General features: G+C 51.7%; 2 protein-coding genes and 1 long non-coding RNA gene across 8 annotated transcripts; 1 reads left to right on the top strand and 2 right to left on the bottom strand.

The window, feature by feature from the left end:
* The first annotated feature begins 7,001 nt into the window (after window positions 1-7,001).
* On the top strand, window positions 7,002-8,779 carry LOC311600285. The gene is made up of 2 exons (XR_014780198.1): window positions 7,002-7,255; window positions 8,327-8,779. It is a non-coding gene; the product is annotated as an uncharacterized lncRNA (long non-coding RNA).
* Window positions 8,780-10,034: 1,255 nt separating this feature from the next.
* On the bottom strand, window positions 10,035-41,990 carry CRYBG2 (crystallin beta-gamma domain containing 2). Of its 2 annotated transcripts, XM_084785243.1 has the most exons (20): window positions 35,179-35,396; window positions 25,851-28,347; window positions 25,456-25,506; window positions 25,256-25,368; window positions 25,021-25,150; window positions 20,869-21,008; window positions 19,125-19,251; window positions 18,850-18,885; window positions 18,409-18,545; window positions 18,141-18,267; window positions 17,763-17,902; window positions 17,549-17,675; window positions 17,134-17,166; window positions 16,896-17,008; window positions 15,668-15,797; window positions 13,903-14,042; window positions 13,469-13,592; window positions 11,371-11,529; window positions 10,356-10,515; window positions 10,035-10,255 (listed from the first exon to the last, which is right to left on the bottom strand). In XM_084785243.1, exons 2-20 carry the CDS (start codon window positions 28,293-28,295, stop codon window positions 10,167-10,169), a joined length of 4,521 nt encoding a protein of 1,506 aa, XP_084641369.1. In that variant the 5' UTR covers window positions 28,296-28,347; window positions 35,179-35,396; the 3' UTR covers window positions 10,035-10,166. The 2 variants fall into 2 exon arrangements, 1 of the variants encoding a protein (XP_084641369.1); XR_014779879.1 differs by lacking the exons at window positions 10,035-10,255; window positions 10,356-10,515; window positions 11,371-11,529; window positions 13,469-13,592; window positions 13,903-14,042 and adding exons at window positions 38,834-38,906; window positions 41,836-41,990 and having other exon boundaries at window positions 16,896-17,002; window positions 17,127-17,166; window positions 35,179-35,945.
* Window positions 41,991-43,292: 1,302 nt separating this feature from the next.
* ZNF683 (zinc finger protein 683) lies at window positions 43,293-50,595 on the bottom strand. 5 transcript variants are annotated; one of them, XM_084788129.1, is made up of 6 exons: window positions 50,402-50,595; window positions 49,062-49,287; window positions 48,121-48,310; window positions 46,571-47,220; window positions 44,584-44,712; window positions 43,293-43,972 (listed from the first exon to the last, which is right to left on the bottom strand). In XM_084788129.1, the coding sequence occupies exons 3-6, from the start codon at window positions 48,236-48,238 to the stop codon at window positions 43,526-43,528; spliced, it is 1,344 nt and encodes a 447-aa protein (XP_084644255.1). In that variant the 5' UTR covers window positions 48,239-48,310; window positions 49,062-49,287; window positions 50,402-50,595; the 3' UTR covers window positions 43,293-43,525. The 5 variants fall into 5 exon arrangements, with proteins under 5 accessions (XP_084644255.1, XP_084644253.1, XP_084644254.1 ...); XM_084788127.1 differs by having other exon boundaries at window positions 49,062-49,186; XM_084788128.1 differs by having other exon boundaries at window positions 43,293-43,888; window positions 49,062-49,186.
* Between the last annotated feature and the right edge of the window lie 18,762 nt (window positions 50,596-69,357).

Raw genomic sequence — 69,357 nt, 5'->3', positions numbered from 1 at the left:
TGCTCTTAAACCATTCTTCACGTGGTGAAAATAAACACCTTAGGGCAGGACCACACGGTCATATTGTAGCGTGTGCTGTTCCCCTCTCTTCCCTTCCCCTCCCCTGCTTTATCCTAGTTCATCAAGGAACGAGGACGTGCTGAGTACCCGTTCTGTGTGGGCCTGTGCTAGCCCCTGGGGACAGCTATCAAAGAACACAGTGCAGCTCTGCCCCATGGGCCTAATGTCACACGCCTGTAATCCCAGCATTCAGCGGGCAGAGGCAGGGGGCCATAAATTGTAGGGCAGCCTGGACGACATAGTAAGACCCTGTCTCAAATAAGGGTTGGAGGAAGAGGAGAGGGTCGGGGAGAAGAGAGAGACTACTGTGCAATCGGGATGAGGTAGCAGTCTAAGGTGTGTCTACACGGTCTCCTCCAAGTCTCTACATTAACACTTCATCGTGACCCTCCCCCCATTCCTGACCACTTACATAGATGCCTCTCTCTGTTTCTCACTTCTCACACTGCCAGTCTTTTTTTTTTTTTATCTCCGCCTCCCCACCCTCATTTATTTATTTATTTATTTATTTATTTATTTATTTATTGGTTTTTTGAGACAGGGTCTCTCTCTGTGTAGCCTTGGCTGTCCTGGACTTGCTTTGGAGACCAGGCTGGCCTCGAACTCACAGCGATCCTCCTGCCTCTGCCTCCTGAGTGCTGGGATTAAAGGCCTAGCACGTCTTCCCCCATTTGAAAGTCTGCTCCATGAGTAGAGACCAAACCTTTCTTTCAGTTCACTGCTGTAGCCCCAGAGCCTTAAAAAAAAAAAAAAAAAACCAAAAACAAAAGAAAAAAACCAGAACCAGCCACAGAACAGGTATTTGAGAAATGTAATATCTATTTCCCTATGATCTGACTTTCACTTCACTAATTATGTCTTCAGTTGAGTCCAATCTGAGGCTGACCCTGTCTGCTGGGTTCTTCTCTACCAATACTGTGTTTCCCAGTTCTGAAATTTGCATTTGGTCCTTTTCTCTAATTTCCAGCTATCTTGTCTATAGGCCTTTGAATACTCCAGGTGCAGTTGCTGGAAAGTCATGCTGATAATCCCATCGCGTAGATCCTTGTAGGAAACGCTTGTCTTTGTTGCCTCTGGCATTTTGGGTTTGGTTTGTTGGTATACTGCCCTCAATCCCAATGGGTGCTAAGCTGTTGTTTCCTGTTTCACTATGAACCTTCATCCGGCCACCCAAAGGCCAAGTGGGGGAGCTTGTCAGGGCCTCTTTTATTTTGTATGATTTTTTTTTTACTTTTTCCAAGACAGGGTTTCTTTGTGTAGCCTTGACTATCCTAGACTCACTTTGTAGACCAGGCTGGCCTCGAACTCACAGAGATCTGCCTGCCTCTGCCTCCCAGAGTCCTGGGATTACAGGTGTGCGTCACAGGAGCCTGGCCGGGGCCTCTTTCTTAAGGGGTCCTGAATTATACTTTTTTTCTTTTTGGCCCCTAAGTGTAAAGCCCTGCTCTGTTGTTGTTGTTGCTATTGTTGTTGTGTTTTTGAGACAGTTTCTTTGTGTAGCTCTGTCTGTCCTGGAACTAGGCTGGTCTCCAACTCAAAGATCTGCCTACCTCTGCCTCCTGAGTGCTGGGATTAAAAACATTGTGGGACACCACTGCCCAGCTCTTTTGGTTTTCTCAGGCATCTTTTCAGGAAGAGACAAATACTTTCAGGGTCAAAGGAGCCCATGTGCAACCCTCTCTATTTCAGTCCTTGCATTGTTTCCTGCCCTGGTAACTCCTCAGGATAGAGCCAGGGCTTTGCCTGTAGTAACCAGACCAATCACTGCCAAGGCTTGGCAGGGTTACATGGACACCTTAACCGTCACCTCGTTCTTTCACTGGGTCCCCAACACCTGCTGGCCCCATGTTCTACCCTCTGTTGCGTTGGAGAGCTGACAAGTTCTAGACCAGATCACAAAAAAAGATGCAATCTGTTGTTGTCTGTTGGTTTGTGACTTGTTTTGAGGCAAGGTCTCGTGTAGCTCAGTCTGATCTCAAGCTCGCCCTGTAGCCAAGGATGACCACGAACCTCTGCTGGGATTACAGGGGTGCACCACCACTCCTGGATTTTCTTTTTGGGGGGGTTAGTTTTTTTGAGACAGGGTTTCTCGGTGTAACAGCCCCGGCTGTCAAGGACTCACTTTGTAGACCAGGCTGGCCTCGAACTCACAGCGATCCGCCTGCCTCTGCCTCCCAAATGCTGGGATTAAAGACGTGCGCCACCACCGCCCGGCCACTCCTGGATTTATGAGCTGCTGGACACGAAAACCAAGCCTTGGGGGCCTTCTAGAGAAGTACTCTACTGAGCTACACCCCAGATCAGAAGACACAGTCATCTCCAGAGGGGCTGAAGAAGCTCTCGAAGGCAGCGGATCACCTCCATCTTGGAGGGAGTTTCACCGAGGAAGTGGAAAGTTTCTCTAGGAGGGGTTTTGGGTGTGAGGGTGTGAACACTGGGGAAGGGCAGAGGAAATGGCTGGTGTCAGAGAGCCTGGCAGCCAGAGCAAAGCCCAGCAAGTGTGGGTGATGGCCAGATAGGAAGTGATGTGTACTCGGTGGTAAAGGATATTACTGCCTGAGGTATGAAGCTGAGGGAGGGCTTGGCCAGTCACACTGAGGAATTTGGTCTCATCTCTGAGGAGCATGGGGCGTGTGGACAGATGCTCCTTCTTCGTCAAGGCTCAGGAATCAGACCCACAGGAAGAGTCCAATGGAGCACGGCCATTGGGAGGTCTAGCCTGTAGTCAGGTCTAGCACCCGCCTCTGCCTTGCCTTCAATTTTCCTGTCTGTCAAATGGGGCTCTCTTAGAACCCTCTCAGCTTGGCCCTGGTGGGGAAAAAATACCCAGCCGTGGGGAAAAATAAATAAAAAGAAGCTTAAGGGGTTAGTGAAATGACTGTATGAGTAACATTGTACTAAGGTTGACTACTCAAGTTCAATCCTCAAGACTCCACATTGTAGAAGGAACAAACTGGCTCCTGAAAGGTGTCCTCCCATCTCCACACAAACACAGGGGCATGTTTGTGCCCCACACTGATACTTAAAAAAAAAAAAAAAAGTTTACACCAGGCACTGGTGGCCCAGCAGAGGCAGAGGCAGAGGCAGAGGCAGGCGGATCTCTGTGAGCCCAAGGCCAGCCTGGTCCACAAAAGGAGTCCAGGACAGTTATGGATACACAGAGAAAATGTCTCAAAAACACACACACACACACACACACACCCCAAAAAAAACAAAAAACAGTTTACATCCAGGCTTTAGAGATGGTCCAGCCTACTCTTCCAGAGGACCTGAGTTCAGGTCCCAGAATCTAATTCAAGTAGTTGACAATTGTCTGTAGCTCCAGTTCCAGGGGACAGGATACCCTCTTCTGGACAGAATGCCCTTCCTTCCCCCCTTTAAGTGATAAAAGAGAAGTTTAAGCCATCTCATGCACTCCCAACAGGGAGTAACTATCACATAGGCAGGTCTAGGGCTCACCCCTTTTGGCTTCTTCTGAAGAGAGGGGAGGTCACTGTCCAGTTTTTCAGCAGGGCCATCTTGGGCCTCACAGCATGGCCCTCACAGCACGGGCCTGCTGCTGGCCACCTGCTGCTTCCCTGGCCCCTGACTGAGAGTGAAAGAGCAAAGGTGAGGGATGGGAGGAGGTGACTGTCACTTCCCTCCCCCACCTCCACTTCCTCCCTATCTCCCTCCCTAGGCTTGACTCTCACTTCTTTTTTCCCTCTCAGCTTTCTCTCAGGAGACCAAGGCCCACTGAGCCCACTCAGGTTTTACCTAGGCTTGAAGCAAAGACCCTGTACCATACAAGGGAGGCACAGGGGAGTCCTCTTTACCACCTGGCAAGGAAGTAAAACAGGGTAAGGCCAGGAGAGTGGGTGAGGCCAACCTCGGCTGCACAGGCACGGGAGAAGGCTAGGGAAGTCAAGATTTAATCGGGGACTGGAGACAACTTGTCTAGCTCCTGTGTGCGGGCTGAGTTCCATTCTCAGCATTAAAGAAAAAGCAAAACAACAAGAAAGACTTGACCAGTAGCCTTCGAGAGCAGCCCTGGACATGGCTGTGACATCAGAAAGACCGGACTTCAGTTCAAATGGCTCCATCAGTTATGAACTTAAACCAAGTCATTTTTCTTTCTTTTTCTTTTTTCTTTTTTAAAGATTTATTTATTTCCTACTTATACAATATCCTGCCTGCATGTATGTCAGCAGGCCAGATCTCATTATAGATGGTTGTGAGCCACTATGTGGTTGCTGGGAATTGAACTCAGGACCTTTGGATGAACAACCAGTGCCCTTAAATGCTGAGCCATCTCTCCAGCCCAACAAATGATTTTTTAAATCAGTCAAGTGGGGATAATTATTGCCCAGTATCACTGAGAAGAGTGATTTTTTTTGTTTTTTTGTTTTTTGTTTTTTTCAAGACAGAATTCCTCTGTGTAGCCTTGGCTGTCCTGGACTGGCTTTATAGACCAGGCTGGCCTGGAACTAAAAGCAATGCACCTGCCTCTGCCTTCCAGGTGCTGGGATTAAAGGCGTGCACCACCGCGCCTGGCCCTTGTTTTGTTGTTTTTAATACGTAAGTTGGGACACTATCCTAACGGCTTAGGGAACTCTCCCCTAGCTCTGCCCACAGCAGAGAGCCATAGCTGCCTCATTCTAAGTCCCGGGCACTGGGCTGTGTTCACCTGCTTGTCTTTCCAATAGTGCCCTCCCACCTCTCCCGGAGTGCCACGAATAATTCAGCTCCTAGCTTTTCACCCAAATCCAAACTGTGAGGTCTTCAGAGACTTCAGGAAGGGGCTGGATGGATAGCACACGCACTCGGGAGGCAGAGGCAGGTGGATCGCTGTGAGTTCGAGGCCAGCCTGGTCTACAAAGCGAGTCTAGAACAGCCAAGGCTACACAGGGAAACCCTGTCTCAAAAAAAAAAAAAAAAAAACCAAAACAAAAACCAGAAACAAATCAAAAACAAAAACAAAAACAGATGGCTCAGCAGTCAAGAGCAAAGGAGCCGGGTTTAATTCCCATTACTTACATGCAGTTATAACTCTGGTTCTAGAGCAATGATGGCCTCTTCTGGCCTTCACAGGCACCAGGCATGTACATGGTGCACCTATGTGCTTGCAGGTGAAGCAGTTGTGTGTGCACAGGCATACTTTTTGTTTTGTTTGTTTTGTTTTGTTTTTCGAGACAGGGTTTCTCTGTGTACCCTTGGCTGTCCTAGAGTCACTTTGTAGACCAGGCTGGCCTCGAACTCACAGCGATCCTCCTGCCTCTGCCTCCCGAGTGCTGGGATTAAAGGCGTGCGCCACCATGCCGGGCATGTTTTCTTAAGAGACTTTTTTTTTTCCAAATGTTTATTCAAAAACAAAAAACAAACAAACAAAAAGACTACTTGAGCCAGGCGCAGTGCAGTGGTGCACACCTGTAATCCCACCATTTGGGAGGCAGAGGTGGGTGGATTGCTGTGAGTTCCAAACCTGCCTGGTTTACAGAGTGAATCCAGGACAGCCAACAGACAAGGCTACACAGTGAAACCGTGTCTTGAACAACCATCATCATCATCATCATCATCATCATCATTAATAAATAAATAAACCTGAACTAAAGAGTCTAAGGTTCAGAAGAAAGAGGGCCTGGCCCAAAGCTGATCCACTCTCGACACTCTTCCCCGAATCTAAGTGGCCCTGAGCCTTCACACAACTCATGGCAACAGCCACCATTTTGTTACAAAATCTACATCCACTGCGCTCTTAGTTCCCTTCTCTTGTGTGTTCTTTTGCGTGCCTGTGTGTTTTCAGACTCCCAGGTAGCCCAGGCTGGCCTCCATCTTCTCCTTCTGTTTCTCCCTCCTGAGTTGTGGGATTACAGGAACTCATCTTTTACAACAAAACCCATCTGCCCTTTATGTAATACTCGCTAGAGTTGGTATTAGCAATATATAGGAGAATTTTGTTGTTGTTGAGACAGACTCTATTTATTTATTTATTTATTTATTTATTTGGTTTTTTGAGACAGAGTTTCTCTGTGTAGCCTTGGCTATCCTGGACTCACTTTGTAGACCAGGCTGGCCTCGAACTCACAGCGATCCACCAGCCTCTGCCTCCCGAGTGCTGGGATTAAAGGCGTGCGCCACCACGCCTGGCTGAGACAGACTCTTACCATGTGGTTCTGCCTTGGAACTTGGAACTCACTCTGTAGACCAGGCTAGCCTCAAACTCAGAGATCCACCTGCTGCTGCCTCCCAAGAGCTGGCACTAAAGGCATGCACCACTACACCTGGCTTGTTGGCTTCTCTTTTGAAGTGATTTTGCTTGTATGTTCATTGATGTTTTGCCTTCATCAGGTGGTTGTGAGTTCCCATGTGGGTACTGGGACTTGAGCTTGGAAGAGCAGTTAGGACTCTTAAAATAAGTTATTAGCCAGCAGGGTGATTCAGAATTTCAATTGCAGCATTCCAGAGGCTGAGACAGGAGGATCCTGAATTTAAACCCAGCCGGAGTGACATAGACCATATCTCAAAAAAACAAATAAAAGTAAGGACTATTGGCCAGATGTGATGGCGCCTGCCTTTAATCCCAGCACTTGGGGGGCAGAGGCAGGTAGATCGCTGTGAATTTAAGGCCAGCCTGGTCTCCAAAGTGAGTCCAGGACAGCCAGGCTACACAGAGAGACCCTGTCTCAAACAGCAACAACAACCACAACAAAAGTATTATCATTGCATTTGATTTTTCCTGCGGGGGGGGGGGGGCGATTGGGGCAGGGTGTGTGTGTGTGTGTGTGTGTGTGTGTGTGTGTGTGTGTGCATGTGAAGACTCAAGAGATTTAGCCTCAGGACTGACCCTGCCCAGGACACATAGTTCCGAGCCTTGGAAACATCCTGCAGTTGCCCTCTTGTTGCCCCCTCATCCCCTGCCGGTGCTTCTGAGAATTCAGAGTTCATCTACCAGGGCCTGGAACCTCGAGGCTAGTTTCATCTAGCCCGGGGTTTGAAAGAAGGAAACTCCCTTCCCCGCGGCTTAGGCCCTCTTTTCTCCGCCCCTACTCCACCCCTCCCATCTCCTCTGCCTCTTAGTTCAAAAAGCAGCCAAGTTCAAAGAGGCCAGCAGATTGCCCCAACTCATCTTTCAAAGCTGCTGCTATAGAGGCCAGGAAGATCCAGGATGAACAGCTTCCTTCTCCTCCTCACCATCAGTCTCCTGGTTGCCGTTCAGGTAAGGACAGCTCTTAGAGCCCCTGCAGCCACCCAGTGGGCATCCACTGATGGACAGGGTTGGGGACCCCAGAGAGGGAATACAGGTTCCTGGGGTGGGGAGGGGACCCAGCCTTCTAACACAGGGACAGAAATAGATGGTCGCCAACCGGAAGCCAGGGAGAGAGGAGAGCCTGTATGCCTGGGTTCCCACTCCTCTTAGCTGCTATCAGGAGAAGCCCGTGCTCCCATGTGGGGAAAGCTCACAGGCTGTCAGGTACATGGAGGTATTAAAGGGTTCTGTGCAATTGGGGATCGGGAAGCATGGAGGGGAAACCCTGCTGAGGGGAGCTGCAGAAACAACGGTCCTTTTGAGAGGAGTGAGGTGTCTAATAATACTGTCATAGGTGGCAGAGGGTCCCCCCCCCCCACACACACACCCACCCCGGTCCCTGCTAGAGTGAAGCCTGGGTGTGTGGGAACACAGAGACAAAAGTATTCACTCTCTAAATTAGCTGTCGCTCCGGGAGGTAGCCTTCGAGGCACCTATGTGCCCAGAGGGGCCTGAATAGCGCAGTGAACGGAGCCATCACGTTCTTGATCAAGAACATCTTGACCAAGCATCAAAGGCAGGGTGACGGCCACCAAAACTACTTGCGTTTCCATCAAGAGTAGCTTCAGTTACCACTCGATCAAGCATCAAGGACAACTTGTCACTCGCCGTCTCCACCCCACCCTCCCACCCATACTCTGCCAGGGACCTTTTCATTCAGTCCTGCCTCGCGTGACACTCCCAGGCCACCATGGACTCTTCTTCCTCATAGTTAGGAGACAAGGAAACCGAGTTTCTGGGAGGGAGGATGGGGTTTCTGTTTCCCCCTATGCTGGAGGATCTGGTGGCCTGAAAAAGTGACAGAGAAAAGTTTCTGTAGGGGTGGGAGAAACGACAAGGACAGAGACAGCTTTATCGCTGCCTGTGATGAGGCGAGAAGCCAGACGTCCCAATAGGACCAATAGCGGAAGCCTTTTGGAGGCCAAGAACCGGGGGAAGGTAAAAAGGAGGTTCAAATCCTTCTGAACTCATCTCTTGCAGATACAAACAGGAGTCTTGGGAAACAATGACACCGTCAAAGCTAACAATGCCACCGTTGCTGCTGGTGGTCCCCCCGCTGGTGGTCCCGCCGCTGGTGGTCCCGCCGCTGGTGGTCCTCCCACCCCTGCCGCCACCACCACCACCACAAAAAAACATATGAAGCCCTCAAAGGGTGGGGCCTCATCGATCATCGATATGGGTGCCCGCACTTTCTTCTTCGCCAACATCTTAATGTGCCTCTTCCACTTCAGCTGAGGTGAAGGTGTTGCTTCTACAGCCCTATGCTCCTCACACAGCTGCTCTCATCAGTGGCAAGAGACATCCCAACCCAGTCCTTGGGAATGGTTGACACCAGAGATCCCAGGGCATTCAAATTCACAGCCAGTGGCCAAAATGGGAGGTACTGATGGAAGTGACACCCAGCTGGGGCTCAATAAAGTTATACTATGCTTAGTTGGGGCCCCACGTGTGATCACTGGTCATCACTGGTCCCAGGAGTCATGTGTGTGTAGCAGCAGCATTAGGACCTTCTGTGGTCATGTGCAGGGAAGTTGACACCAAGGCACTCCTCGCCCCAGGTTACCTATCTCAAAGTTCATGTACAGAGCCAACCGTTAGAGTCATCTCGCAGAGACAAGGGCCAGAAACCGTTCTCCACCCCTACCCCCACCCTGGCCCCCACTGCCTCCCTCACTTGTGCCTGAGTATTTGGAACTCAGTTCTACTTTCACCTCTCAGGCCTTAATCACCCCGGGGTTCAGGCAGTCTCTCACCCCCACAACCTAGGTGTCTTCATAAGAACAGAGTCTGAGAAATCACAGATCATTTCTCTCCCCCGCCCCTCTGTCTTTCAACCCGGAGCTCACAGCAGACAGGACAGCTCACAGGTCACCTGTCCACATAGCTTCTGTCACAGGCTGGGAGGTAAGGAGGCAAGTGTTAGCACTCACACCCACGCCCACAGCCAGGGAAGGCAGGAGGGGCAAACTCCTCCTCTAACCCCACCCTCCCCTCCTGAGCTTGGGGGTGCTGCTTGGAGCTACAAAGAGAGAAGGGAACCCCGACTAATCCCCAAGGACCCCCCTGAACTTTGTGTCTTCCCAGGACCCTAAGCCAACAGAGGATTGGAAAGTGATTAAGGTCTCTGATGTCCTGCCCGACCTGTCACCTAGCTCGGGACCCAGCCTCCTATCCTGGCTTTTCGTAACCAAGGCCAGAGATCTAGAGATAGAAGAAACTGGAAGGAGCCATGAGGACAAAGGCTTCCTGGGGTGTGGATCCTCTTATCTTTCTTGCTCTGCCCAACTGTGCTCTCACACACTGAACCTTGAAGTTTTCACCCTTAGATATGCCTGTAATCCTTACAACGCTTTCCCTCCCGTGTATGTCAGCTGGGGTGCCTCTTCCAAGCGGGACAGGCCCCCACTTCTGTTCCCTTCTATACCCGTCACAATCCTGCAGTGGGTGCGAACCACAGAGGCTTGGTTAATGGTTGGTTGTATCCAGTCCCCAACCAGGGAGGCAGAACTGGGTGGCACACCAGATAGTCTGGTTCTGCAGCTCCCTCTGGTGGCCGTACAGGGAGAGAAACCAACCGGAAGAGGAGCAGCAAGGGTCATGTCGTCGTCGCCCCCCCCACCCCCACCCCCCCCCCCGCCCCGTCTCCACCCCAACATCAAGGTACAGAAATATGATTGAACACAAGGGCCGTAGTAGAAAATAGCCTATGTTACAGAAAAATCTGTAAAAACAAAACAACAACAAACAAACAAACAAACAAACAACAACAACAAATTCATCCCAGCAAAAGCCTCCTGAGGAAAGTGTGAGAAAAATTGGTTCAAAGTATGTGGACAGTCCAGATCTGGGAAGGTCTGTCCTTGGTTGGTTCCCATAGCACCACATGGTCTCGGTCATAACCTCGGCCACCTGAGGGGAGTGAGATTCAGAGACGATCAGAGAATGCTGGAGACAGTACTGTCCTCAGCTCCCTGGGGGTGCCCCCTCCCACAAACACAGCCTACGTTACCCTTCACGTCCAGGATCTGGCCCTCAAACATCTGGCTGCAGATATGACCCAGTTCATTGATGCTCCAAGTCTGGCGTGGTAGGCGGCTTTCGGCCCACAGCACAACTTTGGAGCCCGGGCTAGGCGGTCCAATCACCTGTAGGCTCATGGTGGGGGCCACCTGAAGCCCCAGAAAATCATAAGACTGCATTCCCCACAGGAAATGTCCCATACTCAAGCTATGCTTCCATCACTGGATGTTTGCTGTTGTTTGTTTCGTCGTCTTTGACACAGTGTCTTGCTATGTGTAGCCTTCGCTGGCCTGGAGCTTGCTTATATAGACCAGGCTGGCCTTGGACTCAGGGACATCCAATTGCTTCTGCCTCCCGAGTGCTAGGATTAAGGGCATGTGCCACCAGGCCCAGCTCACACACTGGCTTTGAATGCTGACCCTTACAACTGTGGCCCTAGGCAAGTTTTTTTTTTTTTTTTAGATTTATTTATTTTATGAGCATTTTATCTGTGCACCATGTACATGCCCGATGCCTACAGAGATCAAAAGAGGGCGTCAAGGGCTGGAGAGATGGCTCAGAGGTTAAGAGCACCTACTACTCTTCCAGAGGTCCTGAGTTCAATTCCCAGCAACCACATGGTGGCTCACAACCATCTACAGTGAGATCTGGCGCCCTCTTTGGGCCTGCAGGTGTACATGCAGGCAGAGCACTGTACACATAATAAATTAAAAAAATAAATAAATAAAAGAGGGCATCAAATCCTTTGGAACTGGAGTTAGGGATGGCTGGGAGGCATCGATTTTGTGCTGGGAGCTGAACCTAGGTCCTCTGCAAAAGCAACACGTGCTTTTAAGTGCTGTGTCATTTCTCTAGACCCAAACACTAGTTTTTTGAAAGTTTAACGTGAGGAAAAATAAAGGAACTACTTCTGGATTCTGTGCATCTTGCATCCTACGGGGCTGGGACTTCCCAGGGTAGGTTGGCAAACCTGGGGCTTAGCAGAACCAGCTCCAGAACCATACCTGGTTCTTCAACAGTCCGTCTTCATAGTACCAGACACAGCTGCCCCCGGCTCGGGGCTCCGAGACCACCACACGGCCCGCTTTCATGTCCTCCACGTGGTCAGGCACTGCCAGGAATCCCCCTAGTGCCGCATTCCACAGGCGGAAATAGGCTCGGCGCTGGCGACAGGGAGAGGCTACAGTCAGGCATGCCCCACCACCCTCAACTCTGGACCTTCTAGGGGACCCACACTCCCCAAACCCTCCTGGCCTCCACACTCTTCCCCAACCCTGCTTCAAAGTCACACCTTTTTTATACACCCATACGGAGGGCACATGCACAACACATGTGCACAATCCTGGACCACGGTACCTACACATGTACCTAGGGACCCTGGCAGATGTACTGCAGTCCACAAGGGGGGGGGCACGATTCACAGAAGGCACAAACAATTCCACAGGTCCACGCAGCCATCCCAGTCACACATCATAACTGACACACAGATCCTCCCAGCCTGTTCTGTGCCAGCTACCTATGCTTGCTACAGGTACAGCTGATCAGACTACAGATACACACACACACACACACACACATGAATACACATGTACAGAGGGGAAATGCATGTATATGTACATGGTAAAGCCAAAGAGAAGCACAGCGACACTAGATGGCCAAGGATCAGACCAGGCCGTGCAGGCATCAGCAGGGGCTTTGTTAGAGGTGACATAAATGGAACTGCAGAAACCCCTGGGATCGTCTGAGGAGTGTTCCTCCCTAGAGCACCGCCCAATGGCTCTGCTGTCATTATCTATCTTCAGAGTCCTCGACAAACTCAGGACACAAACGCTATCCCCATTTTATAGATAAGGAAGCAGCTGGGTGTGATGGTGCACACTTTTAATCCCAGCACTTACGAGGCAGAGGCCGGCAGATCTCTTTGAGTTTGAGGCTGGCCTGGTCTACGGAGAGAGGTCCAGGCCAGCTAGGATTATTTGGACATAGTGAGTCCCTGCCTTAATATATAGGTAGACAGACAGACAGACACATATGTGCATGTGCACGCACGCGTGCACACACACACACACACACACACACACACACACACACACACACACACTCACAGACACCAGGATCCCTGCAGAGACAGTGCTTGCTCCAAATTGCAGATAAACTCCTTGTCTACTTCCCTGGGCCTTTATTTCCCCCATGTAAGGGTTAGAGACATGTGCCAAGACCTCTTCCAGCAATGCTGTCATGAGAGTCTGTGAACATCTGTGTGCCCTCATACACAGATGTATATGCTCAGAAGGTTCTCTGGCACAGGCGTGAGCAGGCACTCCCACCCCCGATGTCCGTACTCACAAAAACATACAAACCACCTCCAGAGTACTCAGGCACATGACCACAAGTGACATAGGCACAGACCTACTCTTGGATGGGCACATGGGACACACACACATACATACAAGCACACATGTACACACACACACACATGCACATGGGTTTTTTTTCTGGGTTTGTTTTTGCTTTTTTTTTTTTTTTAATGTGCATTGGTGTTTTGCCTGCATGCATGTCTGTGGGTGTCAGATCTTGAAGTTACAGACAGTTGTGAGCTGCCATGTGGGTGCTGGGATCTGAACCCAGGTCCTCTGGAAGAGCAGTCAGTGCTCTTAACCACTGAGCCATCTCTCCAGCCCCACATATACACATTAAAGTTACTTATATACAATTTTTGTTTCTCATTGCCTACACACAACATGCACATGCACACACATGCACACAAATACAGAAGCCATGTTTGAAATGTCTTAGTGCAGAAATGAAGCCAACTTCTAAACTAGCAGATTAGAGACATGTCCCCTCACATGCAAGTCCTGTGCTTCCCAGAGCCATGTGTGCCGATTGCTGGTAAGTGGGTACAGGAGATGACTTTCAGCTTGGGGTGAACAAGCTGGTTGCATAGACTGTACTGTCCTTTAGGACAGGGCAAAGCTGTTTTGTTTTCAAGGTGATTTGGAGAAAACTACCGAGGGGACGATGCGAGAGAAGGACGCCAAGCTTGGGAAACACGCAGATGGACGTGAGGACAGGCGCTCACACTGACTGCTTGCTACCTACCTGCTTGATAGGATAGAGGGATCCCACCCTCTGGGTCCCGCTGTAGGTCAGCCAGTTGGTGATCTCGCAGCTACCCAATAGCCACTGTCGGCCCCGGAAGTCCCCGTGCTCACACACCACCCAGCTGCGCCAGCAGGTGCCAGAAACACAGACAGACAGACAGACAGACAGACGGTCAGACACAGGTGGAGGGCAAAGCACAGGCGTTAGAACAACCTCTGCCTCCTCTACCCTCACACTAGGATGAGGGCCCACAGCAGGAGGATGAGGCTATTGGGTAGATCTGGGGTTTTCAGGACCCAGCATCCAACCAAGCTCTGGGAGCCAGAGGCCTTCGGTCTGTACTGTTCCCTCCTTTCTGGCCGAGGGTGGGGCTCCCCCATCCCACCAATCACCCAACCCGGCTAGGAGCCCTGCCCCGACCGCATACTCACACACCGCCCTTGACGCGCACGGACAGCACGTGGTTGTTGAAGCCCTCTGCCTGCAGGCTTCGCACCTCCCCGGTCAGCTCGATCTCCTTCCCCTCGAAGCACTCCAGGCCGAAGAGGGACAGCGAAGGCTCTGAAAAGTGCTGGGGCCGGAGGAGGAGAGATGAGGCCATGGGACCCCCAAGCCCAGGCTCTGCCCTACAATCCCAATACTCACACCCCAGATCTGCAGGCCTCCTGGCTTCTGAGGACATTTACTACAAGCAATGACCCCATATTTTTAGTGCCAGGACGTGACGGAGTGGCAGCAACTCAGACTCAAACATCCCTCTTTGAAACACTTCATACATGCGTTATTTTATTGGCTTTTGATTTGTTGTTGTTGGTTTGTTTGTTTTTTTTCCAGACAGGGTTTCTCTGTGTAGCCTTGGCTGGCCTGGAACTCACTCTTGTAGACCAGGCTGGCCTCGAACTCAGAGATCTGCCTGCCTCCCTGAGTGCTGGGATCACAGACGTGCACCACCCACACCCAGGCTATTTTATTGTATTTTTGAACAGGGATCTCACTAAATGGTCCGGACTGGTCTGGAACTCGCTATGTAGCTTCCGGCGTCCTGAGATTACAGGTGTGCATCACTATGCCTGGCTGTCCTAAGAACCAATGAACGCCCAGGCTGGAAACCTGCGGCTTCATTCCCCATCATCTCCTGTTCAGCCTAAGTGAGGGTACCTAATCGTCACGGGGTAATAACCACCGTGGCTCACTGTAGGCCGGATCCTTGGCAGAGCACATTGTCCAATCCCATTCTTGCTCAACAGCCCTAAGAGGTGGATGCTACCATGGTCTCCCTTTAGCAGAGAGGACACTGAGGCTGCAGACAGGAAGACCAATGACCGGAAGCCCAAGATCTGAGCTCCAACCCCAGGTCTAACTGTGCCCAGAGCCCAGTTGCATGTGGTGGCTCAAGCTGTATAGCTAGGCAGCCCTGGGGGGTGGGGGTGGGGGAACGGGACTGCTCTGTCTGGTTCCAGCTGTGCACCCCTTTGTCCCACCCCCCCACCCCCAACAAACCAGAGTGCTTTAAAAAGGGCTACCCAGCAAATATCAGCTGTTCTGACTCAGCACCACCCAGTTACTCTCCTGGTCTCCACAGACCATCGTAGTCTGTCCGTCTCTTCCCAGGAACAGCACAGTGACCTCCCTTCTGGGTCACTGAGGCAGCCCCTCCCTGCCTTGTCCCTCTGGTCTCTCCTGCTGCACAGCCATCTTGCCTGTTGATCCTGACAGCCCTCTCTGAATGGGCCATCACCTCGGCCAAAGCTGGCCCCACTTCTCAGCTCTGGCGACACCACTCCACACGGTCACCTTTAGGTCTTATGTCTAAACTAAAACTTCCCAGTGCCTCTGGGAACTGTTTCAATGAATGCTCAAGGAACACCTGCTCAGTGGGAGCTGGCTTAGGAGCCTCAGAGTCCAGGGCACAGTGAGAGGGTCTGGAAGCTGTTGCTTCTCCAGCCCACTAGATTGGGAGATGAGACAGGGCCCTCCCCTCTCTACTTCTGCGGTTGCTTGGGGGACTGGATTAAGAACTCACCAGGGGCTGGGCGTGGTGGCGCACGCCTTTAATCCCAGCACTCGGGAGGCAGAGGCAGGCGGATCACTGTGAGTTCGAGGCCAGCCTGGTATACAAAGTGAGTCCAGGACAGCCAAGGCTACACAGAGAAACCCTGTCTCAAAAAAAAAAAAAAAAAAAAAAAAAGAACTCACGAGGGGAACCTTCCGGAGAGAGCCCAGGACTGTGGAGGCCAGGCAGCCCATGGCTGTGAGAGTGGGGAACTCGCCCTCTGACACAATGTGCTGGTCAGCCTCAAAGTTCTTCGCCTCAAACAGGACCCAGCTGGAAAGGAACACACGGGGAGAGGTGATCCCGGGGTCTAGCTCATCCTACACCTGCCTGGTAACCCTCAACGTCTGGGAGCTCACTCTGTAGCCCAGGCTGGCCTCGCACTCAAGAGATCCGCCTGCCTCTGCCTTCCTAGCGCTAGGATTAAAGGCGTGCGCCACCACCGCCTGGGTACTTTTAGATGTAAACAAACAGCTTATTCTATGTGTATGCGTGTTTAGCCTGCATGTATGCATAGCTGATATGGCGGTCTGAGTGAACATGACCCCTACGGACTCACAGGGAGTAGCTGCGTCTAGGAGTTACAGCTGGTTGTGAGCTGCCTCACAAGGGTGCTGGGAATCAAACTTGGGGCCTCTGCAAAAACAGCGAGTGCTCTTAATCACTGAGCCATCTTCCCAGGCCAGAAGGTTTCTGGAAATTTGGAAAGGGGGTCAGATTTTTTTCAAACTCTCTCTGTCTCTCTGTGCATGTATGTGGGTGCATGAGCGTGCGCACGTGTGTGTGTGTGTGTGTGTGTGTGTGTGTGTGTGTGTGTGTTTGGGAGCATGTATGTGTGTGCAGACGTGGGAATGTGTGAGTGTGTGTTTGGGCATGAGCATGCCACAGTGCTCATTTGAAGACGAGAGGACTGACAGAATTTGATTCCTTCCATTGTGAGATCCTGGGACTGAACTCAGGCTCTCACACTTGCACTGCAAATTGCTTTTCCTCACTTGAGCTATCTCACCAGCCTCAGATTTCTTTAAAGTACAGTTATAAACAGAACAAGATTTTTTTTGTTGTTTAAGACAGGGTCTCATGCAACCCAAGCCGGCTTTAAACCTGCTGTGTAACTGAGCTGAAGTTAGCTTTAAATTGATTTTCCCGCCTCTCCCAAATGCTGGGGTTATGGGTATGTGCCCTTCTTTTGGGGACTCTTACACTATATTATCTAATATCTCCAAATTTATATTTCCCATTAAAATGTTATTCTACGATGACTCAGGACAGAACAGTTAATCTTAAGGGAGGAAATCATCTGAAGGGTGTGTCTCTTGGCTCCGCCCCTCGCCTCTCCCTGCACTCTGTGCTCCACCCCTTCCTGCTCACCTGCCACCATAGACCCGGCATGACTGGGCGTGGAAAGAAGCTGGCAGAGAGGCCTGGTCATCTTCAAAAGAAATGTGGTCGCCCAGGAAGTTGGGGCCTGAAAAAAGCTGAATCTGGAGACAGAGAGGTGAAGAGGTGAGTGAAAAGTGAGCAGTGGGGCAAGGGGAAGAGCCAAGGAAAGAGTTTTGCCACAAACGTTGTGAAGATCCCACCAGATCCCCGTGCAGCCACCTCTTACCTTCGAGACAAAGTGAAGATCGTCCTCCCCGACCTGAAGGGAGAGATCAGCATTGTGACTGAAGAAGGCCAGCCTTGAAACCTCTGGGCTTCAAAGCAGTTGCGGCTGAGCAGCTGTCCAGCAGCTACAAGCTCCGCCCTTCCTAGGTGCAATGCCCCAAAGACCACCTGCCCTTCTCGCCCCGCCCCCTTTGCGTGGCATTGCTAGCCCCTCCCGCCGCCTCGGCCCCGCCCAGCATGTGATTTCACTGGCCAGGGGTCCCCCCGCCATCCCCCCAGGCACCACCTTCGATGCCCTGCCCCTCCAGGCTACGCTCGACCTGTCCAGCCCTTCCAGGCAGCCTGGGCTTGCCATCTGGCCCCGCCCGCCCACCTAGCCCCGCCTCCGAGGCCACGCCCATCGCCCAGACACACACCTGCACAACTGGCTGAAGGGAGCCAAGGGTGCAGTTACCGGAGCCCCAGTCGTCGCAGTTGCGGTACACGCCCTTCTCCAGGATGTACTGTTCGCCTGAGAAACCCACCTGTTCATAGGCCACCCACCTGCAGGGAGGGCGTGGCATGGGTCGGCGAGGGCGGGGTTGGCCCTGTTCCTGGGCCCGCCCTCCGCCTGGGGAGGGGATTACTTACACGCCGCTTAGCACGTGGATGGCTTGCGTGCCGGGTCCGTGCTGCGCTAGCTCCACGTCCGGGAGGGCGGAACTCACCTCCACGTTGTGCCCCTGGAAGTCCATGTCCTCAAACAGCACCACGGCCGGGTCTCCAAAGTCCTGGGCCCCCCGAGACAGTCAGATTTCTCCCATATACTGATGCAAACCCGTAAGGATGACCAGACCAGATCAGAGGGAAGCTGCCCACCCCGGGAGGTGTCCTGGGGAAGAGCCACAGGAGGGAGAGAGAGAGAGACCACTAGCTCTTGGGAGCACCCTACAAGGGTGGACAGATAAAAGGGTGCAGATTCCTTCCCTCAGACTGTGCTGAGGAAGTTCGGGTGTGGCCCTTGCTCACCGTCCGGATGACCCGCAGGGAGGTCAGCAACTCATCATAGCCTCCCCAGTGTGACCAGTCCGCGTATTCGCCCTCTTCCAGCAGGTACTGGTGACCTCGGAAGCCCTCCTTCTCGTAGCCTACCCAGCTAGGGGAAAGGGGACAGATAGGCCGAGACACCCATGAATAAGATGCTGCACTCTACCAGACAGCCTAGATCGCTTTCCATCCTTCCAGGGTAAAAGCCAGTAGGGACAGGGCAGATAGAAGAAATCCCTTAGGTCCTCACCAGCCCCCAAGAATTCGCAGGGACCCCACGGAGGTCAGATGGGGACTCTGTCTGTCCTCTGGTTGCTGAAGGTTATAGATGTCACCGCTGACTTCCCAGCTCTGGCCCTGAAAACCTGGGGCCTCGTATACCACAGCCTGGATGAAAGGGGTGCCAGATGAGAGATGTCACCCGACTCTACCCAACCCCAGCCAGCCTGGAGTGTCCTGTCCCTCGTCCACACCCCACCTCCCAGCCCCACCCTCACTCCCTTTGAGCACTGTTGCCTGTCTACTCTGCCCTCAGGCCTGATTCACACACCAAAGCAGTGCCTAGTGAGCCTTGAGGCCTGCCCTCCAAAGCCCGCCTTCTGCCCGACACGGCCCTTATCCCATGTCCGCGCCACAGTGACTACCACACAGACACACCAAATAAACCCTGATCCTAAATCTGTCCCCTTACCTTGGGCTCGCCTGGCTTTTCCACGCTTGGGCAGCCCTGCAAAGGAGACATGGCTTAAATGCTAGCCCAGACAAGCCGGGCCAGAGATCACCCCACCCCATACCTCAGGCTAATCCCGCCTCTCCCCTAGTCCAGTTCCCAGTCTGGGCTCTGGGGCAGCGAGTCTCCAGGGAACTGTCCTATGGTGTTCTCTCATCTCCCGCCCTCAGATGCAGGGCCACCCAACAGAGGACTAGGGACAGAGTGGCCTGCTGGTCATCACCCCTGCGCCTTACCAATCTCATGGGCTTTAGTGACCCCACACTGGGGCCTGAGGTACCCCAGGCCTCCAAGGTAGGGTACTCTCCAGGCTCCAGGATATGGGGGGTGTCTTCAAAGAATGGTTTGGGGTACAGCAGCCACCTGGGTGGAGACGGAGAAGCCACTGAACTCCTTTGGGACATAGACTGGGCAGTTTAGAGGTGAGGAAGGGCTTTTGATGGGGGGGGGGGGCTTGCACAAGAAGACACCCCAATCCTCTCTCTATTCTAGAACAGGCTGTCCAGGGTGTCCCTTCCAGTGCTGGTCCTCCCCAGCGACACACAGCAATAGTTTTTCTACAAGCACACCTGCTTCAGACCCTAGCGGTTCTCAGAGAGAAGCCAGGCTGCAGGCAAGCAAGGCCCTCCCTTCCCTGGTGCCGCCTTTCTTCCCCCTCACAGTTTATACTGGCCAGGATAGATTTTTTTTTTTTAAAGATTTCTTTCTTTATTATGTATACAATATCCTGCCTGAATGCCAGAAGAGGATACCAGATCTCATTATAGATGGTTATGAGCCACCATGTGGTTGCTGGGAATTGAACTCAGAACCTCTGGAAGAGCAGCCAGGGCTCTTCACCTCTGAGCCATCTCTCCAGTCCCCGATTTTTTTTTTTTTTAGTCTGATTCTAAGGATGGGACCCAGGACCTCACTAAACCTACCATGCACACGCCTACTAAATGTGTGCACTCCACCACTGAGTAACTCCTAGTCCCAGACCAAGCCTTGGTTGTTTTTTTTTTTTTTTGCTTTTATTTTTGTTTGTTTTTGAGACGCAGTCCAAGGTGGACCTTGAAGTCCTGGCAATCCTCCTGCCACCCCCTCCCGAGAGCTGGCATTACAAGAGTGCAGCACGTCACTTGGCTAGCTTTCTCACTACTCTTTTCACATGCTGTTCCCTCTTTCAGATAGGCCCCTCCCCAGTCATATAGTTAATGAGTACTTGAGGGCAAGCTTCTGTTTCTTTTTCTTTTTTTTTTTCCTTTTTTATTATGTATATAGTGTTCTGCCTGCATGTACACCTGTATGCCAGAAGAAGGCATCAGATCTGATTATAGAGGGTTGTGAGCCACCATGTATGTCCTGGGACTTGAACTCAGGACTTCGGGGGGAGCAGCCCGTGCTCTTAACCACTGAGCCATCTCTCCAGCCCCAGACTCCTGTTTCTAACACCAGGATTACAGAACTGAGTGAAACATACAGACTGAGACCACTCTGACTGAGCCAGATCACATCTAAATAGAACATACACATTCCTGTCCTTTTGTAGTTTGGCTAGTTCATCCCAACTGAGGCATCTCCTCCAGGAAGGCCTCTTTGACTACACCTAGCCCCTACCTCAACATCTTTTCTTTTTTTTCTTTTTGGTTTTTTGAGACAGGGTTTCTCTGTGTAGCCTTGGCTGTCCTGGACTTGCTTTGTAAACCAGGTTGGCCTCAAACTCACCAAGATCCTCCAGCCTCTGACTCCTGAGTGCTGGGATTACAGGTGTGAGCCACCACCCCCAGCCTGGGACAGTCTGACTCTGTAGCCTTGGCTGGCCTAAAACTCATAGAGACCCGCCTGTCTCTTCCTCCCGAGTGCTGAGACTCAAGGTGTGCACCACTGAACCAGGCCCTCAGACTGATTTTCAGGAGGGGAACTGTGTGTCTTGTCTGTTCTGTGTCCCCAGCATGTGGCCCAGTGAATGTCAAAGGATTCCAGGATAGCCAGACTCACAGTCCTGCAGTGACAGCGGCAGATGCCACCCGTAGGGGTCTCTCCAGACTTTGAGAATCTTTCAAGTCTCCTGTCAGCGTCACTTGCTTGCCCTTGAGGCCCTCCTCAGAGAACAGGCTGATCCTTGGGGTGCGGTAGTCCTGCGAAAGGAGAAGGGGGCGACATTTGAATGCACACTGCAGACTTCCCTGTCTCACCAGCCCAGCAGAGCTCCTGGGAAAAGCCAGCTTGTTATCTCCTCAGAAACCAGAGGAGTGTTCTCTACAAGGCCAGCCAGCCTGACCTCCCCCAGGCCAAAGTCCTCACTGGTGTCTGCTGGACTTCTAGAACCTGAGACCAAAGTTCCCAACCTGCAGATTATCAGGAGTATCATCCTGCAGAGTATCAGGAGTATCAACTGCAGAGTATCAGGAGTATCAACTGCAGATTATCAGGAGTATCAACCTGCAGAGTATCAGGAGTATCATCCTGCAGAGTATCAGGAGTATCATCCTGCAGATTATCAGGAGTATCATCCTGCAGAGTATCAGGAGTATCAACTGCAGAGTATCAGGAGTATCAACCTGCAGAGTATCAGGAGTATCATCCTGCAGAGTATCAGGAGTATCAACCTGCAGAGTATCAGGAGTATCATCCTGCAGAATATCAGGAGTATCAACTGCAGATTATCAGGAGTATCATCCTGCAGAGTATCAGGAGTATCATCCTGCAGAGTATCAGGAGTATCATCCTGCAGAGTATCAGGAGTATCAATCTGCAGAGTATCAGGAGTACCATCCTGCAGAGTATCAGGAGTATCAACTGCAGAGTATCAATTGCAGAGTATCAGGAGTATCATCCTGCAGATTATCAGGAGTATCATCCTGCAGAGTATCAGGAGTATCAACCTGCAGAGTATCAGGAGTATCAACCTGCAGAGTATCAGGAGTATCATCCTGCAGAGTATCAGGAGTATCAACTGCAGAGTATCAGGAGTATCATCCTGCAGAGTATCAGGAGTATCAACTGCAGAGTATCAAGAGTATCATCCTGCAGAGTATCAGGAGTATCATCCTGCAGAGTATCAGGAGTATCAACTGCAGAGTATCAGGAGTATCAAAGCCTTTCCTGCCCCGGTGGCTGACTCCCCACAGTGTGTGTGTCGGGGGGGGGCATCAGTGCAGGTGGGGGGTGAAGGGGGGATGGATAGCCATTTCCTGACTGTTCCTTCATGTATAGTTCCAACCTCCATCCAGACTGGCTTTTTGCTGCTGTTTGATGTGGGTGCTGTGTCTAGAATACACGCCCTTGCACCTGCCAGGCAGGCTCTCATACCACACCCCATGCTTCAGGGTGGCTTTTTTTTTTTAAGGCAAGATTTATGTAGTCCAGGCTAGCCTTGAATTCACAATGTAGTCAAGGTTGCCCTGAAACTTCTTCAGGCGCACAGGCACAGCACAGCAGTTTGTAGGCCAAAGGACAACTTGCTGGGCTATGTTCTCTCCTTTCACCATGAGGCATGGCCAGGAGGTCAAACTCAGGCCTGTGACAAGTCACCAAGTCATCTCATGAGCCCCAACCTTCAACTTATTCCCCTGCCTTGACTTCCTGAGTGCTGGGGTGACAGGCATGTGGCACTGTGCCTAGTTTTATGTGGTGCTAAGGGAATCTAAATCATGAGTCACACTTGCTTGGCAAGACCTCTCGCAACTGAGCTACATCCCCAGCCCCTCCTCCCAATACCCATACCAGCCTAGCCTTGGCTCGGGCCTGCGTCTCATCCCGAGCTGCAGCAAGGCTTCTTTTCTTTCTTCCTCGCTAGGACCATTTTAATTCACTCACTCATTCATCAGGTGAGAAATCATCTGCACTTGTGCTAAGGCCGTGCTCTACCTCGTCCCTTTCAGTCCCTCTAAGGGTGGTCTCCATCTTTAAACACACAGGAAGGTCAAGCCCAGCAAAGGGAAGCACACTGCCCAAGATCACACAGCATGTAAGCAGTGCAGCCGAGAACAGAGAAGGGTAGTTTTTGTTTCGTGTTGCAACCCAGCACATCCCACATGCCTGGCACAGGTGCCGTGTGGATCAGGCGATCCCAGTACTGGGGAACCTCAGAGCTTGTGCTTGTCGGCTCTGCCTCATGCCCTCCTACACAGGGTGAATTTACTGTGCCTTATAATGAATTGCTCACCAACGCGTGCACAACTGTAGAGCCTTTGAAAACTGCCATCCCAAACTGGAAGGTGGCGGCACATGCCTTTAATCCCAGCACTGGGGGAGGGAGAGGCAGGGGGATTGCTGTGAGTTCAAGGCCAGCCTGGTCTACAAAGTGAGTCCAGGACAGCCAAGGCTACACAGAGAAACCCTGTCTCGGAAAACAAAAACAAAAACAAAAAGACAAAAGAAAGAAAGAAAGAAAGAAAGAAAGAAAGAAAGAAAGAAACCAACTGCCATCTCTTTCTCTAAGCTCCTTGGCCCTAGTGCTCATCTCACTGAAAACACAGTTAGCTGGGTGCAGTGGCACATGCCTCTCGCTTGGGAGGTGAAGGCAAGAGGACCAGGATTTCAAGACCAGCCATGCCTACATGGTGAGTCTGAGGCTATCCCAGGCTGACATCAGGCCTTGTCTCAAAAAACAAACAAACAAACATGTCCCCAGGCACAGTGTCTCACATTTGTAAGTCTGTAAGCAGAGCTTTGGGGAAAGGCTGGGGCAGGAGGTTTGATGCAAGGCCGAGGCTACGGAGTAACCGCTGGCTAAGTCTGAGCTCAGGGGAAGATCCTGTCTCAAATAAAACAAAACAAAAACCCACAAACAAACCTCCAGGGGTCTGATGGGTCTTGTTTCTGACATTGTTCTGCATCTCTCTAGTGGTCAATGCCACTCTGTCAGACTCAGCATCAGTAGTATGTAAAGCTGTCCATTTCACTTTAAATACTCGAAGTTCGGTTGGCTTTTCAAAATGTATACCCATTTCTTAAAAATCACAAGTGTGGTGACACACATCTGTCATCCCAGCACTTGGGAGGTTAAAGCAGGAGGATTGCAGATTTTTGTTTGTTTGTTTGTTTGTTTGTTTTTTTGAGACAGAGTCTCTGTGTAGCCTTGGCTGTCCTGGACTCGCTTTGTAGACCAGGCTAGCCTCAAACTCACAGCGATCCGCCTGCCTCCGCCTCCCAAGTGGTGGGACCAAAGGCGTGCGCCACCATGCTGGCTGGATTGTGGATTTTTATCTAAGACCTGGTCTCAACAAAATATAGCCATCTCCAGGCTAGAAATCACTCCTTCCGGTCCTGTCATCGTTCTCCCTTTCTGGAAGCCGGCAGAGGTCTGTCTGCAAGTTCCCAGTCTGCTCTGCTGCCCTCAGAGTCTAGCTGACTATGACTCTTGGAGGGGAAACCCCACACAGAGCCCGGCACAGAGAGGATAAGAAAAATGTCTGTGGGGTTGACGAGTTGGCTCGGCACGGAAAGGTGCCTCCTGCTAACCTGATGACCAGAATTCAGTCTCTAGGACCCACAAGGAGGAAGGAGAGACCTGACCTTCACAAGTTGTCCTCTGATCTCTGCATTCATTCGTGCTGAGGCATGTGGTTGTACACACACACACACACACACACACACACACACGCACGCACGCACACACACACACAAATGCAATAATGCAATAAAACTTTTAATTACAAACATGAGAGAGGGAAGTGTCTATAAACAAGTAAAGGAATACACTCCATGGAACCTTGCCCAGAGTGGTGGGTGACTCTGGCCCGTTCCTGCCACTCTGACCTAATTTTTTTGTTTGTTTCTTCGAGACGGGGTTTCTCTTGTGTAGCCTTGGCTGTCTTGGCCTCACTTTGTAGACCAGGCTGGCCTCGAACTCACGGGGATCCACCTGCCTCTGCCTCCCCCCAAGTGCTGGGATTACAGGCGTGTGCCACGCCCCCCTCCCCCCATCACTCTGACCTAATTCGGAACTAGCACCATCTCACACCTCCCCAGCCTGCTTACCCAGGAGTGCATCCCCCACTTACTCATCAGTCTGCACAACCCAGCTGTCTTTCCCTCTCTCTGTGGCTCCAAGGCCAGGAGGTTAGTGGTACCCCGTACTGACTCCTTCTGACCTCTGCCCCATCGCCCCCTGAGAGGGTACCTCTCTAGGCACTGACCACTCACCCTCACAGCCCTCTTCAGGGAGCCGATGGCTCGGGTACTCCATGAGGATGCCAGGGCTCTGAGTTCCACATCCCCCTCAGGCAGCAGCAGCTTCTGGCCCCGGAACTCTGGCTGTTCGTACAGTATCCAGCTGTGGACCCAGAGGCCCCAGGGGATGAGTCTCAACACTTTCCTTACCCCAGGTTCACAGCCAGGGCCCCACCCCCACCCCGCTCCCTGGGCACACCCCACTTACCAGCCTCGTACCACTCTTATGGAGGCTACAGGGGCCCAGCCTGAGGCATCTGAGGTGTCTCCCCAGACTTCCCTGCCTCTGCCCTGGCAGCCAGGCTCTGAGAAGAGGATGACCTGAGAAAGCACAGCAGGTACCCTCAGACCTTGTCCCCAGGCACTGCCCCCTGCCAGCCTCCATTTGCCATCCCCCCATGCTCCTACCTTCCCAGGCCTGGTGTTCACTTTGCCCTGGGTCTTGCCTTCTGCTGGGCTCTGAGACAGAGACAGTGTTAGAAATCATATGGGGTCCCCACACTGCTCCCTCTTCTGGCCTCGACTCCAAGAATACAGTGATATGAGATTACCACTGTGTCCCAGGAGCTGTCCCCCAGCTGCCAGGCTGCGAGAACCAGCAAGTCTTTTGGAATCTATACACCCCAACTACACCGCCATAGGCACCGAGGCCCCACGCGATGTGCATTGCAGAGTTCAACCAAGTAAGCTCAGAACCAAGCCTCCTGCCTCCTGGGACCCTGCCTCCCAACCCCACTCTCTTCAACCATTCAGGGGGGGGGAGGCTAAGTATCTCCCTTGGCCCCCTAGAAGGTCTCACTCACCCACCCTTCCGGGGCCTGGAGAAGTGCCGGTTTCTCTAGTGGTGGCCTTCCGCTGCAGAGCAGGGGCAACTGTCCCAGCACCTTCTTGAGCCCTGGCACTCCGTGAGCTGGCAGAGCAGATAGTTTTGTGCCTAGCGGTTCTAGGGTAGGGGCGTCCTTGTTGGCTGGCACCATATTGCCGAAGAGAAGGCTGCCTCCCAGGCGGGAAGTAGGCCGGCTGCTGACCTGAGGTTCAGGGCCTTGACCTGCTACGTGTTTCTTCATCATCTCCATAGGAGAGCAAGAGACCTTAGCAGGCTTGGGTGGGGAGGGATCCAGGGAGGGGCCAGGCCTCGCTTGCTCGCCACTCGGCTGGAGTTTCCCATCATCACTCAGGTAGGGGTTTTCCAGCTCCTCCTCTTCCTCCTCCTCCTCTTCCTCCTCCTCCTCTTCCAACGCAGGTCCCCCCTGGGGAGTGGGTTCTGGCATGCGTGGCGCCACCTGATCCTCCTCAATGGCGGGCAGCGTGGCGTACATGGCCAGGTAGGAGGAGCGGGGAGCTCGGGGCAATCGGTGAGTTCGGAGGATCTCAGGGGGTTCCATGCTCCGCAAAGTATCCAGAAAAATCTCCAGGTCAGCGCTCAGGGCTGCTTCGTCCTCCTCCCTGGATGCCTCTGAGGGTGCCTTTCCCTCACTGGAGTCTGGGATGAGCTGAGGTTTCACGCTGACCTCTGCTCCCATTGGCTTTGGAGCAGGAGAACCTTCTAGACTGAGGGACACCTTGACCTCTGAAGAGGATGGGTCAAGGGGCGCAGCAGGGCTCTGGGAACTTTCCTTTGGGGTAGGCGATGAGATAGGGTTCCCTGGAGAATCCTGGATAACCTCATCCTGTTTGGGGGTCAGGGGAGGAGGGGCAGCAGGGCCTTCAACAGTCTCCTTGGGAGAAAGAGAACGGGGAGGGCTATTTGGAGGGTCCAGGCCACCCCTCTTGAAGGAAGGGCCCCCTTCTACATCCTGCACAACCTCTTTTGGGGTACAGGAGGGAGCAGGCAGGCGAGGGCCTGGAAAGACTTCTTTCTGAGTAAGAGCAGAAACGGGCACACTTTCAGGTTCCTGAACAAACTTATTCTTGGGTGAATTCGGGACAGGAAGACCTTGTGGGCTAGGGATGGCCTTTGCCCTTGGACAGGATGGGCTAGGAGGTGGTTCGGGCGTTGTAACCTCGCCCTTCCCCATGGGCAGGACGGGGGCCATCGGGCCTTCAAACTTCTCTTTCACAGAGGGCAGGACATGAGGTGCCGGCTGGGCTTTGAGGTGTACGGGCACCACAGGCCGCTCTGTAGGATGATGGGCCAGGGAGGAGGCACAGGTCTGCGGCTTGGGAGAAGACGGTGCTGACGTTCGGCTCTGGCTCTGAGAAGTCTGGTTGGGGAGCAGGGCAGGACTGGAGGCTCCCTGCGGCATTGAAGATTCCCCAGTTCTGGTGTGCGAGAGTCCTCCGCCTTGGTCTGGCACCGGGTAGGCTACAGGGGCGGCACGGTCCTGAGCAAGGGGATCAACCGCAGGGATGCCTACCCGGACCAGTTCTGAGCTGTTGTTTTTCAGCTCGGCTGTGCTGGTCTCAAGCTGCTGTCCCGAGGTTGTTCCCACTGTGCCACCCAGGGCTGAACCCCTTGACGTAAGCACCGTGAGCCTTGGGATTCGGCTGGCAGGGGGGCTGCTGCGCTCCGAGGGCACGAGGTTGCTCAGCAGTTCCAGGGCCTGGCTACGGCTGGGTGAGCCCTCAGCCCTGGGGCTCACCACCACTGCCCGGACAGTCCGGGTCACATTGCGGCCCCTTGGCAGGGCCTCGCCTGGCATTGATGGTCCCACGCTGACAGAGCTGCTCACTCGGCGGTCCACGTGCCCTCCCACCACTGTAGTGGTGGTGGTCCTCACAGTGCGTGTCACCCGCCACTCTTCATGGTTCCTGGAACCTCCGCCGGTGACACCCACACTGGGATGGGGACTTGGTTCACGTGGCCCAGGCAAAGGTACCAATAATTCAGCCCTAGCCATGGATCCCATGCCTGGTGGTTCAGTTCTGGGAACCTGGAGGCCTCCATCACTCCACTCCACAGGCCCCTGCAGCCTCACCATAGGCTTTTTCTCCTTGGGGGGTGGAATATATTTCTTAGAAAAGATGGGCCCATGGCTCTGGAAGTTCGTGGCTCCAGGCTCCTCCCCAGGACCTTGGCAACTGGCAGTGTCTTCTTCCTTCTTAACAAAGCCATTGACTTCTTCTCGCGGGAAGCCACGCTCAAACACTTCTTCCTGTGGGGTTTCCATCCGGGCACCTGACACCAGAGACACTTTGTGAAAACGGTGTCTGGTCTCTTCCTGGACAGGAGGCCGTTGGTGCCATGTCAGTGTGGCGCTTACCACTCGGGCCTCAGCTCGCGCTGAGGTGCCAGCTGCCTCTTCCATGCTCGGCCCTGACAAAACCCGAGATGTCCTTGTCACACTGTGGCCTGGCTCCCTGCAGATGATTTAAAAAAAAAGGGGGGGGGGAAAGATGAGCACCAAGGAGTAGAAGGACGGGTCCCCAAAAGCACAAAGCAGCTACCAGGCCCAGATCAGGCAGGATAGACTCAGGCAAGTCATGGGTCTTCGGTTCCTCTCCTGAAAGATGGATTTGAGAGTCTCCTCTAGGACTGGAGTCATCAGAGCCTCTTACCTGCTCATCTCACCACTTGCAAGTGATGTCAGGTGCCCCAAAAGATGAAGCTGAGGCTTGAATCCAGGAGGAGAAAGAAGAGATGATAAAACACTTGGCCCCTCTGGCTTATGGGAGCCATCAGGGAGCCAAAGGCTAAGAAACAGGAAATGACACCCTTGCCAATAGACAGATCTCTATTCTTTCCTTTCCTTTCCTTTCTTTCTTTCTTTTCTGTTGTTTGTTTTTCAAGACAGGGTCTCTCTATGTGGCCTTGGCTGTCCTGGCCTCGCCTTGTAGACCAGGCTGGCCTTGAACTCACAGTGATCCGCCTGCCTCTTCCTCCTTAGTGCTGGGATTAAAGGCGTGCGCCACGTCTAGTCTTTCAAGGTTTCTTTCTTTTTTCTTTTCTTTCCTTTCCTTCTTTCTTTCCTTATTCCTTCCTTTCCTTCTGGTTTTTTTATCCCCACCTCTGTTTTGTTGTTTTCAGACAGGGTCTCTCTGTGTAGCCCTGGCTGTCCTGGAACTCAACTCTGTACACCAGGCTGGCCTCAGATTCACAGAGATCCACCTGCTTCCGCCTCTCAAGGTTTCTTAAAAGAAAAGCAGAGCAGCCGGGTGTGGTGGCGCACGCCTTTAATCCCAGCACTGGGGAGGCAGGCAGAGGCAGGCAGATCACTGTGAGTTCAAGGCCAACCTGGTCTACAAAGCGAGTCCAAGACAGCCAAGGCTACACAGAGAAACCCTGTCTCAAAAAAAAAAAAAAAAGAAAAAGAAAAGAAAAGCAGAGCAGTCCTGGGTCTCCAACATCTGTCGGCCACTGGCCAGATGACCTTGGATAGGTCACGTCTTCAACTGCAGACCTGGAAGACTGAGCGCACACTTCATGGGGGTTGTCAGGATCCAGGAGACAAGAGAGAACACAAACTTTGGCTTTACTAACCAAAAGGCTGGCTCATGAACCTCCCGGTGTCCCCTTGGAGGTCTGTGAAACTACGCTGGCAGGTGAGCACCAGTCACATAGGTGGTCAGAGGACAGGGTACCTCTGAGTCCCAGTAGACCCTACACATACCTCGGACCTTACAATGCACTTTGCCTCTCTTTCCCCTGAAACCATTCTTTCTCCCTGGATAGATGGAGAAATAAAGGGGCAGAGGGAAGCTGGGATTAAAGGCATATGCCACTGCACCCTGTTGTTTAATTTACTTTTATACCTATGTGTGTGCGCTTGCGTGTATGCCTGTTGTCCGCCACATGCGTGCAGGAGCCCACAAAAGTCAGAAAAGGATTTCACACCTCCTGGAATTAAAGTTACAGATGGTTTTGAGGCACCACATGGGTACTAGGAACTGAACCCCAGCCTTCTTCAAGAGCAGCAAGTGTTCTTAACCGCTGAGCCAACTCTCAAGACCCCCGGATCGTATTTCTTTGTGGTGCTGAGGATCGAACCCAGGCCTTCATGCATGCTGGGCAAACGTTGTATGACTGAGTCATATTCTCAGCCCTCTCGTTTGTGTCCCCTTCCTCACCTTTTTTTACTAAATGGCGGGGTGTGGGGACACCTGCCATAGCTGACATCTGGGTTTGGGAATTTTGGCTTTGGTGGCTACAGCAGCAGCCACGGGCTAAGGGCATCCTCTGGGGCACCTGGCTAGATGCTTTCCATCGGGTGTCCTACTGAGCCTAAATCCGGGGAGTCTGGACTTCCTGAAGAATTAAAGCATGGGCTGGGGAAATGGTTCAGCAGTTACGAACACACACACACACACACACACACACACACACACACACACACACACTGTGTTTGCAGGAGACTCAAATTCACTTTACAATTTCCTGTCACTCCAGCTCTGGGAAATCCGGTGCCTCTGATCTTCAGGGCACGTACACTCACACGCACATACCCACATACAGATACACACATACATGTACATATTTAGAATAATAAATATTTAAAAGGAATAAATTATAAACACACACTTCTATTTTGTGAATGAGAGTTTAGAACAGTTCAGATGGATGAAAAAAAAAACTTGTTCAGAGTTGTACCCCAATTCTGAGGGCCTAACCACATTCCCAACTCCCCATATATATATACTACCCAACCTAGGACAGTTCATCTTCCAGTCTGTACCTCATCTCCATGAGCCAGCCCCCCCTATAGAGATGAACATATATATTTAATAACTAAGTCTCTGATTTGGTGGTTACGCTTTAAATTCTTTTAATATTTATTTGCTTGTTTTGACTTTTTTGTTTGTTTGTTTGTTTTTCATTTGAGTCAGGATCTCTCTGTGTTAGCCTTGGCTGGCCTGGAGTAGCTTTGTAGAGCAGGCTGGCCTCAAACTCACATACAGCGATCCACCTGCCTCTGCCTCCCAAGTGCTGGGATTAAAGTCTTGGGCCACCACGCCCTTTTTTTTTTTTTTAATGTTTTAGAATAGTATCTTGCTCTGTAACTCTGACCTGAGAGTAGTTATGTAGCCTACGGTGGCCTCAAACTGATCCTTTTTGCTCAGCTTCCTAAGCCAAGGGCTGGAATTACACGCGTGTACTGCCATGGCTGGCTGGGTTCTCTCTGAGCTTTGTGCGCTTGCATGTTTGAGACAGGCTCTCATGTAGACCAGTCTGGCTTTGAACTCCCTCTCACCAAAGAGTATCTTGAACTTCTTTTTTTCCCCTAAATTGCAGTGTGTGCGTGTGTGTGTGTGTGTGTGTGTGTGTGTGTGTGTGTGTGTGTGTGCACGTATCCCATGATGTGCACGAGGAGGTCAGAGGACAACTCTTATGGGCTGTCTCCTTCCACCACGCGGGTTGAGGAGATGGAGCTCAGATTGTCAGGCTTGGCGGCGGACCACCTACATCCACTTTACCCGTCTCCCCAGCCATGACCTTTCACTTCTGAGTCTCTTGCCTCTACTACCTCTGAGTGGTAGGATTTTAAGCACGTACCACACTACTCCTGGGTTTCACAGCACCGGGATGCAACCTAGGGCTTCCTATGTGCTACGCAAGCACTTTACCAAGTGAGGTACACATCCCAGCTCTGGGGTCCACCTTAAAAAAGAGCCCACATCAGACCTTAAGGAGCAATCTACCCTCACGCGTTTATCCCCAAGCACGCCATGCCAAGGCTGTTTTCAGACCTAGGGACTCTAAGGCGGTCTCTGTTTCCTCAACCTGGGCCAGCTCATCTTCCAGCCCTGTACCTCATCTCTGTGAGCCAGCCCCCAGAGGTTACCCCCCCCCCGAGTGGGAAAAAGACCCCACCACCCTAATTCTCTGCTCCCACCTCCCCCTCCCTCCTTCCTGAGACACCGGAGGAGGGAAGCTGAACTTTAACCTGCCCTGTGGCCCCAGCAGTGACTCAGGTTTTATGAGGGGCACAGATGAAAGGGGGCTGAAGCCCTGAGTATGTGTGACTCAACTGCAGGACCACTGGTGGCCACCACAGTGTCTGGGCGTAGAGCTTGTGGGCCCCCCTGAAAGCCTATGAATAGGGGTGGGGAGTCCTGGATGACCCCCCCCCTCCCCCAAGACTTCCCTAGCCAGGGTGTGTTGAGAACTGACCCGCGTCTAGACACTTGAGCGCCTCACGGCGGGCCCGACCCTCCCACCTTCACTGAAGTGTTGCTCACTCCCCTGAGATTCCCCCCACCTTGCCCCTCACCCCAGCACCTCTGAAGTCCCTTCCTCCCCACAGACTCCCCTCTCCATATCTGAGGAACATCAGCGAACTTTGTTGCCCCAGATCCCAGGTCGCCAATGGCAAGTGGCAAAGTCTGAGTTATAACTCATTTGTTGACAGCCCGTTCGTTTCATTCAGGGCTAATTATTTTGAGGCAAACTGCCAAGCCCTGGCCAGACTCACCCAAGGCTAGCTCTCTTACGAAGCTGGTCTCCCAGGAGTCCACAGCTAAAGGATCAGATGTTTGGAAAGTCCCATGGACTTCGGCAAAGGACCAGGAACACAGCTGAAGGCAGGCAGGCGGTCGGCTGGGAGTCTATTGATGGCCTACCTGCCGACAATCAGCTCCATGCCTTTCTCAGCCCAGCCCAATCCAGGGACAACACCCCCTGATGGCCACTCATTCCTTAAGCATGTGGTCACAGCTTCTGCCTGCATACTTCTAAGGACAGGGAGGTCACCTCCTGACGGGTCACCTGTCCCATCCCTAGACAGTCAGGACTGCTAGAATGTTCTCCATGTGTGTTGGAATGTGCCTGTCTATAGCTCCCCATTTTTTTTTTGTCTTTGTCTGGAGACACACCCCAGTAACCTAGCTACCACCCCTGCAAACAGAAGTGCCTGTTCCAAGAGGCCTCTCTTCTCTGGGGGGGGGGGGGAGCGAGTCCACTAAGTGGTTTTGCTAGCAAGGTGACCTGTGACCTCTAAACAAGGTGTGTGGGGATGGGAAGGGAGAGGCTGAGGAGGGGGGTGGGGGGAAGGGGGCCCCCGAGTGTGGGAAAAAAAATCTCATCTAACCCAACAAGTCCTGGGATTCTCTCTCTGCTTACATGTGAGTCACCCCCAAACTAGGCCAAACCAGTCCACAGGCCCGCGTGCTGCCAAACGCACGCTGCATCAGGCAAGCGTTTTAGAGAGTCAAAGACCCACCACGTCACACAGCCCCAAAACACAGAGACCCCCCCAACAGACAGAGCCAGACACAGCCAGGAACACACCAACACATGCACGGTCACACACCAAGACACACAGACGACACACAGACAACCTGAGGCGCAGGAGGCATGCAAGCCATTACCACACGTGTGCACATACCTCCAGCGCACACCCATTCGGTTCACAGCCACAAACACGCTCTCCTCCCTTTCTTTGCAATTTGTCTGCCCTTGAACGGGGATCGTCCCTGGTGCATGCGCAGTTTACACTCGCTGGCCTGGTCGTACTCTGCCCCTTTCACACATTAGTCAACCCTTGCTTAAAGAATTGTGAGTGCAGATCGATAGTGTCCCTGAGGCTCACGTCCTTTCATCTCTAAGTGAGTCCTAGATTCCAACTCCAGTCTTGGTCCCCTAGACCCCCAACCAGCCAGAACCCTGGGTTCCCCACCTCACCCTACTGTTTGCTCCCTGCCTCTCTCTGAGACCAGCTCACTTCCTACCCCCTCACCCTCTGACAGGCTGTCTTCCATTGCCTGGGAAGCTGGGGTACCCTGGCAGCTCTGAGGGCCAGTCTGGACACCCCATGTCCTCCTCCCTAGGCACAGAACCAGGCACTCCCAACTCCTGCCCAGGGGTCCTAGGGCCTCCATGGTTTGGCCTCTGTTAAGGGCGGTAGTGTCAGATCCACATTATGTCCCACACAGCAACCATAGGCCACCCTGAGCTCTGCACTGGGCCAAAGAGGCCTCTTTGCAAATTGGGGGGTGGGGGGGGGTGGAGGGCGGGGCAGGGGTGACTGCTAGGGTACAGACAGATCTGGGTTTGAATTCTGACTGTCCGATTGGCTTTAGGCACATGACTTATTCTTGCTAAGCCTCAGTTCCCTGCTTCAGTTAGCCCGTGTTTGTGTGTGTGTGTGTGTGTGTGTGTGTGTGTGTGCGTGTGTGTGTGTGTGTGTGTGTGTGTGTTTGTGTGATGCAAAGGTTTGCCCCTATTTCATGAATTAAATAAAATTACATTTAAAAAGCCAAACCAGCCGGGCGTGGTGGTGCAGGCCTTTAATCCCAGCACTCGGGAGGCAGAGGCAGGCTGTGAGTTCAAGGCCAGCCTCATCTACAAAGCGAGTCCAGGACAGCCAAGGATACACAGAGAGATCTTGTCTTGAAAAACCAAAATAAATAAATAAATAAATAAATAAATAAATAATAAAAAGCTAAACCATAGAAAATAGCCACCGCCTCCATCCGTGGAAGCCTCTCAGAGGTCCCTTTGGTGGCCCAGGACTTTCCTAGTGGGGTCCCATGGTCATTGGTTCCCGGTGCGTTTTGAGGAATCCATCTCTCCCTCCCCCACAGCCTACCAGGCTGATTTAGGAGACCCACTTCAACACAAATAAAAACCTGAGCTTCGGAGTCTCGGCGCCTCTTTTTGTGGCTGCCAGCAGAGTCAGGTGGGGTAATTACCACTACCAATGGCATGTAATTAATAAGCATCCGTGCTATTTTGGCAGCCTCATGGAGTTCAAAGCATGTTCCTGTGGCCACCCCCTTCTTCCTCATCTCCGACGACTACCAGACCCATTCAACAAAGCAAGGCCCAGAGAGGTGAAATAACCTGTGCCAGGGCACCCAGCACCTTGGCCGGAGGCCTATTCCCAGGCTGCGTCTGGGGTCTCTTGCAAAGGACCCCGCAATAACGACAGGTGCTGAAAGGCAGGGTACCCTGGCTAGCCCGTACTCTCCACGATGAGTGTGTCGTCCCCATCCCCAGATGGCAAGCAGAGGGAGGAAAGCGGCGGTGGGTTTTTTTTTGGGGGGGGGGGCTGGAGGGGGGAGAGGGGAGCGGGAGAATCAGAGAATCAGAGAGTGGACACAAAGTTGTCTCACACCCAAGGTTCCAAATGAATGGGAATCACAAGCCTGAGGTGCCCAGGAAGAAGACAGACAAGACAGACGGACCCAAGTGGGAGTTGCCACACCACACTGCCCTCTCACGATCACGTCCCTCAGGCACCGACCTTTACTTACCCACTGTGTGGGAATCCAGGCTCCCAGCCCACTCCGAGCTCCTGCCGGTTCTCCTCCTCGCTTCCCTGATGCTGTGGGACTCTCAGCCTCGGTTCCCCAGGCAGGTTGATTGGGCACCCAGCGATGGGGCGGAGTTCCTGCGGAGGCTCCTGCCAGCCCCTGGATTCCTCAGGGCCACAGGGGTGGGGAGCTGGTCTGGCCGGTTCCTTACCTTCTTCCGCCGCCGCCGCCGCCGCCGGTGCCCGCCCGCACCCCTGCAGGGTGACAGTGATGTGGTAGCGGGTCCTTCTGACACCGGGACGAGTGTGTAGGGTCTCTGGCTGTGGCTGGGCTGGCCCTGAGGTGACAGGCTTGCCCTTTGCCCTTGCTGCAGTGAGGAAGGACTCCGGGTGGGGCAGTAGGTGTGCGTCTTCCAGGTTACCGAGTGGCTCTGGCCTCAGCCGAACCTCTGGGGTGCTGTGTTGCGGGTGCTGGCAGGTATAGCCTGGGGATCCCTGTTTCAACGGAGGAGGAGGAGGAGGAGGAGCAGGCTCTGGGAAGGAGAGATGGTTGGGACCACCAATGACTTCAGCGGAGCCTGTTGGTCCTGGGCACTCGTGCTCCATAGAGCCATAGCTGGCCAAGTCACAGGCACTGCCCACAGCTGGCCTCTGTAGCCTCCCCAGAGGTTCACTTTGTCTTTCTGAGATGTGTAGTCGCTTCTGACTCCATAAGCCACTGTGGCTCCTGACCCGAAGGTCCCATTCCGATTGGCTTTGGGTTTGGACCTGGTGGAAAGCAGAGGCAGGAACTCAGTGACAGGGACATGGTAGTGGCATCTCCACCTCTGGAATCTAGGTACCTCTCGATACCTTTTTCGCTCGGTTGGTCTTGGTTTTTCAAGACAGGGTTTCTCTGTGTAGCCTGGGCTGTCCTGGACTCGCTTTGTAGACCAGGCTGGCCTCGAACTCACAGAGATCCATTTGCCTCTGCCTCCCGAGTGCTGGGATTATGCGACACCACGGCACCTCTTTGACTGCCTTCGTTGACCCACAGGAAACTGAGTAGGACTCTCAGAGCTAAGACAGTGGGGGCAGGATCCTGGCTAAGCCCCTACTCTTCTATCTTTAATTAGAAGAAGGAGAAGGCCAGAGAAGACAGTCCCACAGCACAGGAGGGGAGGACTGTTAACTCTCAGGCACCACACTGCTGCCCTTATGCATAGGGTAGCACTGGGCCCACCTGTGCCTGCCCTTCCTGAAGCTTCCTCACAACCCTACTGCAGAGTCCCCAGCCTCTGACCCTAATCTAGGGATTAGGGAATGTGTGGGCATACCCATCCTTAGCAACGGCCCACAGCCTCTGCCTGCTCCCAGACACCAAAAGGCCCCGCAGTTCCTTCCCTTAAACCTTCCCAGCCCTACGGTTCCCACAGTGCACCTGGGAGGGTGCAATGTGGGCACAGAGATAAACACAGGGCATGAGGGAAGGGAGGGAGGAGCCCCCGCTGAGAAGTGGGGGGACAACTCCTGACCTGTCTGCTGTCCTCCCTGGGGTCCAGCCCTGCTTGTGGGAACAAGTGCAAGAAGATAAGGATCTCAGACCAAAATGGATAATGGCAGCCGGGCGTGGTGGCGCACGCCTTTAATCTCAGCACTCGGGAGGCAGAGGCAGGGAGATCTCTGTGAGTTCGAGGCCAGCCTGGTCTACAAAGCGAGTTCCAGACAGCCAAGGCTACACAGAGAAACTCTATCTTGAAAAACAAACAAACAAACAAACAACAACAAAATGGATACTGGCCTCATACCGCCAGTTTTCAAGGATCTACTTGTGTCCTTGGCATCCGGGGAACCAAATCTAGGAACAAAAATCCCATCTAGCAGGGGCCTTTGATTCCATCACTTTTTAAATTTTCTTTTTGTTTTTCGGTTTGATTTTTTTTCCTTGTTTTTTTTTTTTTTTTTGAGACAGGGTTTCTCTGTATAGACCTGGTTGTCCTGGAACTTGCTCTGTAGATCAGTCTGGCCTCGAACTCACAGCGATCCGCCTGCCTCTTCCTCCCGAGTGCTAGGATTAAAGGCATGCGCCACCACGGGCTGGCTTGTTTTTTGTTTTTCTTTTTTAAACATTTATTTATTTAATTATACAATATTTCACCTTCCTGTACGCCTGCATGCCAGAAGAGGACACCACATCTCACCATAGATTGTTGTGAGCCACTACGTGGTTGCTGGGAATTGAACTCAGGATGTTTGGAAGAGCAGGCAGTGCTCTTAACCTCTGAGCCATCTCTCCAGCCCTTGTTTTTGTTTTTTCAAAACAGGGTTTCTCTGTGTAAGAGCCCTGGCTGCCCTGGACTCACTTAATGTTTTTGGTGTTTTTTTTTTTTCAAGACAGAGTCTCATTACATGGACCAGGGTGGACTTGAACTCACAGAGATCTGCCTGCCTCTGCTGTGAATAAAGGCGTGTGCTACCAACTTGATTCCATCACCTTTTTTGTTTGTTTGTTTTTGTTTTTGTTTTTGGAGACAGGGTTTCTTTATGTAGCCTTGGCTCTCCTAGACTCACTTTGTAGACCAGGCTGGCTTCGAACTCACAGTGATCCACTTGCCTCTGCCTCCCGAGTGTTGGGATTAAAGGCGTGTGTCACCAGGCCCGGCGATTCCATCATCTTTAAGTTACTCATTTATGAGATAAATATGGCCTCTCATTCCCCAGGGGCAAGACATCCTGAGAAGTATGAGGCAGGATGATCAGGCCTCCGTGGAGGCTGCCTAGGCCTGGATCCTAGCTTCTCCACTTCCTAGCAGAGGTGGACTGTTCACTTCTTCATTTCCCGGTAGTTAGGTATGTAAATTGAGTGTGCTCATAGCAGCACCCGACACACAGGTGCCTCAAGATAGTCCATACAGAGTACGGAAGAACCGGAATGCAAAGGGGGGAGGAGCTAAGGAGGGGCGGGGACTTGGCTGCCTGTGTGACCTCCAGAGGAGGCATGTAAGTATCTGTTCTCCAAAGGGAGAACCCCGCCTGTCACTGCCGTGCTTGTGGCTCAGGTCCCCGTTGCAGACAGGAAAACCATGAAAAGGTTAAGCCATAGGCCCTGTGTGCCCTGTAGGACAAGGTCAGGAAGAGAGATGAAGGTCGGAGGCACCGGAGGAGCCCTGCAGCTACATGCCTCCCCCAGTGCCCCGGAGCTAGGTTGTATTTATTGTTTAAACATTTCATGTTTTTTACTCACTGGGTATTTATTTTGGATCACCTGTACACACATGTGCCTGTGTATGCACGTATGCAGATATGCGGATGTACTTCAGAGTATGCACTGCGTAGATACGTGCAGGTGCCCACCGAGTCTAGGTGGTATTGGAGTCTTCTTTTAAGGATTTATTTTTTCCTGAGTGCCCTATCTGCATGTACACCTGCAGACCAGAAGAGGGCACCAGATCACACTATAGATGGTTGTGAGCCACCATGTGGTTGCTGGGAATTGAACTCAGGACCCCCTGCATGAGCAGACGGTGCTCTTAACCACTAAGCCATCTCTCCAGCCCCAGTACTGGATTCTTTAAGGCCACAAGTCTGGGCTCTTCATCCTGCCCAGCCCTCCAGAGCTCCTGCCCTGCCCCCCGCCCCCCCCCCCCCCAGTCTCCTGCACTTTTTATTTATCCTACCTTGAGGCTGACATCGTCGTTGGTGCTGCCCTGACCCTGAGCAAGGTCGGGGCAGCTCTGGCCGCCGCAGGGCCTGAGGAGAAAGCACAGGGGAAAAGAAGAAGCAGAATCCTCCTGTTGTCCTGTTGTCCTGTCGCTGGTCACACAGACTGACTGAGTCCTGCAGCCCCTCACCCAAATAATCCAGGGCCCACAGCTCAGCAGGATGAGCCACTCATGACTTTGGAGAAGGCATACTAGCTGCCTTCTCTGCTTGCTTCATCAGTTCCCCAACACGCTCACACAACACCACACACACACACGCATACACACACATACTAAGAGCACAGTGTCCTGATAACTTTAATATTTCAGGTTTACCAAAGCCCCCTAGGGGCCAGGCTTAACTCTAGCGACTGTGCCTATCTGATCACTTTTAGGCCTCGGAAAAATACCAGTATCTGTGTTCTTCAGATGAAAGAGAGATAAACCTGTTTACTAAGTGTGGGATGGTGAACGGTCTTGTGAAAAAAAAAAACCCAGGTGAGGTTAATTAATCCACTAGAAGACCAACCACCTCATGCGGGAGCTTGATTGTTGCCAGCTGAAAAGATCCCATGAACAGACTCTGGGAGGAGATATATAAATGAACCCAGAACTGGAGGTGGGGCTTTTGGAGACTTTAGATAGTTTTGGCTGTTCATCGCTCCACTTTGAGATGCTCCTAGAGAGAACCACCCGAAGGAAGGCTTCGGGACTCTGGACTCCTGCTGATGTTTCGGGTTCTGGTTACTCCAGGTTCTAGCAGAAGAAATCCTGCTGATTACGCCAGGAGAATTGTTCCTAAGAACTGATATCCTTATGGTTTTGTTATTGTATTCTTTAATCCTCTGTTCCTATTGTTTTGGTTAGCCAGGTTGTAAGTCACATACGCTCAGTTAATAAGTTGTAATAAAATATATTGGTTAAGGAAATTGAGCCTACATTCAGGTAAGAAAAACAGAGGCACAGAGGCTCAGAATCACTTGTCCAGAGTCACACAGCGAGCGAGCCTTAGAAGAAAATCACCAGAATTGCCCTACTCCAAAGCTTTGACTGGACATTGCGCTAATGGGAGAAAGATCTAGAAGTGTGTTGCTCAACTCTCTGCCCCTCTCTCCTCAGCAATCAGCAGGAATCAGAGTCCTGTGCCTCAGTGCAGGGTCCCATTCCCACGGCTGGTAAGAATCGGGTCCAATTGTATACACAGCCATGCATGTGTCATCACGCTGGCTCTAATTCCCTCTCCTGTCCTCCTCACTCCTGACTCACCCTGCACCCCAAGCCAGCCTCCTCTCTTGAGTGTGTAGGGGCTGCGGAGAGAGACTATCAGGCCTATAGGGCAGGTTTCTGCCAGGCAGGGTAAGAGAGAGGGTGTGTCTCCCAGGTGGGGGTGGACGGAGAACTTGCAGGGTGTGGGCAGCCCAGGGCTCCCAGGCTTCCAGGCACAGGGAGGCTGGGCCCTCCCCTCTTTAGGGTGAGAGAGCATTACAAAGGCCTCCCCTCTGCCCCCACCACGCCCTCATCCCTCCTGGGCCAGCAAGGCCTGAAGACAGCTGCGTCATGATAAGATCAGAACAAATTGCTCGGTAACTGCATAGACATACAAACACCCAGCACCCGGTACTGGCAGCACACCCACAGGCTCTGCTCATGCAGGGTCTATGAACTATGTCACACACACACACCCCGACCCTCGCTGAGATCTTACTATCCCCTCAAAGCCATCAGGCTTAGCCACCCACAGGGCAGGCTGTACTCCATTCAGGCAAGCTACTACCATGAAAAAAGACTCAGAAGGGTGAAGGAACTTGCTCAGCTCCCTCAGCCAGCAGGCAACCCTGGGTGGCAACCCACCATCACTGGCCCTCCATCTGGCCGTCTCCATAGCAACAGAGCTTTTGGGAGAAGCCCCGTTCAGAAGTCAGGCAGCCAATGGGGTGTATCACAGCTTCATCTCTTCTTCCCAACTGTGTGACTTTAGGAAGGTGGCTTCACGTCTCTGAACCTTGACTTCCGGGTCTGAGTCACCTGGGGAGACGTGCCTCGCAGGGCTGCCAAGAGGATTGCTTCAGATCAGCCGGGGAAAGAATGAAGCAAGTGGCAATGTAAAGGCTCATTGTTAGCCGGGCGTGGTGGCACACGCCTTTAATCCCAGCACTCGGGAGGCAGAGGCAGGCGGATCGCTGTGAGTTCAAGGCCAGCCTGGTCTACAAAGTGAGTCCAGGACAGCCACGGGTAACACAGAGAGACCTTGTCTCAAAAAAAAAAAAAAAAAAAAAAAAAAAAAAAAAGACTCATTGTGGGTACAGTCTAGAGCTATCTCCAGGTTCCAGGGTGACAGGGGAGAGACCCGTGCATGGCATCTGAGGGCAAAGACAGTTCCAGGACCTGTCTGTCAGACTCATAACAAAGGCCCACAGAGGCCATAAGAACATTGGCCTGTGACGTGAAAACCAAAGTCCACCACGGGCGGCCCCCGGCGAGCAGCAGGAGGAGGCATTACTGGATAGAAAATCATTGACAGGCAGCTTGTCTGACAGGGAGTTATCAAAGCTGCTTTAAGTTAAAAAAAAAAAAAAAAAAGCAATGAACAAGGGCAGTCCAATGTTCCAATGTAGTGGGACATATTTGTAATCCTAGCACTTGGGACACTGGGCAAAAAGTTTGAGGCCAGTCTGCTCTACTGCTGTATGTACATATCACCAACCCGGGGTACTTTATCTTCTCAGAGACACACACACACGTATGCACGCATGCACGCACGCACACACGCACGCATGCACACACATACACACACGGGGGCGGGGGAGAAATCCCCCAGTCCACAGATCCAAATCATGTCACACTCACTTATATTTTTGTGCGCTAAGATGCTCACACATGCTGACAGGTAGTCTCATTACGTTTTTATACACATTAGTCACCACCGCGTTCCCCTAGGCCAGGCCCGCTCCACTCTGCCTTTCTCCATCTCCCCTCACCTATCCTGGGGTCTGGCCTCCTTTGAGATCTTCTCTTTGCTCTCCCTTCGGCCCCCTAGTCCAGTCAACAGCCGGGCCAGTCGAGCTCCGAAGCCCCTGCGTGGCTCTTTCATGGTGAGATCAAAGTCTGGGGCTTAGACCGGCAGGGGCACTCGGCTGAGGGTGCCACCCGGATCCGCTGTCCGGGGAGAGAAGCGCCTCCTCCCGCCCGTCCCCCTGAGTAAACAGCAGGGGCCAGAGGCGGAGACCTGATCTGATGTTGTCCCAGGGACAACAGGTGCGCCTCAGGGGACCCTGCCAACCCCAGGTCTCAGTCTGCGGAACACTCCTCCTAAGTCTTATACCGACCTCCGCCTCCCAAGCTCTCTGCTCGGTCCTGCCTCTGGGGAAGTCAGAGGTGGACTTGTGTGTGCACTCGGGGAGCTGGCCCTGGGCAAAGACGCTATAAAGGAGTCAGGGACCCGCCGGAGCTGGGAAGCTGGACCGAGCCTAGGAAGGTCTGGGAGTTGCTAGAACCCTGGAGCGGAGCACAGACCGGCAGTAGCAGCCGGCAGAGTCTTGACAACTGGGCGGGGCCTAGCCCGAGGGCTTGGCATCCCCGCGCCCCAACGGTGTGACAAAGGTGAACAGAACCCCGTCCTTCATTGCTGGCGGGGCCGAAGCCAACTCTGCCATCGCCTGATTGGCGCCCTAGGAGGGTTCTCTCTCTGTCCAGGAGCCACCTACCACGTGGAGTGGGAATTGTCACTCCTTACGGTGGAGCGAAAGCCACGGGAAACCAACGGAGGTGCGGCTGGTGCCCCCTGCCGCCAGCCTGCCTAAGAACCGACTCACTAAAAATGAGTCATTCATTGCAGGCTTGCTCCCTTTCGGTTCTAACATGATCCTCCCAGGCAGTTCGATTTCCTAAATGGCTCACTCGTGGGGGGGGGGGGGCGCGGGGGGAAGGAGTGCTTTGCACACTTTAGGGGATCCTCTGGAGTCAGGCCGTCGGTAGGGGCTCAATTGCTCTACTCTTTTGCTGTCCTTTCCTGTCTGTAGCCCTAACTGGCTGGACACCCCTTGCCTCTCTGGTCCTGGTACACAGGGGGGACGTTATGATTCTGGGTTATGAGAGGCCATGAGAGAGCTATCTGGTGTCTCTTCTCTCACCCCCATCCCGCGGAGAATTGCACCCCACCTGATCATGGCAGGTAATACCAGCTGACCTCTACCTCGGCTGAGAAGGAGCTGAGATTAGAAAGTGGTAGGCAAGGAGCCCGTGGGACAATCGGAAAGGTGTTGGGCACAGTGTTCAGGAAGGAGGGCAGCATGCCCTGTGTTTGGGCTGTACGCAAATCCGTTCTTGCTTCTCATTTTCCGTTCAAGGGGCTCCTTGTCCATCATACCGGGTTACCCAAGTGATAGATATTAATCTAATGGCTGCAGTCCTCCTGCCTCCGGTGTCCCTCCTCCCACTGAGCACACTCTGCCTTCATCCCCGCCCTGAAAGGCAGCATTGTCCGTCGGTGAGCTGAGATGGGCAGCTCGGTCCCACATAGGTCACAGAGAGTGGAACCCAAACCCAGGCTGAGGTAGATGGCTACCTACCCACCCAACAGAGGCTGTGTGCCCCACCCTGCCCCCAGGTGGGGGATGTAGGGACATAGAGATGCTCAGGAGGCCCTGAGTCAGCACGGAGAGAAATCTTTTAATTCTCAACCCTCCTCTCGCAGAGAAATGCTAGCACACTGCTCAAGCCTGGCTGCCCTTGCTCTTCCCCTGGGAGAGCGAGGACACCTTGACCTTGTGCGCATCCCAGCCTGTGTTCTTCTCTGATGGTGCTCCCACAAGATCTAGTGCTCCTTGGGCAGGGCAGCTGAGAGAGGAGAGGGCCAGGTGGGTGTGGGCCAGGCCAGGGATCCCGAGACGCCTGCAGCCTCTGGTGCAGCTTCAGGTAGATGTGCGGGGTGAGGTGACTTGGACAGACTCTGCACTGGGACGATTGGGCGCCTGAGTGCAGGCGAAGGTGGGTTTTGAGGTTGCCGGAGCTGCTGGAGCGCTTGTGGCACATCTGACAGAAACGGGCACTTGAATCATCTCTGACCTCCACCTGGCTCGGGGTCGCTCTCTCCCCACCCGTCTTGGAAACACCTCCCTGTCAACGCAGGCGCAGAAGCCTTTCCGGATGGTTTCCTCCCTGCCCCCCTCCCCTCCAACGCACAGCATGGCACACTAGCGCCTGGCAAGCTGGGCTTGCATTCTTCTCTCATTCCTGGGTGACTTTTCCCTGAGTTTCTTTCTCTGTCAGTAACATGAGCACTTATTTCTAACCTCATTTGTTAGGGAGGACCAGGGGCTGCGGCATCAGTGGGTGTAGTCAACATCTCTTGGGTGATGGGGGCAAGGAGGGGCTGCCAAGCCAGGAGCTGACCTTTCACAACCTTCCCAAGAGGCTCAGAGAGCAAAGCCACCAGCCAGTGGCCACGCAAGTTGGGAGAAGAAGCCAGGATTTGAACAGTGGTCTGACTTGGAAGCTTAGACTCAGAACCACACCACACTGCTCTCATTTCTGCTCCTGGAAAAGGGAGGGGCTCCCTGCCTCTGCCCCCCGCCCCCAAAGGCTTAGGGCAGACTCGAAGAAAGAGCTACACTGACTCAATTGTTTCCTTATTTCTAATCTCCATGCACAGACATGTAGCTGTATTTTCTCCTCCAACGTCACTCATTCCAATGGTCTGTCTGTCTGTCTCTCTCTCTCTCTCTCACCTGGCGCTGGTGGGGCTGCTCCCTGGTGTGCACCAAGTGGTGCTTTTGCAGATGGGCCAGCTGGGTGAAGGTCTTCTGACACAGGTCACACTGAAATGGACGCTCCCCACTGTGGACACGCAGATGGACCTGGAAGAAATATTACGAGCTGCCCAGAACGTCTAACAGGGCCCAGAGTCCACTCCAAATCCTCACCCACCCCCTCTACAGGAGCCTTTGCTGGCATCCCAGGCCTCTATCAACCCTGGCAGAAGCTATCAATTCCTAGGACATTCTAATTCTTTGGCCTGGCCTGTAGCAGAGATTCAGGAACCCAGAGAAGCGATCCCCCAGGTGTTCACTAGTAGCTACTTAAAGCACAATTCGGCTGGGCGTGGTGGCGCACGCCTTTAATCCCAGCACTCAGGAGGCAGAGGCAGGCGGATCGCTGTGAGTTCGAGGCCAGCCTGGTCTACAAAGTGAGTCCAGGACAGTCAAGGCTACACAGAGAAACCTTGTCTCAAAAATAAAAAATAAAAAATAAATAAATAAAGCACAATTCACAGGCCAGCATGGTATATGGCTTTACGAGCATGCTGAAAACGCAGCTTCCAGGGGCTGACCCCACCCTGCCAAGTGCTCATCGCAGAAGCTGGAGACACAAGTTTGCTGCATGGTTTGAGGCAGAAGGCCTAAGCATCCCTTTCTTAGAGGACGCAGTAGCACTGTTTCCCCAGTAACCATCACCTGAACATAGCTTGCGGTCTTTGCTAGCAGCTGCTAGCAGTGAGGACCACGTACAAGATGACACCTTGCCTGATGTGGGATCCCACTTGAAAAAGGAAGTTTGCAAGATTGTGGTCTGGAGTCACCAAAACCTAACCAGTCCCCCTTTCTTTTTGATCTTGGAAAGCTATAATACAGAGGCTTACCTGAGAACCAAGAGAGGGTGCTGTCTGGGGAAGAGCTTAGTAGCTGGGACCCAAGAGAGGGTGCTGTCTGGGGAAGAGCTTAGTAGATGGTGCCAAGAAACTGGAATCCAAACTTGAACCCACTAAGAAATCGTGAGAACCCGGGAAAAATCCTCTCTACTCTGGGCCTCAGTTTCCCCATTTTTAACTTAAATAAGGTGATTCCCAGAGACAATCCTCCAGGATGGAGGGGACTTTGATGTGTACCCCTCTTTTATTTTATTTTTTTGAAACAGGATCTCACTGTTGTCCTGGAAGTTGCTATGGACACCAAGCTGGCCTCAAGCCCACTGGGATGTGCTTGCCTCTGACTCCCAGGTGCTGGGATTAAAAGCCACCACACCTTGGTTGTTCTGTTTTGTTTTGTTTCCGAGACAGGGCTTCTCTGTGTAGCCTTGGCTGTCCTGGACTCACTTTGTAGACCAGGTTGGTCTCGAACTCACAGAGATCTCTCTGTCTCTACCTCCCAAGTGCTGGAATTAAAGACATACACCACGTTTGGCTTTTTTCTTTCTTTCTTTTTTTCTTGGGTTTTGTTTGTTTGTTTGGTTGGTTGGTTGGTTTTTTGCTTTGTTTTGTTTTTTTTTTTTTTTTTTTTTTTTGAGACAGAGTGTCTCTGTGTAATAGCTTTGGCTGTCCTGGAACTCACTCTGTAGACCAGGCTCGTCTTGAGCTCACATCTATCCGCCTGCCTCTGTCTCCCAAGTGCTGAGATTAAAGGCATGTGCCACTACCACCCAGCTCTGGCTTTTATTTTTAGATGGAGTCTAACTACTGCCCAAACTGGCCTTGGACCTCTGCTGTCACCCTCCTGCCTCAGTCTTCTGAGTGTTAGGACCAAAAGTGTGTCCCACCAAGCCCGGCTGGTGGTCAGAATATCCTATGTTTCCACCTAGGTGAGACTGCGAGGCCACTTGTCCCTAGCAGGTGTCCAGCAATGGCCCCCCAGATGCCAGGACTTGATTCTGGAAGGAAGGTGAAAGGCAAGCGAGTCACTGGAAGACTGAAGGGGATAGAGGGGCCTGGGAAGCCGATACCTTGAGGTTGGAGAGCTGCCCAAAGCTCTTGCCACACACGTTGCACTCGTATAAGATTTTACCATTCTCTTTCTTCAGAGGGTAGGGCAGGGCGACGGCACCCGCCCGGGAGCCTGGCATAGCCCGCTTTGCAGGAGCTGCCACACCAGCTCGTCCTGGGGTCGAGGCATCTCTAGAGCTCCAACTCCTAACTTGGGAGTGTAGGGTGTGGCCAGCACTCTGGAAAGCTCTAGAGTAGAGAAACAGGGTCTTCTCTTGGGTGATATGGGGTCCAGCCCCATTGGCTGTCATAAGCAAGCTGGATGCACCCACAGTGGGGTAGGCAGTGTCCGGGGTCAGCACGAGGAGCCTTGAACATTGGGAGAAAGGTAGGGGCTCATAAGCGAATAGGTAAGGGGGAGGCAGAAGTGGGTACCCAGGGAAAGGGGGGTAGATATAGGTAGGGAGTTCCTTGGAGATGCAGCTGGGAGGAAGCCAGGGCCAGAAGCTCAAAGGAGCAGAGCTCTTTCTGTTCAGCCTGGCATCTGGTGAGGAGCTGGTGGTGAGAGGAGGGCAGGGGCATCTTCCTGGCTGGCTTCCCATCTCGTCTCTGTTGCTTGTGAGTCTCTCGCTGTCAGCAGGGCCTTCACGCAGGCCTGGTGGCTGGTGCTCTGAAGCAAAAGAGGGGAGATGATCCAGGCCCCACCCCCCACCCCACCCCCAAAGCCTGGACTGAACATCTGGCCCCTCTTAAGCCTGCCCCAGCTCAGAGTTGGGAAAGAACCTGCAAGCTGATGAGGCAACTTAGGCTAAGGCACACTTCCTTCTGGGACTCAGTTTCCCCGACTGCTACTGTAATAAAAGCTGCCCGGGGTGCAGGGAACGCCTGACAAATTCATGGAGGGGAAATTTTAGAAGCTACCTACTAGACAGCAGGGACAAGGGTCAAGTGCACAGACCACTAGACCTATGGGGGGGGGGGAGAATCAAGGACACAGCGGGGGTGGGGTTCCAGTGTACAGAGAAGTGAACTGAAGTTTAAGGGAGAGGTCCCAGATTAAAGATATAAATTTGGGTGTCATAGTTCAAGAGGAGATCACATAAGGGTCCCAAGGGGCAACTGTTGAATACGTGACTAAATTTACGTTGAAGTGCATTTAGTAAAATGTTCAATTCTTTGCTGTGCATGGAGGAGCGTGTCTGTTATCACAGGGGAGGTAGAGGCAGAAAGGAGGTCATCCTTGGCTACATAAGTATGAGGCTAGCCTGGGCTACAAGGGATCCTGTCTCAATAAAAGTGAACAAGAAAGTTTTAAAAAAAATAAAGGGGGGGGCCCCCAAGATGGCTCAGCAAGTACAGATGCTTGCTACCACGCCTGATGACCTGTGTTCAAGCTCCAGAAGCCACATGGTAAGAGAACTGACTCCTGCAGGCTGCCCTCTGCCCTCTGCCTGCCTGGGGCTCCATCCTTACCAGTGACACAGGCCCAGTCCCCTCCCCATCCCAAAACCTGTGTCCTCGTCAACCTGCCGACAAAGCTCTCAGATCCAGGCCCAGGACCCAGACTCACTCCTGTCCTCTCTGAGATCCTGCGGGACCCTGGCCAAGGGTGTCTTCTGCAGGGCACACAGGCCTTGGGGGCAGGCCAGCAAGGAAGACTTGGCTGGTGCCAGTAGTAAGGGAGACATCCGGTCCGTCCGGGACAGGTCACAGGCATCCGTTGTGTCTGGAAGTGGCTGAGAAGTGTCAGCTGACAAGACCTGGGAAGCAGGGGACAAAAGGGGTTCGAGGGCCTGGAACTTCGGAGTCCCTTGTATAGGCTCACCCCTAGTTTGGTTTCTTTCTTTCTTTTTTTAAATTTATTTATATGAGCATTCTATTTGCATGTATGACAGAAGAGGGTACCAAACCCCATTATAGATGGTCGTGAGCCACCATGTGGTAGCTGGGAATTGAACTCAGGACCTCTGGAAGTGCAACCAGTGCTCTTAACCACTGAGCCATCTCTCCAGCCCCCCCCCCCCACACCCAGTTTGATTTCTAAAGGGAAGAAGGTGGACACCCACCCACTACACCGTTCACCCAGATGGCTCTCCTTTTCTCCTCCAAAGGGCTGTCTTCACTGACGCTAGATGGTCCCCTCTTCACTGTAAGACTTGTCCTGCTCTCCCGCTAACCCCTCCCCCACTCCTGATCACCCTGGTGTTCGTCTGTGTATTATCCTGAATGGAAGCGACGTTAAACTGGGGGCTTGGGAGGTGGGGAATCCTCATCCAGGACTGCAAAGCCCACAGGAAAGTTCTCAGCCCCCTCCCAGTAAAGTCTAAGTCTGTAGTCACCCAGCGAAGCTTCTGTGTGGCCTGTCCCTCTTCTTGTCCGTAAATCTGAGCAGGTGCTCAGGGCCTTCGGCCTCTCTGCCTGGAGCAGAAAGGTGGCCTTACCCATTCAGGCATTCTACCCTTCCTAGGACGTGGCAGGCATTCCCGGAGAGAAGGGTAGGTCCCACCCTACCTGGTCTTCTTGATGGAGCTGGAAGTCCAGCCTGGGGGACAAGGAGTCTTCTGAACCATCCAGGCCTTTTGTCTTGTAGCAACAACCCAACTGGGCAGCTGGTTTCCCCTTCGTGCTCCCACTACCTGGGGGGAAGACGGCTGAATCGAGGTGAGGCGAGAAGGCTGGGGTCTCCGTCCAGCTCTGGCTCACTCACTGTGAGGTGAGGCTGGAAGCAGGTCACTTTCTTCCATATGAGAAACAGAGGGCAGGGACCGGAAATGTAGCTTAGTTGGCAGAGTGTGCGTGTGTAGTATGCATGCGGCCCTGGGTGTGAGCTCCAGGAAGCAGAGCGGGGAACACTGGAAGTCGGATACTTGGGAGGAAGAACAGGGAGGACCCAGGACTCTATAGGGAGGTCAAGGCTGAGAGACCCTGTCTCAGAAAAGTAAAGAAAAATGGAAATGGTCCTAGCCAATGTGTGGCAACTGTCTTGGTTTTGCTGTTGTTGTTGTTTTGTTTTTTCAGGAGAGGGTTTCTCTATGTAGCCCTGATTGTACTGAAACTTGCTTTGTAGACCAGGCTGGTCTTGAACTCAGAGATCCGCCTGCCTCTGCCTCCCAGGCTTGCCACCACCACCCATGTTTTAGTCCTGACACGTAGAAGCCAAAGAGTCTTCCCGGAAAGGATATTCAATGAACAGAAAAGTCTTAAGACATGGGGCCTCTGAGGGAACACTGTGGACTCCTTGAGGCTGCTGAGAATTGAGGAGCTTGCTCTTTTGTTGTTGTTCTGTCTTGTTTTTGTTTTTCCAAGAAAGGGTTTCTCTGTGTAGCCTTGGCTGTCCTGGACTCACTTTGTAGACCAGGCTGGCTTCGAACTCACAGCGATCCGTCCGCCTCTACCTCCCAAGTGCTGGGATTAAAGGCGTGCACTACCACCCCCAGCTTGGAGCCTGCTCTTTCCATGGAGAGCAGGACTACACCAACCAGAGCCTCCTCTGGTCCACGCTTACCTAGCCTGGCTGGTGGCTTTTCTGGAAGACACCAGGGGCTTGTGAACCCTGGCTGGTCCAGACTCAACTCCCTCAACCGCCAGGAAATCTTAAGAGAGGAAGAAGCCTCAAGTGCCACCTGCCTAACTTGAGAAGAAGATGCCCCAGGGTTCTGCTGGCCACCTTCATCTGAGGCCACACAACACAGGGGTGGGGTCACTTGGCTAGGCAAATGCCATCCCTCCCTTCCTGAGTGGCCCCAAATGCCCCTCTAAAATCCCTAATCCACTGTCTCAGATGCCCACTCCTCTGCTCTTCCTCCCCCCGCCCCCAGCTCTTTCCCAATCCTGCCTCAGGTCTTAAATACCGTGGCCTGGAAGGCACCAGCTGGCCATCTGGACTCTTCGTTGGCTTCCGCAGCAGTCCTCTCTGGCCGTGAGTGAAGGAAGGAGGTTGGGCAGGCGGGCAGTGGTGCTTTGTTATCTGAGGCCCCAGGGGTGAGGGTAATGACAGGAAGATGCAACACGTTTGAAGTTGCCTTAAATAGGCATCCAGGAAAGAAAGAGAGGCTGCCAAGGCTCCTTTGGTCCTAGGGCTGATCTTGGTTAAGTTATTCTCTCTTTTTGAAACCGGGCCTCCCATAGCTGAGGCTGGCTTTGAACTCCCGATCTTCCTACCCGTTTCCCAAGCACTGTATTAAGGGCACATGTACCACATCCACCACACCCAGAGTGGGCTGTGAGATTTGGCTCTGGTCCTAGCTGTCCCCAGCCTCTTATTGGTATAGTATGCTGCTGTTGTTCTGAGACAGGGTTCTGCAGCCCAGCTGGCTTGAAACTCCCTCGATAGGCCAGGCTGGCTCCAGATCCTGGTATCCTCCTGCCTCTACCTCTTTAATTCTGAGAGTGTAGTCCTGCACCTCCACAACTGGCCTTCTGTTGATCTGCCTGCTGTGTTTCACCTCTGTGCAAAGTCAGGCGGAGGCTCTCCCATGGCAGCTCTCCACTTTACAACCGGGAATCATCCATGCGTGGCACACACGCTACGACTAGAAGACAGAGCAACAGGGTTGGAGTCTGAGTCTTCCAAGGATCCAAGGAAACACCCTCCAAAAGAATTTTATATTGAGCTGGAGAGACGGCTCAGAGGTTAAGAGCACTCACTGGCTGCTCTTCCAGAGGTCCTGAGTTCAATTCCCAGCAACCACCTGGTGGCTCACAGCCAGTCTATACTGGAATCTGATGCCCTCTTCTGGCCTGCGAGCTCACATACAGGCAGAATGCTGTATAAATAAATAAATATATATTTTTTAAATTTTTTTTTATGTTGTTTTATGTGTATGGGTGTTCTGCCCGTATGTGTGCCTGTGCACCATGGGCATGTATTGTTTGTGGAAGCCAGAGCATCCTGTGTGAGTATGAGAAAGGACTCAGGGCCTCTGGAAAAGCAGTCAGTGCACTTAACCTTTGAACCATCATCTCTTCGGCCCAGACCAACACTATCCCTTCTTTTTTTTTTCTTTTCTTTTGTTTGATCTGGCTTTGTTTGTTTGTTTGTTGTTTTTTTGAGACAGGGTATCTCTGTGTATCCCTGGCTGTCCTGGACTCACTTTGTAGACTTGACTGGCCTAGAAATCACAGTGCTCCACCTGCCTCTGCCTCTCGAGTGCTAGGATTAAAGGCGTGCGCCGCCGCTGCCACCACCAGCCAGCTTTTTTCTTGCTTATTGTGCAACAAAACTTTTATTAATTTATTTATTAATATTTTACGTATTGCTGAATTTTGCGATTTCTAAATGAAAACTGAGGCGAATGGACCAGTGAATTCGTTGAGGGTTTTTTTGGGGGGGAGGGGAGGTGGGAGTTAGATTTGTTTTTATTATTTTTAACTCTGTGTATATGTATGCAGGCATGTGGGTACATGCAGGTGAACACAGGTCCCTTAACAGGCCAGAGCTACTCCCCCTGAGCTGGAGCTACAGGCAGTTGTGAGGTACCCCATATGGACGCTAGAAACAGGGAGCACTCTTTTGTTTGTTTGTGTTTTGGGTTTTTTGTTGTTGTGGTTTGTTTTGGGTTTGTTGTTGTTGTTGTTGTTGTTGCTGTTTTTTCGAGACAAGGTTTCTCTGTGTAGCCTTGGCTGTCTTAGACTCACTTTGTAGACCAGGCTGGCCTCGAACTCACAGCGATCCGCCTACCTCTGCCTCCCGAGTACTGGGATTAAAGGCGTGCGCCACCACGCCCGGCTCGGTTTGTTTTGTTTTGTTTGATTAGTTTTGGTTTTCTGAGAGAAGGTTTCTCTGTGTTATCTTGGCTGTCCTGGACTCTCTTTGTAGACCAGGCTGGCCTTGAACTCACAGCAATCCACCTGCCTCTGCCTCCCGAGTGCTGGGATTAAAGGCGTGTGCCACCACGCCCAGCTCACAGGAAGCATTCTTCACAGATGAGCCATCTCTCCAGCCGGAGTTTTGCAGGGTGCATGTCGCTGCTCTCTTCCCCTCCCCAGTGTCATTGCTGTGCCCCTCTTGATTCACGCCTGTGACCCTGCACACCTGTTGCTAGGCGATGCTCTTCTGCAGGGACCAGCTTCCTTATAGCATCTCTCATTGGTAGAGACAGAGAGGACAACAAAACTGGAAGAGGCCCCCCACAGAGTTCACCACGGAGTGCTTCCAGCCCTGCTAGATTTCATCGTGGCCTCTAAGTCTTCCGATCTCTCCGGTTTCTTCATCTGTCAATCTCTGCCCTTTAGCCCTTGGAGCAAGTAACTGTGGGTGTTTTACACCACCTTTCGCCTTGTCAGGCTGGGAGGGCGGGGTAGGGGGATGGGGGGATGGGGGTGTGGGGGAGGGGGTGCTAAGACAGCTTCAACCCTAAGAGGGTTCAAAAGGGCAGGGCTGCTGCCCTGGGGTGGACTGAGTACTGCTTTTATAGCTTTGTTCGTTAACCCCTTCCTGGCTGGCTCATGCGGACCCCGTCTACACAGCACAGGCACTGCACCTCATGGCATGGCAGGCCTCGTTGTGTGCCAGAAACTGGGTAAAGCCATTTCTACCAGCTTTGCCTCATCCCATCAGCACCATGACCCTTCATGAGGTGTGCTAACTCTCCCCATCTTACAGGGGGAAAACCCGATACTCAACATCACAGAACTCCACATTGGAAGGCAGAACAGGGGCTGGAAAGGAGTGTTTTGTGGCTGTTGTTGTTTCTCAAGACAGGGTTTCTCTGTGTAGCCTTGGCTGTCCTGAACTCTCTCTCTCTGTAGACCAGGCTGGCCTCTGCTAGGATTAAAGGAGTGTGCCACAGTGCCCAGCCAGAGAGGAGTTTTCACAGAGGCACGGGGGTTGGGGGTGGGGGGGACAAAGTACGGTACAAAGCAGAGATGGAGTGTGAAGGATGGCTGAGAGGCCTGGAGAGAGCAGGTGGGGTGATCCAGACGCTGAGGCAGGAGGACCCCAAGTTCTAGGCCAGCCTGGAAATTCTAAACGAAAAAAGAAGAAAGGAAAATAAAAAGGAAGGGAAAGGAGAGAGCGGAGGCTGGAGAGACAGCTGTGCAGCTCTTGCAAAGGACTTAAGTTGCAAGTTCTGGCGCCTAAAACCAGCAACTGGAAACCCCTGTAACTCCACCTCCGAGTGATACAACGCCCCCTGCTGGCCACAGAGGGCACCTGCACACACGCGCGCGCGCGCGTGCGCGCGCGCACGCACACATTTAACAAAATCTTAGCTGGGCCCACTGGCCCACACTTTTAATCTCAGCACTTGGGAGGAAGAGCCAGGGGGAGCTCTGTGGACTCAGGGCCAGCCTGGTCTACATAGAGAGTTCTGGTCAGCATGGTGAGACCCTGTCCCCGCCCCTCCCCCAAAAAAAATCTTAAAGAAGAGGAAGCAAAAAAGGGAGCTGGTGAAATAGTTCAGTGATTAAGGGAACTGGCTGCTCTTCCAGAGGCCCCAGGTCCAATTCTTCCATCACCCATACGGCAGCTCACAGCTATTGGTAACTCCAGGTCTGACACCCTCACACAGACATACCCACAGGCAAAACACCAATGCCCATTAAATATAAATATAACTATATAACTATATATATATATATATATATATATATATATATATATATATATATATTTATTTATTTATGGGGCTGGAGAGATGGCTCAGCAGATAAGCACACTGGCCACTCTTCCAGACGACCCGAATTCAATTACCAGAACTCACACAGCAGCTCACCACTGTCTGTAACTCCAGTTCCAAGGGATCTGACACCCTCACACAGACACACATGCAAGCAAAACACCAACACATGTAAAATAATAAAATTTAAAAATGTTTAAAAGAAAGAAAGAGAAAAAGAATTTTGGAATCTACTGGGAATTAGCTATGACCTTCAGATTTTAGAAACTGTGTGTGTGTGTGAGCCGAGCATAGTGGTACACACCTTTTAATCCCAGCACTCAGGAGGCAGAGGCAGGTGGATCACTGTGAGTTTAAGGCCAGGCTGGTCTACAATGGGAGTCCAAGACAGCTAGGGCTATTACACAGAGAAACCCTGTCTCGAAAAACAAACAAACAAACAAACAAAAAAAGAAAGAAAGAAAGAAACTGTTTGTGTGGTGTTGCAGGATGAACTTGAGGTCTCAGTACATTTTGAGATGTGTGTTTGTTTTGAGACAGAGTTTCAAGCAGCTTAGGCTGGCCTTCAACTCGCTATGTAAGGCCGGCTGACCTTGAACTCTGATCCTCTTCCTTCTAGCTCCCGAGAGCTGGGCTTGTGGGTGTGAGTCACCACGCTTGGCTATTTTAGGTACTTTTACCAAACACACACACAAATGTCACTACGTGAGATTGCCACTGTGTTCATGTTGAGTTGATGACTATTATTTCACGGTCCTGATAATTCACTGTATGAGTTTGTGTGTATGCATACACATAAAACTGGCTGTAAACCTTAAATATATGTATGGATGTATGTATATATACATATATATATATTTAAGTAAGTATATACATATATATTTAAATATATATACATATTTTTAAAATCACATAATCATATTAGGGTGGAAAAGTCCCCTAGGAGAAGGAACATTTAGGCTCTGTGATGAGGTGCGATATACATATATAATAAAATATCCAGAAAAATCAAGAGAGAATGGACAGAGGCCCAGGTTAAGGGTTAGAGAGATAAGCTATAGAATTAGCAGCTGGCTCCTCTCAAAAACCTGCCATTCACACATTCACATATTTTGAGAAGGAGCTCATGTAGCCTAGGCTGTCCTCAACTTCTCCGTTAGCCCAGGATGACCCTGATCTTCCCTCCTCCAAGTCCCAGCTGCTGGGATTGCAGCCATGTGTCGCTATGTCTGCTTTTCTGTGGCGCTGGGGATCCAACCCAGGACTTCCTTCCTACTAGGGAAGCACGCCACCGCCTACTCTGCTACACCCCACCCTCGTTCCCGCTTTGAACAACTGCCAGTGAGGTGTCAGGCACTGGACTACTTCCTGGGACTGTCTCTCACAAGCATACCATCAGACCTTGGAATGTGCGGACAGGCCAACAGAGGGCTTGCTGGGTGTTGTGAAATCAACAGTGGGACCTGACAGCTCTTAGCGCACGGGTTTGCGGAGCAGTGCAAAGCAGAGTTAGGAGTTGAGCCGGCATGCACAATAAAAAAACAAACAAACAACCAATGCAATGACATCACGGGCAAATCCCCACTTCCTCCTCCTCAAAGCCTTCCTTGTCCCATGATCGATCATCGCCACCTCCAGGACGGAGGCTAAGAAGCCCAGTGCCAGCTGGCTCTGCACATGGCTCCAAGCGCTTTGCCATATGGATATATTTGAGGGTGCCATGCTGCCACTCCAGGTCAGGAGAGGGCCTGGCACTGTGGCTGGCCCTGTGGGAGAAGCAGATATGTTGTAGGACTTGATTCTGAGGACTGGGCTATAGGGGGTGCGGGTGGGGGGCTCCCCACCTTTGTTCTGTGGTTGACACCTTCCTCCCTCTGCCTGACACCTTCTGGCTTATCTCCTAGGGCAGCCCAGCTATCAGTCTGTCAGATGCACAGAGTGGGCCCTGGCTTCACACCCCAGGGTGAGGAAGAGATCTTGAGATAGGCCAGCTCTCACATTTGCAGAAAGGCGGGGTGCCTCTTGCATCCTTCCTCTCCACAGAGGTGACCATGCCTTCCTTCTGGGTACAAAAGTCCACCCATGTCTTCAAGTGACATCCAAGGTCTTTTGGCCTCTGGTTCTGCCTTCCCCAAGGGTTGGAAACAAGTTCTTTCTTTTTTCTTTTTTTGTTTTTTGTTTTTGTTTTTTTTTTTTTTGAGACAAGGTTTCTCTGTGTAGACCAGGCTGGCCTCGACCTCACAGCGATCTGCCTGCCTCTGCCTCCCAAGTGCTGGGATCAAAGGCGTGCGCCCCCACGCCCGGCCGGCAGTTTTGGTTTTGGTTTTTGTTTTTTGAGACAGGCTTTCTCTTTGTAGCCCTGGCTATCCTGGACTCACTGTGTAGACCAGGTTGGCCTCAAACTCACAGCGATCTGCCTGCCTCTGCCTCCTGAGTGCTGGGATCGGAGGCGTGCACCACCTCGCCTGGCCCCCCTCTTGTTCTTTTGCACACATAGGAATGTGTGTCGTGCGCATGCGTCAGTGTACGCATGCATGTGTGGACGTCCGACGATGACCCTGAGGGAGTTTTCCTCAGTTGTTCTCTGTTCTATTCATTTAGTCAGGTTTTGCAATTATACCCAGAGCTTTCAGACATGACTACTGTCACTAGCCAAGTCACTCCAGCGAATGCCCTATCTGCACCTCCCCAGAACTGGGATTACATAACTGGGGGCATGGGGGGAGCTGACCTCTGGTCCTCACTCTTGCAGGTAAGTGCTTTATCCACTGAGCCATCATCTTCCTGCATCCCCCCCCCCAAAGAGCTAACATACTCTTAGCCACTAGGAGGCGCTGCCCATCTTGTGGGTCGATGGATGTCCTTTCCAGTCCAGCATGGCACGGAGGGGTGGGGAGGGGGGGAAATTGGAGTCCACCTCTCTATCCACCTGAAAACAAATGCTGTATACAATGAACACCCAGGTAGCAAATTAGGCCACAGCCAGGAAGAAGCGGAGGGTGCATTTGGTCAGCGCCTGCTGTATGCCACACCTCTTTGCACTCCCCTTACCGAACAGCTTCATCGTGGTTAATGGTAACAACTATTAACGCCCCCATTTTACAGCTGAGCAAGCGAAGACTAGGAGTCCAGCTGATAGCTTCAACTCAGGGAGCGCTAGAGCAGCCCCAAGAACAAGCAAAATGGAAACAGTACCACGTTCAGTCTTAGTGTTAAGGACACAGCAGGAAGCAGGGTGGTGGCGGCTTTAATCGTGATTTTTCATGGTGGCACACGCCTTTAATCCCAGCACTCGGGAGGCAGAGGCAGGCAGATCGCTGTGAGGTCGAGGCCAGCCTGGTCTACAGAGTGAGTCCAGGACAGCCAAGGCTACACAGAGAAACCCTGTCTCGGAAAAAAAAAAAATGGTGATTTTCTTATTTTCTAGAACAATTAAGACCTTTGACGCCGGTGTGGTGCCGCATACCTGTAATCCCAGCACTTGGAGAGGTAGAGGCAGGTGGATCTCTGTGAGTTCAAGGCTAGCCTGGTCTACAAAGTGAGACCAGGACAGCCAAGGCTACAGAGAAACCTTGTCTCAAAAAAAACCCAAAGACATGGGAATGCCTCGAAATAGCCTATAAAGTCTATGATATCCTGATGTCAAAACCCAAAGACAGTATAGTTCACCCCTGCTGTATGAAGTGAGTCCAGAGCTACCAGGGCTATACAGAGAAACCCTCAAAAACAAACAAGGATTCTGAAAGCGTGCGAACCAATTGGAGGAACCGTTAGCAGTAAACATTTTCTCCATCTCTCTCGATCTCTTAGAATATCTTATTTTGTATGAGTGCGTGTTCTGCTTGCATGTGTATCAGTTGTGTGCCTGGTGCCCACAGAGGCCAGAAAAGCTTCAGAGTCCCTGGAAGCAGACTCAGAGATGGCTGTGAGCCACCGTGCAGATGCTGGGGGTCAAACCTACCTACTCTAGAAGAGAAATCAGTGCTCTTAAACCACTGAGCCGTCTCTCAGGCACACCTCCCATGCAGTTTTTTGTTAGTATGTGAGGCACAGAAGGGCTCACTATGTAGCCCTAGCTGGTCTAGAACTCAAAGATTGTCCTACCTCTGAAAGGCTATGCCACTATGCCTGGTTTTGTTCCCTGAACCAACACCTCCCCCCACCCCCACCCCCAGCACCAGAGGCACACGTGTGGTGCGCGGACACGCAAGCAGGCAAGAACACCCATACACATAAAATAACCAAATGACAAAGTGATAAGCATAAAAATATAACTTTAGGCAGAACCAACAGGGGGCCCGCTATCTAAATTTGCCTCTGTGGCGGATGCGTGCTGCGCATGCTCTCTGTCGCAGCACTCAGTAGACTGAGGGAAGTGGGCGGGGAACTCCAGTCAACCTGGAGGATATAATGAGACCCTCTCCCCCCCACCCCCCGAAACCAACCAGCGAACAAAATGAAAGCAAACAAACAGCCGAAGCTATCTTTGTGTGCCTCTCTGAGACCAGCTGGTGGGTAACGCGGCCTTGAAGAGCTTGTGGTGATGGATTCTGCCATGACAGGTCACGTAGGAGTGACTCTCTGAGAAGACAACTCTTTTCCAAAGGCAACAGTCATGGAGCGGCAAGATAGCTGTGTATAATGGTGGTCGGTATTCATCCCATTTTCCAATTTTAAAAGAGGAGGCCTGGCCGGGCGTGGTGGCGCACGCCTGTAATCCCAGCACTCAGGGAGGCAGAGGCAGGCGGCTCTCTGTGAGTTCGAGGCCAGCCTGGTCTACAAGGCCAGGGCTACATAGAGAAATCCTGTGTGGAAAAAACAAAAACAAAGAAGATGAAAAAGGAAGAGGAAGAGGAGGAGGAGGAAGAGGAGGGGGAGGAAGGGGAGGCAGGAGCACAGCAGCCTGGAGAGTCGGCCGAGCACTTAGACCTTGTTGTTTTTCCCGCACCCACATGGTGCCTCGTAACCATCAATTATTTCTGTTCAAGCGATCTGATGCCCTCTTCTGACAATTGCTGTCCTTACCAGAGTGTCCCCCAACAAGGCAGCAGTGCCTGTAGGTCAGTAAAGGGTGAGGACATTAGCCACTCCAGAGACAGTTTCAGGGACCAGCGTCTGCTCTATTGACGTGAGCGACCACTATATAGTGGAAGCCTGTTGGCTGTGGTTGGTTAGCGCCTTACCTCAGGTTGGACAGCGACCGCTCACACCACCAGGGCCTGTGTGTGGAAGATGTGCATTAAAGGAGACGCGGAGAGTGCAGACTCATCGTAGGCCAGCTACGGGCTACTCACGCTGCTTCAGAGTTCAGTGTTCTGCCTTCAGGAGGATGGTGTGCTGTGCCAGGTAGGCTGGCCGCCAGGTCCTGCCTGCATCTTCCCCTACAGACATCCACGGGCACCAGGTGTGCACATGGTACAAGGACATGCATGTGAGCAAAATGCACATAAAATAAATTCAATCTAAAAAAAATAAAACTAAGGGGCTGGAAAGATGGCTCAGAGGTCAAGAGCACTGTCTGAGTTCAAGGTCCTGAGTTCAATTCCCAGCAACCACATGGTGGCTCACAACCATCTATAATGTGATCTGGTGCCCTCTTCTGGCCTGCAGTTGTATATGCAAGCAGAACACTGTACAAATAAATAAATAAATAATTCTTTAAAAAATAAAAATTAAATTAAGAGAGTGATATGGAAAGGGAAGGAAAGAGAGACTGAGAGGAAACAAAACAGGGGTGTACCCAACATCATGACTACGTCCCTGGGAACATTATGGAAAGTTCCAGAATCCATGAGTTCCTGACTGAGGGGAGTGTAACTGAGGATTGAATGAGGACACAGGACAAAGCAAGCATATCTAGCCGCTTTCTGACCATAATGTGGCTTAGGGGTGTCTTGAAATGACTTGCTTGGGTTCACAGCCTGGACGGGAACTTGCTTGGTTCCCATCTTAAATAGGTACCAGTGAGGCAGACAAGATGACAGCAGTCAAGCTTGAAGCTCTGAGTTCGATCCCCAGAAGCCATACGACAGAAGGAGAGAACTCGCTCTTGCAAACTGCCCTCTGACCTCCCTGGTAGGGCTGTGGCACATTTGAATGCAAGCGCAAACATCACATGCTCACACACTCAATAAGTAAATAACTGTTTAAAAAAATAATAAAAATGGGAGCTGGCCCACGCCTTTACACGCAGCACTCAGGAGGCAGAAGCAGGTGGCACTCTGTGAGTTCGAGGCCAGCCTGGTCTACAGAGTGAGCTCCAGGACAGCCAAGGCTACACAGAGAGACCCTGTCTTGAGAAAAAACCAAAGAGATACAAAGAGAAGAAAAGAAACCCCCATCTCAAAAACAAACAAAAGACTTGTAACTCCGGCTGATCTAAAATTTGTAATCCTCCTGCCTCAGCTTTCCTAGTGTTTGAATTTCTGCTCCACCACACCCAGAATAAAGTCAGCTACATTTTGAGTCCCATATAAAATTCCTAATCTGGCCAGGTGGTGGCGGCGCACGCCTTTAATCCCAGCACTCGGGAGGCAGAGGCAGGTGGATCGCTGCGAGTTTGAGGACAGCCTGGTCTCCAAAGCGAGTCCCGGACAGCCAAGGCTACACAGAGAGACCCTGTCTCCAAAAACAAAAAAAAAACAACAAAATGATAATAATGGGTACAAAGAAGAGGAAATCTACTCTTCAGGACCCTCTTAGAGACAGCCTACTGGGCAGGGAGATTTGTCACAGACTGTGACACACTCACAGACCCCTAACACACACACAATCTGTGCCCACTTAGGTCTGTAAAGCAGGGACCTTCTTCTCCGCCCCCTCCCCCACCAGCCTCTCCTGAGCAGAGCAACTCAGTTTCTGGTCTGTGGTTTCCCGCAGCTCCTAGAGTAGCTATGGGGGGGGGGGGGGGAGGCAGCAACGTGAAGAAACTTTGTGAGGGCTGTGGTAGGCCAAGGGAAGGTGTCATCTCCCCTAAAATAGCCTCTGAGGAAAGAGTGGTGGCCACTCTGAGGCAGACTCTCACCGCCCCCACTTCCAAGAAACCCCCTGGAGTTCCTACAAAATATACCCTTGGTCCAAAATCACAACTCCTCCTGCATAGACTGGGGACCTGCCCGGAGTCTAAGAGGTCCACCAGGTTTGGAGGGGGATCTGGGTGCAGAGTCAGGAGGGGACAGGGGTATTAGTAACGGCTAGAAGGTCAGGGGATCCCATGGGTTAAAAGCAAGAACTGAGTGTCCCTATCTGAAGGTTCCTCAAAGGCAGCGTCCTGACCCCCTGTGCCCCTTGAGAGAAGGATGCCCGATACGGTAGGCTCTGTCTTCTATCAGATTAGGACTTTTGGTTTTTTGTTTCTGTTTTTTTTGAGACAGGGTTTCTCTGTGTAGCCTTGGCTGTCCGGGACTCGCTTTGGAGACCAGGCTGGCCTTTAACTCACAGCGATCCCCCTGCCTCTGCCTCCTGGGTGCTGGGATTAAAGGCATGCGCGCCGCCACCGCCACCTGACCAGATTAGGAATTTTATATGAGACTCAGAATGTAGCTGACTTTATTCTGGGCGTGGTGGAGCAGAAATTCAAACACTAGGAAAGCTGAGGCAGGAGGATTACAAATTCTAGATCAGCCCGAGTTACAAGTCTTTTGTTTTGTTTGTTTTTGAGATGGGGGGGGGTTTCTTTTCTTTTCTTCCCTTTGTATCTCTTTGGTTTTTCTCAAGACAGGGTCTCTCTGTGTAGCCCTGGCGCTCACTCTGTAGACCAGGCTGGCCTGGAACACAGAAATCCATCTGCCTCTGCCTCCCGAGTGCTGCGATTAAAAGGCGTGGACCACCACCGCCTGCCTTGAGTTAACAAATCTTAAAAAAGCAAAACAGGGACCAGAAGTGGAGACACATGCGTTTAACCCCAATACTCCTGAAGCAGAGGTGGGCGAGTCTCTGAATTTGAGCGAGTTTCAGGACAGCTGGGGCTACACAGAGAAATTCTGCCTTTAAAAAAAAAAAAGCCTCAGCAGGCCTCCACTGTCTGAGTCTCCGGGAGGCCAGGCTTCCACGCCTACCTGGTGCTTCCTACTTCCTGCATGTCCTCCACCCGAGGTCCAGCCTCCCGCTCTCAGAACTGCTTCATTTCCAGCTTCGGCCTTCGCAGCGCACCTAGGCCAGTTCTGTTTGTTTCCATCCTCACAGCCAGGGGCGGACGCTTCTGGCTAAGCCATTAACAGCACATTTCTGATCATCAGCTCGGCTCCCGGCCACACATGAACGGTTCACAGGACAGGTCACACCAGCAAAGAGTAAGAGTGTCCATGCCTGACTGGCTGGCTGTGTGCCAGGCACACGCTGCGGTCGCTGCCTTATTCCCTCAACAGCCGCTTCCGAGACCTGTCACAGGGCTGGCTCAGGTGAGGGATGCTGCCGAGATCTGCGCCACCTCCCAAATCTGAGAGGTCAGCACTAGGGCTCCCACTTCTCCGTCATCAGAATTCCTGACTTAGGGGTTCCGGTGTTGTGGCGCACGCCTTTAACCCCGGCACTCGGGAGGCAGAGGCAGGCGGATCACTGTGAGTTCGAGGCCAGCCTGGTCTACAAAGGGAGTCCAGGACAGCCAAGGCTACACAGAGAAACCCTGTCTACAAAAAACAAAAAACAGAATTCCTGACTTGGGACCACTTGGAAGTGGCAGGAAGCAAGGAAAGGATCAAAGAGGATGAGGAGGTATCGTAAGACCCGGGGACCAGTCTGCAGGTGGTTCACGGTGGATAGATCTGGGAATCTAAACATCAGATTCATGATGGTGGGTTAGGGGTGACGCTCAGTGGTAGAGCTGAGCATGTGTTGTTGGGCCCTGGTTTCGATCCCTCATACTGCAAAATAGAGAAATGAATCAAGAAAGACTAAATTAATGCATGAATACTGGTGACATGATAAACCTTATGGGGCTGGAGAGATGGCTCAGTGGTTGAGAGCATTGCCTGCTCCTTCCTAAAGGACCCGGGTTCAATTCCCAGCACCCACATGGCAGCTCACAACTGTCTGTAACTCCAAGATCTGACACTCCCACACCAACAGACATCAATTAAAATTAAATAAAATATTTTTTTTAATGATAAACCTTATGAAAGGAGGAATTCATGAATGCATTCTGCTTCAATGGGTTAAGACCCGAAATGGCTTCCTTTAGGAAATGGATCTAGAATATCAGCTAGCTGTGTTCATGCATATGTGGACAACATGGGTAACTCCCTGAAGTCACATCTAGAAAGAAAGAGAGAGGTGGGAGAATTGAGGGTGGGGGAGGGGGAGGGGGGAAGGATGCGGAGGAAAAAGAAATCACCATTCTGTAACCGCAAAAATTAGTAATTGGGGGCCGGGCGTGGTGGCGCACGCCTTTAGCCTTAGCACTCATCAGGCAGAGGCAGGCAGATCTCAGTGAGTTCGAGGCTAGCCTGGTCTACAAAGTAAGACCAGGAAGCCAGGACTACACAGAGAAACCCTGTCTCAAAAAAACAAAAACAAAAAACAAAACAAAACCAAAAAACCATAAACCAAACCAAACCAAACCAAAAAATAATAATAATTAGTAATTGGGGCAGGAGAGATGGTTCAGTGGCTAAGAATGCTGGCTGTGTTTCCCGGGAATCCCGGTTTGATTCCCAACAGCTATGGCAGCTCAAACCATCTGTAACTCCAGCTCCAGGGGCTCTGACATCCTCTTCAGATCTCCATAGGCACCAGGCACACATATGGTGCACAGACACAGGCAGGTTAAAAATACCTGTACATATAAAATTAAATAAATCTTCAGAAAAAATTTAAAGGGCCGGGCAGTGGTGGCGCACACCTATAATCCTAGCACTCGGGAGGCAGAGGCAGGTGGATCTCTGTGAGTTCAAGGCCAGCCTGGTCTACAAAGTGAGTCCAGGACAGCCAAGGCTACACAGAGAAACCCTGTCTCAAAAAACTAAAAATTACAAATAAAAAATTTAAAGTAATTGAAGGACTAGTTTTTACAAGGTAATTACAAAGTAATTACAAGGCCCTGGGTTCCACCCCAGTGCTGTGACTAATAATACTAGATTTAGCCCATGATTAATTCGTGGATGTTAAAGGTACTAGTTGAGGGGGAGGGAGCGGGCCAGGTGTTTTGTTTTGTTTATGTCAAATTGGTATAGTTAAGGTCATCTAAAAAGAGAGTACTTCAGTTGAGAAAATGCGTCTGTCAGATTGCCTGTAGGCAAGTCTATGGGGGCATTTCTTCTTCTCCTTCTTCTTCTCCTCCTCCTCCTCCTATTCCTCCTCCTCCTCCTCCTCCTTCTTCGACAGGGTTTCTCTGTGTAGCCCTGGATGTCCTGGAACTTGCTCTGTAGACCAGGCTGGCCTTGAACTTAGATCTACCTGCCTCTGCCTTCCAAGCGCTGGGATTACAGGCGCGCACCACCACTACCCAACTTCGGGGCATTTTCTTTCTTTCTTTCTTTCTTCCTTTCTTTTTTAAAGATTTTATTTATTATGTATACAGTGCTCGAAGGCCAGAAGAAGGGGGCATCAGATCACATTATAGATGGTTGTGAGCCACCATGTGGTTGCTGGGAATTAAACTCAGGACCTTTGGAAGAGCAGCCAGTGCTCTTAACCTCTGAGCCGGCTCTCCAGCCACCCCCACCCCCTCCCCCGGGGCATTTTCTTGATTGATAATTGATGTAGGAAGGAGGACAGTACTCCTGAGCAGGTGGTACTGAGTTAGCCATGGGAGCAAGCCAGGAAGCAGCACTTTCCCATGACCTCTACTTCCAGGTTTCTGCCTTAATTTCCCTTAGTGACACTCTGTGATCAGAGGTGTGAGCTATAGTGGAAGTTTTGGTTTCTTTAAAGACTCCGCTATGTTATGTAAACAGGGTTTTTTTTTTTTCCTTTTTTCTTTCTTTCTTTCTTTCTTTCTTTCTTTTTTTTTGAGACAGGAGACAGGCAGACAGAGAAGAGGTGATAGAAAAGGCACACATGTGTTCCTCTGCTCTCCCACAAGCAAAACACACACACACACACACACACACACACACACACACGCACGCACAATCACACACATGCTCTCGGGGTGCCATTCTAGTTCCCCCCCCAACCTACTCTTCTCTTGCATAACTATTTTTCCACTTGATAAAACTATTTTTCCTTTGAGAAAAGACAAGAAAAAAAAAAAACTCAGATCAGAAACATATGTGTCTCAGGTGAATGCTTATGTAGAAGTCTTAAGTTACAAACTTAAGAGCTGAAAAATACCACAAATATTAAAAATAAAATAGGAGCGGGGATTCCATCCCTGCCCCCACGATGGGAAGTAGTTTAGGGGATTACTATCTGCCCTGCCCCGGGTTAACTCAGGCTATTTTAAAATAAAATTAAATAAACTAGAATAAATATATAGCACTATCAAATATTACAATAGCGTTGTTGTTGATTGGCACAGCGCTATGCTGTTTTCCAACCCATTAGCTCCTGACTATCTATCTACATGTTAAATTTCCGGTAGTAATTAAAATGTCACCCGGGTACCCCACCCCCAGGTTCCTCCCAGGAAGGAGGGCCAAAGCTGACATTGAGTGACCCGCTCACTTCTGGAGGACTGGCTTTGTGGTACTTGGTTCCTCTAGAAAAGCCCTCAAGATGGGCTGACTGGGGAGCAGCCAAGAAAATTGAATGGTGGAAAGCTGACGGTCCTGGAGGCCAGCCATCGTACAAGAGGATTCTGCAATAGAACGGGTTAAGTTTCTGATTACGGCTGGATTGGCCTTTCCAGGCTTGCTCGCCCACCCTTGGACCCCCACACAGGGGGCCCAGGCCCCACACAAGCACGACATCATCTTCTTCTTCACCCCTTCCCACCTGGTCAAGAGTTAGGCATCTTTTAAGCCTCGGTTTAAAAGCCCATTTCTCAGGAGTTTTGTGTGGCTCCCTGTCCCTAACATGAAATCGCTGTATTTTTCCACTCGCTGTCATTCCTACCCTACACGTGCCATGAGGGTCTGGAAATGTATGTGTCTTTCTCATGCTTGTATTCTTCCAGTCCGGGCATTGGATCTGGCGCACAGTGCCTGGCACACAGCGTCACGCAAACATTTTCAGATGAATGAATGAACAAAGGAACTGGTGGGTTAAGCAAAAGAGCCGAGTGGGGAAAGAGCGCCCCCTGCTGGACACGGACTCCTAGGCGCCCAGAACAGCATCACTAGACTGGGAGGTGTAGTCTTGGAAACCCTCGTCTCAGGCGCAGATTCCTGACTTAGGCCTGCTCTCCTTGATCAGCACCACACGACCTTCTTCTCTGTATCAGTTTAGTCCTGACCCCCACTAGTTTGCCTTTTCCTCCCCTCCCTCCCCCACACCGCAGACTACACTGGCCCAAGCAAGCTGCAGTGACCACCTTCCAATCCTACCCACAATTAATATCGTTGCCTCCTGGACCTTTAGCTTTGAATAAGAATAGGACCAGATTCCTCCCATCGATCCTCTCTCTCCCTCCTTCCTAATCAATCAATCAGAGTGATTGGCTGAGGCACAGGGGTGGGGGTGGGGGAGACACAAGGACAGCAGGATGTGGAGGTTGAGGGCAAAGAGAGTTGTTTCTCTCCCCCCCCACCCCCGAAACAAGAGCCTAGTGAAAGTGTGGGGTGTGGGGTGTGTGTGTGGGGTGCAGTGGATGAAGGGACTCCTGAGATGAGCTATATAGACAAAGGTGACTGACTAGTGTGCCTTCTGCCTGAGGTGTCAGCTTGTTCTAACACCCCCAGTTTATACACTAGAGAGGAGGGGTCCAAAAGAGGAACTGATGCTGAGAGCAGTGTGGGGGACATGAGGAGGGCAGAGAGTAAAAGACAGAAGAGGGCAGGGTCAAGGGGAGATGAAGGTCACTTTCCCCGGCACTAAGGACAGTAGAAGGGACACTTGTGTCACTCCATATGGTTTTCCAGCCCCAGCCCTCCCCCCCCCAGCTTTTCCCCCAAGTGGAACTGGGGAAGAGTGACAGTTACTTAATGACCCAGAGTCCACTCAGTTCTTTTAAGCACCCTGTGGTCACTGGTTGAGATAAAGGTGGCTGATGCCAAAGTCCAGGTTACTGACCTCTGGCTCCATAGGTCAGCAGCAGGGACAGGAGGTGTGTTGCCACCACTGTGGGAGACCGAAGGGACCCCAAGACACTGGGATGGGCAGCAGCCTGATTGTCACATCTGAACCCTTGACTTTCCATGTTAACACACACCCTCCTCTATCCTGTTCTGGTGAAGTGTCTCCCAGTAGACTGCAGGTATCTGGACTTTGGGTGTCTAGGGAAACAAAAAGCTGGACTTTACAGGAGTTAATTTACAGCCGCCTCACCCACAAAGACAAAGCCTTGGAAATCCATGATTTCCCTGTTTCCTAGAATCCGGTAAGATAATGGGCTCGAGGGGCTGGAGAGATGGCTCAGCGGTTAAGAGCACTGTCTGCTCTTCCAAAGGTCCCGGGTTCAATTCCCAGCACCCACATGGCAGCTCACAACTGTCTGTAACCCCAAGATCTGACACCAATGCACATAAATTAAAAAGGAAAAAGGATATTGGGCTCGCACACACTGCGTGGTTGTAAAAGCACTGACGATGGAGAAGGTGACAACCCACATTCAGGCGTGACAGCACTCTGAGGCTTTTGGCAAGGCACGGAACCTTTGGGATCTCGGCGCTCTTGTCCAATACAATGAAGGGATTAAATCCCACAGCTCTAAGGTCCCTTGCAAATAAAAGATCTGATTCTTGTTAAAATGTACTTATTTGTTTTTGTTTGTTTATTTATCTATTTACTGTGTATATGCATGCTCGTGCACGTGTGTGTGTGTGTGGTCATCCACTTCCTAGAACGCATGTGGAGGTCAGAGGACAACATGAAGGAGTCGGTGCTCTTCACCATTTAGGACCAAGGGATCGAACTCAGGTCATGAAGGCTTGGCAGCAATCACCTTTGCCTGCTGAGCCAGCCCCTCAGCTCACATCTGATTCTAAGGAAGGCTGACGGAGGCTGAGGTAATAAAGCATGTTAGGTTAGGAGATGGCAAAAAAGAATTCTTGGAAATAAAGACGTAGATCTTTATTTTGCCCGTTATTAACTACGGGATCTTAGACAAATCGTAAGTTTTTCTGCCCAGCAAATATTTAATAAGGATTTATGACAGGTCTTTGGCTGGGTCTTCATGTTCAATACAACTATAGACCCTACCTTCTTGAGTATATCCTAACAGTTGATGGGAAAGAAAAGTAGGCAAATACAACAGAGTGGGGCTGGGCCGTGGTGGCGCATGCCTTTAATCCCAGCACTTGGGAGGCAGAGGCAGTCGGATCTCTGTGGGTTCAAGGCCAGCCTGGTCTACAAAGCAAGTCCAGGACAGTCAGGGCTGTTACACAGAGAACCCCTGTCTCCAAAATCAAAAACAAAAAACCCCAAAAACCAAGGGGCTGGAGAGATGGCTCAGTGGTTTAGAGCACCGTTTGCTCTTTCAAAGGACCCTGGTTCAATTCCCAGCACCCACATGGCAGCTCACAACTGTCTGTAAATCCAGTACCAAGGGATCTGACACCCCCACACCAAAGCATAAGATAAAATAAATTATTTAAACAAACAAACAAAAACAAATCAAAACAAAAAACAACAGAGTGCAGCAAGTGCCCGCCCTGTCCTAGAAAGAACACCAGGCAAGGGTGCTGGAGGGGGGAGAGGGGAGGCAAAGAGACGCCTAATGGATGAAGCAACAGCATTATGGGTACCTAAAAAGTAACAGTGGGCGGGCGTGGTGGCTCACGCCTGTGGTCCTAGCCCTCAAAGGATGACGCAGAGCCAGAAGAAGGCTCAACTGGCAAGAGCACTTACTGCACAAAGCCTCGTCACCCGAACTCATGCTCCAGAGCCGTCTTCACAAGCTCTGTCCTCTGATGTCTACATGCAGATCCCTACAATACACACACACACACACACACACACACACACACACACGTACACGCACACACGCACGCACACCCCTATAGTGATGATAATTAATAATATGATTTTTTTAAAGATTTATTTATTTATTATTATGTATACACTGTTCTGCACGAGTGCCAGAAGAGGGCATCAGATCGCATTATAGATGGTTGTGAGCATCTATAATAAATATATGTGAGCCGTACATA

Source organism: Acomys minous (assembly GCF_964271855.1).
Source record: "Acomys minous genome assembly, chromosome: 6".
In the NCBI taxonomy this organism is placed as follows: Eukaryota; Metazoa; Chordata; class Mammalia; order Rodentia; family Muridae; genus Acomys; species Acomys minous.
This window is presented reverse-complemented; position numbering and strand designations above follow the sequence as displayed.

What these genes read in the sequence shown, in the direction of transcription:
- CRYBG2 (XM_084785243.1), bottom strand. Translation starts at nt 28,295, where the DNA reads ATGGAAGAGGCAGCTGGCACCTCAGCGCGAGCTGAGGCCCGAGTGGTA. An exon ending in CCCTGAAGAGGGCTGTGAGG is followed by an intron (nt 21,009 to 25,020) that starts GTGAGTGGTCAG and finishes CTCCTTTCGCAG; the next exon opens with GACTACCGCACCCCAAGGAT. An exon ending in ACGGACTGTTGAAGAACCAG is followed by an intron (nt 10,516 to 11,370) that starts GTATGGTTCTGG and finishes CTGGGGCTTCAG; the next exon opens with GTGGCCCCCACCATGAGCCT.
- ZNF683 (XM_084788127.1), bottom strand. Translation starts at nt 50,429, where the DNA reads ATGGCCAGCTGGTGCCTTCCAGGCCACG. An exon ending in CTGGTGCCTTCCAGGCCACG is followed by an intron (nt 49,187 to 50,401) that starts GTATTTAAGACC and finishes TCTTCCCCCCAG; the next exon opens with GTAGTGGGAGCACGAAGGGG. An exon ending in GGATCTCAGAGAGGACAGGA is followed by an intron (nt 47,221 to 48,120) that starts GTGAGTCTGGGT and finishes CTTTTGCTTCAG; the next exon opens with AGCACCAGCCACCAGGCCTG.